The sequence below is a fragment of the Nerophis ophidion genome, linkage group LG28 (genome assembly GCF_033978795.1).
Source record: "Nerophis ophidion isolate RoL-2023_Sa linkage group LG28, RoL_Noph_v1.0, whole genome shotgun sequence".
Taxonomy (NCBI): domain Eukaryota; kingdom Metazoa; phylum Chordata; class Actinopteri; order Syngnathiformes; family Syngnathidae; genus Nerophis; species Nerophis ophidion.
The window spans coordinates 20,738,371-20,806,080 of NC_084638.1; the positions used below are offsets into that span (position 1 = coordinate 20,738,371).

Below are 67,710 nucleotides of genomic sequence, written 5' to 3' on the forward strand. Positions count from 1 at the left end.
TATACATACATAAAATGTTTATTGTATATAGGGCTCGGCGATATTGCCTTTTTTAAATATTGCAATATTTTTAGGCCATATCGCGATATACAATATATATTACGATATTTTGCCTTGGCCTTGAATGAACACTTGATGCATATAATCAATGCAGTATGATGTTTCTATAGTGTCTACATTAAAACATTCTTCTTCATACTGCATTAATATATGCTACTTTTAAACTTTCATGCAGAGAGGGAAATCACAACTAAGCCAATTGACCAAAAGTATATTTATTAAAGTTATTAAGCAATGGCACAAACATTCAAGTCATTTCCAAAACATAAAGTGCAAGATTGTCAGACATTTTAAGTGTCAAATAAAAACGAGCTCCATAATAGGAAATCAAATAGTATTCGTCCTTCACTATGTGGTATGTTACTAAGGTTATGAAATCCTCTTCATTCTCTAGCGCATAGGTGTCAAACTCTGGCCCGCCGTTTAATTTCATTTGGCCCTTGAGGCAATATCAAATTAACATTAGAGCTGGCGCGCCAGTAACACCAAATTCACCGCTAATACTCATACTTGCCAACCCTCCCGATTTTCCCGGGAGACTCCCGGAGTTTAGGGCCCTTCTCGAAAATCTACCTGGGCAACCATTATCCCGATTTCCACCCGGACAACAATATTGGGAGCGTGCTTTAAGGGCACTGCCTTCAGCGTCCTCTACAACATGTTGTCACGTCCGCCTTTCCTCCATATAAACAGCGTGCTGGCCAAGTCACATAATATATATGCGAATGCCACGCATACCTGGTCACCAACCATACAGGTCACACTGAGGGTGGCCATATAAACAACTTTAACATTGTTACAAATATGCGCCACACTGTGAACCCACACCAAACAAGAATGACAAAACACATTTCGGGAGAACACCTGCACCGTAACACAACATAAACACAACAGAACAAATACCCAGATGCCCTTGCAGCACTAACTCTTCCGGAACGCTACAATACACCCCCCCCCCCCCGCTACCACCAAACCCCGCCCACCTCATTTTTATTTTCAAATTTATTAGCCTGTGGAAAAAGTTAATGTCGATATTTACCTCAGAAAGCTGCAAATAGAAAAGAGGCATTCATCTTTTTAATTAAATTTTATCTAATATACCACTGATGTTTTTTGAAAGTTGATTTTGCACTATTACGTTATATAAGCTCTGCCTGTTCCATGGGAGGAAGACCGAGTACCCGGAGGGAACCCACGCAGTCACGGGGAGAACATGCAAACTCCACACAGAAAGATCCCGAGCCCGGGATTGAACCCAGGATTACTCAGGACCTTCGTATTGTGAGGCAGGTGCACTAACCCCTGTGCCACCGTGCTGCCCTATTTAAGCCTTGCTTGTTCAATATTCACTGCAAAACTTATTTGAGTACCTATTAAAAGGTTAATTTGTTCAACCTTGGCCCGCGGCTTTGTTCAGTTTTAAATTTTGGCCCACTCTGTATTTGAGTTTGACACCCCTGCTCTGGCGAGTGACTTTTCAAACTTTTTATAGCAATGCTTTTGCCCCACACTTGACAAATTACGGTTGTCTGTTTGACATATTCCCACTTGAAGCCGAACCACCGGTAGACGATGGAAACCCCGCGGTTTTTATTGGGAATTAAGTCTTCTTCCTTTGTTACCAGATCCGCAACTTCTTTCTCTCGTACGGCTATGTTACAGCTAACGTAGCCCAGTATGCTACCTCTCTGCTCTGCCAGGGCGGACACGTATGTGACGTATGACGTGTCAGTATGTGACGCGTGTAAGAAGGTGCGCTTGTCTGTGAGGAGGCACAAGAAGGAGTGGGAAGAGCCTTGAAGTGTACGCCCGCAGCTAAAAGCAACTGCGTGAGAATTTGTTCTCGAATATTACGATATAGTCATTTTCTATATCGCAGAGATAAACCCGCAATATATCGTATATATCCATATAACGCCCGGCCTTAATTGTATATAAAAAATGTCTTGTACTGTTTACTCTCACCTTTTCAGTCTAATTGTTCTGTTCATTTTTTAACAAAAGTACGCAATGTTGCATATTAATGCATGTATTTGACTGAAAAAGCACTGTAATAAAATATCTCAGCTATAAATGTAGAAGCAATTTAAAAGGTTTGTTACACAACAACAATGTCACACATGTTGTATTGGCTGATGTTGTTGGAAAGTCAAAATTTAAGTCCTGACAGTTTATTCCAAATCCTGCAGTTTCATTTGCTGCTGCTGTTCTCACCAGCACACTTGTGTTTCTTACACTGGTACTTATAAGAGAATCTTTCACCACACACACTGCAACTCAACACTTTCTCTCCTGGGTGTCTTCTCATGTGTCTTACAAGTTTTGATCGTTCACGAAAGCTTCTGTAGCAGATTGAACAGGAAAAAGGTTTTTCACCAGTGTGTATTCTCTTGTGTTTTTTCAAACTCGGACTATCTGTAAAACCTTTACCACAGATTGAACAAGAAAAAGGTTTTTCACCAGTGTGTGTCCTCCTGTGTACATTCAAATTTTGGCTTTGTGTAAAACCTTTACCACAGACTAAACAGGAAAAAGGTTTTTCACCAGTGTGTGTTCTCATGTGTTCTTTCAAATGTTGACTTTCTGTAAAACCTTTACTACAGATTGAACAGGAATGTGATTTTTCACCAGTGTGTATTCTCTTGTGTCTTTTCAAATGTGGACTTTCTGTAAAACCTTTACCACAGATTGAACAGATATAAGGAGTTTCACCAGTGTGCATTCTCATGTGCACTTTCAAACTCCAACTTTGTGTAAAACTTTTACCACATTTTGAACAAATAAAAGGTTTTTCTCCAGTGTGCGTTCTCATGTGTCTTTTAAGACGACAATGGTATTTAAAGGTTTTGTCACAGTGAGAACATGTGAAGTGAGTGTTGTCAGTGTGACATGTCTTATCATCTTTAGAGTCTTCATCATCAGTGTCAGGAGAGTGTGACGTTGTGTCCTCACTATCTGATAGTGGAGCTAAGAGCTTGTCTGCTTGTGATCCTCCACAGTGGTCTCCATCAGCTTCTGTTGTCATGTGTTGTGTTGAGCTGCTTCTTGGAGGCTCCGCCTCTCTCTTCTCCTCACTTTCACCTTTGACCTCATCATATTCACTCTTCACAGGGACACCAGTCACTGGGAACTCCTCCAACCATTTAGGCTGACTGATGCGGTGTTCCTCCTCTTCCTCTTTAATGTGCAACAGCTCTTGGTCCTCCTCTTCCTCTTTAAAGTAGGGGTTCAGTGCGTCCTCCATTTCCTTTTTAATGTGAGGGATCAGCGGGTTCTCTTGCTCCTTAAAGTGAGGGGTCAGTGGGTCCTCTTCTTCCTTTTTGATGTGTAAGTTCAGTGGTTCCTCCACTTGCCCTTTAATGTAAAGGGTGAGTTTAACACTATGGGTCTGTGGCATCTCGTCTTCCTCTTTAATATGGGGGGGCTGTGGCTCCTTCCCTCCCTCTTTAACATGATGGGAATGTGGTACATCTTCTTCCTCATGTATGTGGGGAGACTGTGGTTCCTCCTCCTGCTCATGAGGAAGATGTTCTTCATCGAGGTCTGCAGGACAGAAGAAAACAAACATTCTTTACAAAAGTCCAGCTTTGCTCAGTCACATGAGACATTTTCCTGTACCAACATATGATTTCACAATCTCATCAGTTTCCCCTCACAGCAGTCAAGGTACTTCCAGCTGACACATGAAGAAGACCTTCAGGGGAATGCCTTCCCAGGCCAACGTCCAATCCACCTTATTCATATAAAAACATCCTAAAAGTCATTCCTGCAATCCATACTAGTGTTCTGTTCTCCCTCTGAATAAGTCATACACACGCAGGAACTAATGTACCACATGCCAGCCTCCACGCAGTAGTACTAGTGATGAGCTCCCCCTGCTGGTGGACAATTAGTCCTTTTCACATTCATTTTTAGAGACGGGTCTGCTCTAAAAAAGCATGAGCCCAGTCAACATGTTGGCCAAAAAAGATGACATCTTTTTGGCTTTTATGTAGATAGTGTCGCCAAAATTAAACCGGGATGAAGTAATCATATTACCAACTACTCCTTCAAAAGATAACTTGTTTATCTTATTAATAATAGTAATAATGAATCTTAGATTAATTTAGTACGTTTCCAGACACTCAAATTGCATTACAGTGAGAACTGAGAAGGCATCATTCATGCAGTCTAGGGATGTCCCGATCCAGGTTTTTGCACTTCCGATCCGATACATATTTTGTTTTTGCACTTCCGATCCGATACCGGCCTATCTGAACATGTATTAAAGTTTAAAGTTATTTAGCCTACTTAGTTGTCAGATTCATACTGAAAAGGATTTTAGTACTCTTGATAACAACTAACCAGCTGAATTAGGTGATTTTGAATAATACACAATAGTCGGTATTCAAGGATAAACACAAAATATCAAAAATTATACATGACAAACAGAAATGGCTTCATTAAACAGTAAAAAATTGAACAGTATAAAGTGCAAATAATGCTGTAAACATTAAAAAAAAGCAAAACACACAAACAACTTGAGTGGGATAAAATGTCTATAACTCAGCATCAATACTTGCTCTTGAACAAGTGTAAACTTAAAAAAATATATATATATACATCTACACACTCCCTTCAATTGTTTTCCCCAGTCAGGGGAGCCAAACAATTGAAGTCCAAGCATAATGGGGAGATTCTTTCTAACAAAGACGAGCACTTCAAGATGCTCAGGTCCCAGCCTGCTCCTGTGTTCATCTATGATGAGTGCTAAAAAGCCTCTCACTCGCAAGTCATTAAAATGTCTTACAACTTTACCACCACGCTTGACTTTATTGTGGCATGTTTTGCACTCCACCTCTTCATCTTTTTCGTTTTGTAGGATAAAATAATCCCACACAGCTGACCTTTTTACCGTAACTTTTAATTCACACGGGCGTCTGAACGGTTAGGACGCAGACCTGTGGATGTTTTGAAGGTGTTCTGTAAAATGCGGAACGGAGTTTAGAGAGCAGCAGAAGAGTGGAATGTATTATTTGAATTGTTGTGTTAGAAAACACGGACCGGAGTTTTTAAAAAAAACTGGATCTGGATCGGCATTTTCCCATGCCTTGCCGATACGCATTTTTTGGCAAATATCGGCGACCATTCGGATCCAAATATCGGATCGGGACGACCCTAATGCAGTCCACACATTCAATGTGATAAGCTACATTTAATAATAATAATAATAATAATGATAAAAATAATAACTGGATGAAGAAATTCCTGAAGGAATTGTGTGTGAATGCTCCAATACTGAAGTTGAACTGAAATGATGACAGAATGTAGTATAAATGTAAGAATAGTTTGAATCTTAGAATGGTTTGAATGTTGAAGAGTTGAAATTTCCAGGAAAACTGTAATTTGGTTTAAAACTTGGGAACATAGTAGTTTGAATGTCCAGGATGAGTGGTATATGTTGATGTTGGAATGGTTTGAATAGGTTCATATCAATGGTAACTTCCTGGAAATTTGGGAATTTTGGGAAAAGCGGGATTTTTTGGAAAATCATGAAGAGCATGAACACGTTGAATTGGTTAGTGTTGGAATTGTTTAAATCTGTCAAGAAATGATGATGTAGTAACAGTTTTTTAATTGAAAAATGGTATTACTGAATTTCGTGATAACCCGTAATTTTTTAAGTTCTTAAAGCAAGTTGTTTTTTTGTCCTGACTAAGGAATGTTGTGACAGTAGAACGGTTTAAATGGGTTGAACAATGTGAAAGAAGTCATCGCAGTATAGAGGGTTGGAAATAAAGTTTGAAAAATAAAGGAGTTCCTGGAAATTTGTTGAATATGGAAAAATACTTGTTTGAATTTCAAAGATGAATGGAATATGCTGAAGGTGGAATGGTTTGAATGGGTTGAAAAATGTGGGAATTGTGGAACTTAGAAAAATTGATAATTAATTTTGAATGGGGAAAATGTCCCTAAAAACTGGGAATTTTAGGAAATTCGGGGATATTTTTAAATAAGTGTTGAAAGGGAGCACACAGTACCTGAACAGGCTGAATATTTTAAAGTTGGAACGGTTTGAATCGGATGAAAAATGTGGGAGTTGTTGAACTTTGATTTAATTAATTTCAATGGGAATTTCATGGAAATTTGGTAATTTCAGGCAAAGCGAGATTTTTTGGGAAAATTGTGAATGTTCTGAACAGTGAGTGTTGGACTTTTTTGAATCGGTCGAGAAATGTTGAAGTAGTAACATTTTTAATTGAGAAATAGTATTATGAAATTCCTAAAATTCGTGAAAACCGGGAATTTTTTCATGTTCGAAAAACAACATTTTTTTTTTCCTAATTGACGATGTAACAGTTGAAAAATGTGGAAGGAGTCGTCGCCAGAAAAAGGGGTCAAAAGGGTTTGAAAAAATGTGAATTCCTGGAATTTTTTTGTACTTGGAAAAATAATAGATTGAATGTCCAGGATTAGTGGAATATGTTGAACGTGGAATGGCTTGAATCAGTTGAAAAATGTGTAAATGGTAAAATTTTGAAAACATGCCAATTGATTTTGAATAGGAAATATTACTAAGCAATTATTTATTCTTGTTTCAAGCTAGTTTAGTGGCTAACTTAGCTATTAGCCTGCCCGTCCTTTGTGTGTAACATGTGTAGCCTTGTTCTACTGTCCTTCAGTGATAATACTACTTGTAAGAAATGTAATGTATTTGCTGCAATGGAGGATGGTTGAACGTGTGATGTGAGAAAATAAAGTTAGCTGTCATGACAACTAATTCCTCTAGTCGGCCAACTGAAAATCAAAAATACAAATCGGCGGTTAAAAATATGGATGTTTGGGGTCTTTGTGAGTGGAAACAATTGTATTATGTCCCATACTAAATCAGAGTTCTAAAGTTTGATGAACATGATGGCCTTGTCGTACAAAGTTTAGTTTCTCCACAGTTTGGGGATTATAAGTATGTAAGTAAAAATGCATCTGTTGTTTTGTGTCAGTTTTGTTCAAGTAAACTCCTATTTGTTAAACCTTTGTACAAGTTTAAAACGATCGTAATGCTATTTTTTGTTAGCCTCTTAATGTGGTCGTCCATTGTATGTTAGCATTAAGTTAGTGACACAAAAGCCAACCTTTATCCTGTATGGTTGCATTGTGATGTGTCTTCTTCCATCCATCCATCCATCCATCCATTTTCTACCTCTTGTCCTTTTTCATTTACCATGAATTGATTAACGTGGACCCCGACTTAAACAAGTTGAAAAACTTGTTAAGAAAAACACCCGAATGGTGTTACCATTTAGTGGTCAATTGTACGAAATATGTACTGCACTGTGCAATCTACTAATAAAAGTCTCAATCAATCATTCAAACCGGAGGAAATTCCATAAAACCTTTAAACTATTTTTAAAATGTATCCTCCAGTTTGTGGCTATTATAAGGCATATTTCCTGAGGATATGCATTTTTACAGCATGTTTTAAAGAGATAGCATTATGGGTATATTATATTGATCAACTAATTCTTATTTAGGGGGCTTAGTGAGCGGAATAGAGGCGCTCCCATTGACTCCATTGTTAGAATTAGGATAGTTAAAGGTTTTGCTAACATTTGTTTAGGAATTAGAATACATAAAAAATAAAAACATGTTATTGTCTTACATTAGAGATGTGAATGGTAGGCAAAGTTAAAAAAAAATCTAATCCCCTTTGATAATTTTTCTACATCCTGTGAACGGGCTGATGCTGTGGTGAAAGTGAAAAAATAAATACATGTCGGGAAAATGCAAATTTCAGCAAAAATGGATGGCTGGGTAACTTTTTAAAACCTGGTTAAAGATTGTTGGCGGTAAACCTAAAGAGGCTTAAGTGTGTTTTAGAATTTGCTTTATTATTTAGGTTTAGGGGGCCCCGTCATGGGGGCCGCCCCCGGCCGAGCTCTGACTTGTTCCATCCCTGGTCATTGTGATTATATTACATATTCCAAATGTCATGTTCTTGTTATCTGTCGAATATAGTGTTAGTAAACATGTGAGAGTAAGAAGTCAACAAACCTGTTCTGTGTAACACAACTTGATGTTTCTTGACAACAGCGTCCAGTAGTTGATTGTAATCCTCTTTTGTTCTAGAAAGTTCTGCCTCGTATTCTGCTATCGTTCTTCTAACACTACAAATGTTTCTTCAATGGCAGCAGTTAGTCGCTGATCCACCAACGCTCTCAACATTTGTAAAGTAGACATTTTCACACAATCACAACACTTTACTCTCACACTTGATCTCTACTTAGCAATGTGTTGATAACTTCTGTGTCTTCTGTTAGCAGCTAAAAAGCTAAGCTAACGAGCGAGCTAAGCTAACTAACAAGTAACGATAGCACGAGAAGCGGCACAGTGCTTCTAGCGCATCGAGACGACTTTATCCTTTACTAAAGAATCAAAGATTTATTTTATACGACGTAAGTATTTCAAACTGGAGAACAAATAATAAGACTGACTTATAAGCGTCCTGCTCGCGGCTTTCTGCGTCGATGTGCTTTCACGACAGTTAGCACACTTGACGTTACAAGACTCTTTTCTGCAGCCTTCCTTTTTTATTATTTTTATAAACCTTTATGTATAAAACTGCAACATTTACAAACAATCGATAAATAGTAATTATCAAAATAAGTACAAAAACAGTACAAATCAGCGCCAGGGGGTTGTAAACTCAATAATGTAACTAAAATAGAACGCTATTTACCAGATTTGAGTTTTATCGAGCTATTACCATTGCAGTACAAAGTCTTCATTGTTTGGCTGAAAAAATTGCCGAAGCCAAATTTGTCAAGTGTCTCGAAGACACATTCATGTGACAATAGCCTCTGTGTTTTCTCTTCGTCCACTCGGCTGTGACGTCATTCCCTATCTTTGCTTGTTAGTTAGCTTAGCTGGTTAGCTGCTAATAGAAGACACGCAGAAGTTAACACATCGCTAAGTAGAGGTCAAGTGTGAGAGTAAGGTGTTGTGATTGTCTGAAAATGTCTACACTACAAATATTGAGAGCGTTGGTGAATCAGCGACTAACTGCTGCTGTTGAAGAAATATTTGAAGTGTTAGAAAGAACGATAGCAGAATACGAGGTGGAACTTTCTAGAACGAAAGAGGAGAACAATCAACTACTGGACGCTGTTTTCAAGAAACATCGAGTTGTGTTACACAGAACAGTTTTGTTTACTTCTTACTCTCACATCTTTACTAACTTTATATTTGATTATTAACAAGAAATGACACTTATTATGTGAGTGGAGTAGCCTTGTCAAGTGAAAATACACAATCTGGCATACAAATGAAATAAGATTCATGGAACAGAGTGATGTAACTAAAGAAGAACATGGGCAATCAACAGAAAACATTCCTAGGTTCTGTTACAGAGGTATTTTAGCAAATCATAATGACAGCAAGCACTAAAGTGTCCGTTCGCAACTTGCTTAAAATTTCTTCTTTTTTTTTTTTTCCACAAAAAAAATATACAAACCCCGTTTCCATATGAGTTGGGAAATTGTGTTAAATGTATATATAAGCGTAATACAATGATTTGCAAATCCTTTTCAACCCATAATCAATTGAATGCACTACAAAGACAACATATTTGATGTTCAAACTCAAACTTTTTTTTTCTTTTGCAAATAATAATTTACTTAGAATTTCATGGCTGCAACACGTGCCAAAGAAGTTGGGAAAGGGCATGTTCACCACTGTGTTACATCACCTTTTCTTTTAACAACACTCAATAAACTTTTGAGAACTGAGGAAACTAATTGTTGAAGCTTTGAAAGTGGAATTCTTTCCCATTCTTGTTTTATGTAGCGCTTCAGTCGTTCAACAGTCCGGGGTCTCAGCTGTCATATTTTACGCTTCATAATGCGCCACACATTTTCGAGGGATGACATGTCTGGACTGCAGGCGGGCCAGGAAAGTACCCACACTCTTTTACTACGAAGCCACCTTTCCCAACTTCTTTGTCATGTGTTGCTGGCATTATATTCTAAAGTTAATGATTATTTGCCCAAAAAAATGTTTATCAGTTTGAACATTAATTATGTTGTTTTTGTAGCATATTCAACTGAATATGGGTTGAAATTTTTTTGCAAATAATTGTATTCCGTTTACATTTACATCTAACACAATTTCCCAACTCATATGGAAACGGGGTTTGTAACTAGATCATCACTGACTTGCTTATGTTACTATTAGTGGTTTAACAGATTGTATACATATTTCTAAATGTCCATTTTCAGTTAGTCATTTTCACAATGACTAACTGAGATAGACTCCAGTTAAGAGGCTGTAAAAAAATCAGATAATGTTAAAACAATGACTAAAAGGCAAACATTTATCCATGAAAGCAGAATATCATATACCATCCATCCATCCATCCATCTTCTTCCGCTTATCCGAGGTCGGGTCGCGGGGGCAACAACCTAAGCAGGGAAACCCAGACTTCCCTTTCCCCAGCCACTTCGTCTAGCTCTTCCCGGGGGATCCGAGGCGTTCCCAGGCCAGCCGGGAGACATAGTCCTTCTAACGTGTCCTGGGTCTTCCCCGTGGCCTCCTACCGGTTGGACGTGCCCTAAACACTTCCCTAGGGAGGCGTTCGGGTGGCATCCTGACCAGATGCCCGAACCACCTCATCTGGCTCCTCTCGATGTGAAGGAGCAGCGGCTTTACTTTGAGTTCCTCCCGGATGGCAGAGCTTCTCACCCTATCTCTAAGGGAGAGCCCCACCACACGGCGGAGGAAACTCATTTCGGCCGCTTGTACCCGTGATCTTATCCTTTCGGTCATGACCCAAAGCTCATGACCATAGGTGAGGATGGGAACGTAGATCGACCGGTAAATTGAGAGCTTTGCCTTCCGGCTCAGCTCCTTCTTCACCACAACGGATCGGTACAACGTCCGCATTACTGAAGACGCCGCACCGATCCGCCTGTCGATCTCACGATCCACTCTTCCCTCACTCGTGAACAAGACTCCTAGGTACTTGAACTCCTCCACTTGGGGCAGTGTCTCCTCCCCAACCCGGAGATGGCATTCCACCCTTTTCCGGGCGAGAACCATGGACTCGGACATGGAGGCGCTGATTGTCATTCCGGTCGCTTCACACTCGGCTGCAAACCGATCCAGTAAGAGCTGAAGATCCCGGTCGGATGAAACCATCAGGACCACATAATCTCCAAAAAGCAGAGACCTAATCCTACGGTCACCAAACCGGAACTCCTCAACGCCTTGACTGCGCCTAGAAATTCTGTCCATAAAAGTTATGAACAGAATCGGTGACAAAGGACAGCCTTGGCGGAGTCCAACTCTCACTGGAAATGTGTTCGACTTACTGCCGGCAATGCGGACCAAGCTCTGGCACTGATCGTACGGGGAGCGGACCGCCACAATAAGACAGTCCGATACCCCATACTCTCTGAGCACTCCCCACAGGACTTCCCGAGGGACACGGTCGAATGCCTTCTCCAAGTCCACAAAGCACATGTAGACTGGTCGGGCAAACTCCCATGCACCCTCAAGAACCCTCCGGAGAGTATAGAGCTGGTCCACAGTTCCACGATCAGGACGAAAACCACACTGTTCCTCCTGAATCCGAGGTTCGACTATCCGGCGTAGCCTCCTCTCCAGTACACCTGAATAAACCTTACCGGGAAGGCTGAGGAGTGTGATCCCACGATAGTTGGAACACACCCTCCGGTCCCCCTTCTTAAAGAGAGGAACCACCACCCCGGTCTGCCAATCCAGAGGTACCGCCCCCGATGTTCACGCGATGCTGCAGAGTCTTGTCAACCAAGACAGCCCCACAGCATCCAGAGCCTTAAGGAACTCCGGGCGGATCTCGTCCACCCCCGGGGCCTTTCCACCGAGGACCTTTTTAACTACCTCAGCAACCTCAGGCCCAGAAATAGGAGAGTCCACCACAGATTCCCCAGGCACTGCTTCCTCATAGGAAGACGTGTTGGTGGGATTGAGGAGGTCTTCGAAGTATTCCTTCCACCTATCCACAACATCCGCAGAACACCATCCGCACCATACACGGTTTTGACATTGCACTGCTTCCCCTTCCTGAGGCGGCGGACGGTGGTCCAGAATCGCTTCGAAGCCGTCCGGAAGTCGTTTTCCATGGCTTCCCCGAACTCCTCCCATGTCCGAGTTTTTGCCTCAGCGACCGCTGAAGCCGCACACCGCTTGGCCTGTCGGTACCTGTCCACTGCCTCCGGAGTCCTATGAGCCAAAAGGACCCGATAGGACTCCTTCTTCAGCTTGACGGCATCGCTCACCGCTGGTGTCCACCAAGGGGTTTTAGGATTGCCGCCTCGAGCGGCACCAACTACCTTGCGGCCACAGCTCCGATCTGCCGCCTCGACAATAGAGGTGCGGAACATGCTCCACTCGGACTATCATATAACATTCATAGCTTTTACCACAAAATTATGTAACTCCACACATACATAACATGTACACACACATTAGCTTTGTGTGTTTACCATGAATTGATTAACGTGGACTCGTTGAAAAACTTATTCGGGTGTTACCATTTAGTGGTCAATTGTACGGAATATGTAGTGAACTGTGCAATCTACTAATAAAAGTATCAATCAATCAAAAAAAAAAAACGTAGGGGTAGGGAACCTTCAGCATACAAAGAGCCATTTTAGCCCATTTCCCCCCAAATAAAACCCACCTAGAACCACAAACTGTTAGATTCCTAAAATGATGATAACACCACTTATAGTTTTGTTACACGTGTGCTATAGGATTTATGAAATCAAACACATATCTAATTAATTTCTGGGTATAACAAAGCAAATCATCAAATTATTTTGAAAATTAGAAAAAAAAAATACTGTTCCTTCCCTTATTAATAAATACAAAATAAAAATCAACTCATTTCAACATTCTGAAAGCAAACAACAACAGTATATTTATTTGACTAAAAATTGAAAACAACTATCTAGTCATCAATAAAAAATGCAAATTAATAAAAATGTAAGTAAATAAAATGTCTCTTTTTTGATCTGTTCATTGCTTGGGGTTGATCGTTAAAGAGATGGCAGCAAGAGATGTCGCATAAGGGCTGTGACATACATTTCTATCGACAACACATTCAAATGTGTTTTATTTTCATATGACAAGATCCCAGAACTCTCCAAAATAACAATTCAAATGAACTAACTAAATAAAATTAAATATAATAAATCAAGTAACCATTATTTGTTGACATTTGATTTCAAAGCCAAAGGGAGCCAGGACGGAGGCATGAAAGAACCGCATGGGGCTGCAGAGCCGCGGGTTGCAAACCCCTAATCAAACGGTAGCAGTCATTGAATAAAGATTCAATATAATTTGAATTTGTGGGGAATATAGACACTAAAATGTTCTGTTAAACCACTAATGGTAACAAAACCTATCCTTTGGTGTTCTTAATTATTTTGTCGGAAAAATGTAACAGCACAATTTGCAAACAACTGAGTCCCTTTTAAAATTATGAACTTATTTCTAACCTGCCAAAATAAGTAACATTTCTTATTATTATAATCAAATGACAGCAGTTGTTTCCATGATATTATTTTCTAAAAATAGTGTTTTAGACCACTTACAATGACAGTAACAAAACATTTTGTTTTTTCATGAGCTGTGTACTAGTATTGTATGTCTGGGTAGGGATCCTGCTTTGGAAAAAATGTGTACCCTTTCAGATATCACATTTAGTTCCCGTTAAAACATTCACATGTTGCACAATGAGATGTAAGCATGGGATCATGTGTACTGTACATTCCTGTAACTTTGTGTTTGTGTAATATATATTTGTATTAGTATTTCTTTAAAATAATAACATCATTTCTTGATTAATATTTATAAATTAAGATTCTTAATAAATGACACTAAAATAATCACACATTTGATTGGTATAACTTTTTGTGTGGCTTTAAACGCATCACTGGCTATGTGCCATTAGTGCATGTGTTGGTGCACGTGGGAAAGAGCGAGCGGCTGCTGTTGATATGACAAAGTTGGTTTTGGTCTGGTTTGTTCGGCAGAAAATTACCAGTTTTGCGAGATAAAAAACTTTTTAACCAATGTTTTGGTCATGTGTTTATGGCCGACAATAAAGAGTTTTGCTCAATAAAGGAAGGGTTTCCCGCAGCGCTTTGTTGCTAAGACAAACAAAGAGCCGTCGCCTAAGCCAAAGTCTTAACAAGCTGCCCCGCTTCGTACTGCCTCAGTCTCTCTCAGTACTCTCTGCAGCACCAAGCATTGCCCCACCCACAGAACCATCTGATTGGTTACAAACAGAGCGGTAACAGCCAATCAAGAGTGCGTATTCAGAGCAGTAACAGCCAATCAGCAGTGTGTATTCAGAGCGCATGGAGTCAGTGCTCCAGCGTCTTGATGAGCAGATGGTTTTTAGCAAGTAAGCATCAGGCAGCGAACTTTCCCCAAATTCTAATAGACACCTCCCAGTCAGCTACTAGTAACATTACTATGAACCCGTTGACGTTCTAGAAACATAAACGGCAGCTCAGCTCGCTCGCAGTCCTTGAGGTGAAGGCTAATTAGCTTTAAGTGTAACTTTAGCTAATTTTGCGGTGTGTGGGTGTGTGTGTCCGTGCGTGCGTGCGTGTGTGTGTGTGTGTGTGTGTCATGGACAGCACAGCTCTGTCTGTCTGTTATTTCACTTTACATTTTTCTGTGTTGATTGAGCTGTGTTGAAGCAGCAAAAAATTACAATTTGTTAAATGGAGATTTTCCTGAAGCTGTCTCTGATAGTTGATACAACAATGTCGCTGCATCAAAAAGCCTACATGAACTCCATGGTGTTCAGGGATGAATAGACTCTCCTATTGCTATTGTACAAACCCCGTTTCCATATGAGTTGGGAAATTGTTACATGTAAATATAAACGGAATACAATGATTTGCAAATCCTTTTCAACTCATATTCAATTGAATGCACTACAAAGACAAAGTAATTGATGGCAAAACTCATAAACTGTGTTACATCACTTTTTCTTTTAACAACACTCAATAAACGTTTGGGAACTGAGGAAACTAATTGTTGAAGCTTTGAAAGTGGAATTCTTTCCCATTCTTGTTTCATGTAAAGCTTACATCGTTCAACAGTACAGGGTCTCCGCTGTCGTATTTTACGCTTCACAATGCGCCACACATTTTCGATGGGAGACAGGTCTGGACTGCAGGCGGGCCAGGAAAGTACCCACACTCTTTTTATATGAATCCACGCAGTTGTAACACGTGGTGAATGTGACATAGCATTGTCTTGCTGAAATAAGCAGGAGCGTCCATGAAAAAGACAGTGCTTAGATGGCAGCATATGTTGCTCCAAAACCCGTATGTATCTTTCAGTACTAATGGTGCCTTCACAGATGTGTAAATTACTCATGCCTTGGGCACTAATGCACCCCCATACCATCACAGATGCTGGCTTTTGAACTTTGCATCGATAACAGTCTGGATGGTTCGCTTCCTTTTTGGCCCGGATGACACGTTGTCAAATATTTCCAAAAACAATTTGAAATGTGGACTCGTCAGACTACAGAAGACTTTTCCACTTTGCATCAGTCCATCTTAGATGATCTCAGGCCCAGAGAAGCCGGCGGCATTTCTGCATCTTGTTGATAAATGGCTTTTTGCTTTGCATAGTAGAGCAATAACTTGCACTTACAAATGTAGCGACAAACTGTATTTAGTGACAATGGTTTTCTGAAGTGTTCCTGAGCCCATGTGGTGATATCCTTTAGAGATTGATGTCGGTTTTGATACAGTGCCGTCTGAAGGATTGAAGGTCACGGTCATTCAATGTTGGTTTCCGGCCATGCCTCATATATGGAGGGATTTCTCCAGATTTTCAGAATTTTTTGATGATATTATGGACCGTAGATGTTAAAATCTCTGAATTTCTTGCAATTGCACTTTGAGAAATGTTGTTCTTAAACTGTTTGACTATTTGCTCACGCAGTTGTGGACAAAGGGGTGTACCTTGCCCCGTCCTTTCTTGTGAAAGACTGAGCATTTTTTGGGAAACTGTTTTTATACTCAATCATGACAACCCACCTGTTCCCAAATAGCCTGCACACCTGTGGGATGTTCCAAATAAGTGTTTGATGAGCATTCCTCAACTTTATCAGTATTTATTGCCACCTTTCCCAACTTTTTGTGTCACGTGTTGCTGGCATCAAATTTTAAAATTAATGATTATTTGCAAAAAAAAAAATGTTTATCAGTTTGAACATCAAATATCTTGTCATTGTAGCATATTCAACTGAATATGGGTTGAAAATGATTTGCAAATCATTGTATTCCGTTTATATTTACATCTAACACAATTTCCCAACTCATATGGAAACAGGGTTTGTAACTTAAATACTGGGTTTCACTATGTAAAGTAGGGATGATACTTGAAACCGGTTTTCCCGGTTGTTCGATAAGAAAAGAACCGAGTCCTCGGACTCAAACCCCTTTTTGATAACCGGTACCCGTTATCGAGACCACTATAGCAAAGAAAAAGAGTTGGTTCTATTCTTTCTTCGAATCCGTCCCGACCAGAAATGCTCCGTGAGACATCAAAAGAAACAACGTCACGTAGCTCAGTCATTAGGTGCAGATAGCGAAAGCAGGAAAACCACGGACGTGAAAAAGTGCTCCAAGGTGTAATAAAGTTAAAAAAAAAATACATGATCCAATGAATAACTTTACTGAGAGATTTGAGCAGGGTACAAACAGATGACTAACACTTTCACGACCAACCGGAAACATAGCAACCAGGCTAGCAACGCACCTCCTTTACGGCAGCTGTCGCAACGTTCTTAAAGCAACCGCAGCACATACATATATATACACAACATATCCCCCTTTTTAAACTTTTGTTTTTCTTTCCTTGTAAACAAAGCAAAATCACACTGTATATGTGTTGTCAGTCTAATTATAAATAATGCAGACGAGGCGTGTTGGCTGAGTTCTTGACGTTTACTGCCGGGTGACGACATGCAACAACACTTTTCGGGGCTACCGCGCATGCTCGTCACTCCCGTTGCATGCTGGGTAGTGTAGTCATTATATTCCCTAGCTCATAAAGAAATAATGTTAACTCAATAAAGTGTATTTCTTTTTTTAGCTTTAACTTTTCATATTTTAGCATTGTAACCACATTTGCAAACAACTTTTCTCTTCATAGAATTTTCTTTCAATAAAGAAATAAAGTGCAAAAATGTCAAAGCATCATAACAAAACAGTTATGTCAAATAGTAGCAGAAGTGCACTTTTTGGAGAGCTGTATTATTTTCAGTTTTCATCGCAACGGTAATACGATAGACCTAGTACTTGTCAGGGGTATCACCGTTTCAAAAGTTACGATACTCCCGTATACTAAAGTATTGTCCGATCATTACCTTATTAAATTCGAGGTTCAGACGCATGTTCGGCAAACTAATAATAATAATAACTGCTGTAGCAGCCGCAACATTAATATGGCCACAACGACAACTCTTGCTGACCTACTGCCCTCGGTAATGGCACCATTCCCAAAGTATGTGGGCTCTATTGATAACCTCACTAACAACTTTAACCACGCCCTGCGCGAAACCATTGATAACATAGCACCGCTAAAGTTAAAAAATGCTCCAAAAAAGCGTACCCCGTGGTTTACAGAAGAAACTAGAGCTCAGAAATTATTATGTAGAAAGCTGGAACGCAAATGGCGCACGACCAAACTTGAGGTGCACCATCAAGCATGGAGTGATGGTTTAATAACTTATAAACACATGCTTACCTTAACTAAAGCTAAATATTACTCAAATCTCATCCACCGTAATAAAAACGATCCTGAATTTTTGTTTAGTACCGTAGCATCGCTAACCCAACAAGGGACTCCTTCCAGTAGCTCCACCCACTCAGCTGATGACTTTATGCAATTCTTTAGTAAGAAAATTGAAGTCATTAGAAAGGAGATTAAAGACAATGCGTCCCAGCTACAACTGGGTTCTATTAACACTGATACAATTGTATATACGGCGGATACTGCCCTCCAAAATAGTTTCTCCCATTTTGAGGAAATAACATTAGAGGAATTGTTACAACGTGTAAATGGAATGAAAAAAACAAAACAACATGTTTACTTGACCCTCTTCCTGGGAAACTGTTCAAGGAGCTCTTTGTATTATTAGGTCCATCAGTGCTAAATATTATAAACTTATCACTTTCCTCGGGCACTCTTCCCCTAGCATTCAAAAAAGCGGTTATACATCCTCTTCTTAAAAAACCTAACCTCGATCCTGACCTCATGGTAAACTACCGACCGGTGTCTCACCTTCCCTTTATTTCAAAAATTGTTGCGGAGCAGTTAAATGAACACTTAGCGTCTAACAATCTATGTGAAACCTTTCAATCCGGTTTCAGGGCAAATCACTCCACGGAGACAGCCCTCGCAAAAATGACTAATGATCTACTGCTAACGATGGATTCTGATGCGTCATCTATGTTCCTGCTCCTCGATCTTAGCGCTGCTTTCGATACCGTCGATCATAATATTTTATTAGAACGTATCAAAACACGAATTGGTATGTCAGACTTAGCCCTGTCTTGGTTTAACTCTTATCTTACTGATAGGATGCAGTGCGTCTCCCATAACGATGTGACCTCGGACTACGTTAAGGTAACGTGTGGAGTTCCCCAGCTACGGTATTAGCTTTCACTGTTATGCTGATGACACCCAACTCTACATGCCCCTAAAGCTGACCAACACGCCGGATTGTAGTCAGCTGGAGGCGTGTCTTAATGAAATTAAACAATGGATGTCCGCTAACTTTTTGCAACTCAACGCCAAAAAAACGGAAATGCTGATTATCGGTCCTGCTAGACACCGACCTCTATTTAATGATACAACTCTAACATTTGACAACCAAACAATTAAACAAGGCGACACGGTAAAGAATCTGGGTGTTATCTTCGACCCAACTCTCTCCTTTGAGTCACACATTAAAAGCGTTACTAAAACGGCCTTCTTTCATCTCCGTAATATCGCAAAAATTCGCTCCATTCTGTCCACTAAAGACGCTGAGATCATGTCTAGCATTAAAAGATTACAGTTGGTACAAAATGCGGCTGCTAGACTTTTGACAAGAACAAGAAAGTTTGTACTGGCTCACCTGCACTGGATTCCTGTGCACTTAAGATGTGACTTTAAGGTTTTACTACTTACGTATAAAATACTACACGGCCTAGCTCCATCCTATCTTGCCGATTGCATTGTACCATATGTCCCGGCAAGAAATCTGCGTTCAAAGGACTCCGGCTTATTAGTGATTCCCAAAGCCCAAAAAAAATCTGCGGGCTATAGAGCGTTTTCATTTCGGGCTCCAGTACTCTGGAATGCCCTCCCGGTAAAAGTTTGAGATGCCACCTCAGTAGAAGCATTTAAGTCTCACCTTAAAACTCATTTTTATACTCTAGCCTTAAAATAGACTCCCTTTTTAGACCAGTTGATCTGCCGTTTCTTTTCTTTTTCTCCTATGTCCCACTCTCCCTTGTGGAGGGGGTCTGGTCCGATCCGGTGGCCATGTACTGCTCGCCTGTGTATCGGCTGGGGACATCTCCGCGCTGCTAATCCGCCTCCGCTTGGGATGTTTTCCTGCTGGCTCCGCTGTGAACGGGACTCTCGCTGCTGTGTTGGATCCGCTTTGGACTGGACTCTTGCGACTGTGTTGGATCCATTATGGATTGAACTTTCACAGTATCATGTTAGACCCGCTCGACATCCATTGCTTTCCTCCTCTCCAAGGTTCTCATAGTCATCATTGTCACCGACGTCCCACTGGGTGTGAGTTTTCCTTGCCCTTATGTGGGCCTACCGAGGATGTCGTAGTGGTTTGTGCAGCCCTTTGAGACACTAGTGATTTAGGGCTATATAAGTAAACATTGATTGATTGATTGAGTTTTGTGCCCAAGGAACTGATTTTATTTAACACTGTATTATCATTTATACACCTATAGCGATCACAGAGACAGGTTGTTTTTGTGTGACTGTATATAAGTTTTTCTGAAAAATCCCACTTAATATACTTTGGGTAACAACAGTCAATATTCATTTTTTATTTTTATTTTTTTTAGGGGAGTAACAGTCAATATTTATTAGATTTTATTTTTTCTTATATAATAAAAGTGAGCTTTTGTTAAACCAAATGTTTTTTTTTCCATGTACAACTACCTATCTGGACTTGATAAGAGAATCGATAAGGAATCGGTTCAATAAGAGGATTCGATAATGGGCTCGAACTCGATAATTTCTTATCAAACATCATCCCTAATGTAAAGCGCTCTGAATCAGTAGAAAGAATCGCTAAATAAATATACTTCACTTCACTTAAAAGGGAAATACAATTTTATTTATTTTGCCTATCAAGAACAGATATTTTTTATTCTTTATTTCTTCTGAATAGAAAATAAATGCGATCAAAAGTATGCTTACAATAGAGCAGGGGTCACCAGGTAGCCCGTAAGGACCAGAAGAGTAGCCCACTGGCCTGTTCTAAAAAATAGCTCAAATAGCAGCACTTACCAGTGAGCTGTCACTATTTTTTTAATTGTATTTATTTACTAGCAAGCTGGTCTCGCTTTGCTCAACATTTTTAATTCTAAGAGAGACAAAACTCAAATAGAATTTGAAAATCCAAGAAAATATTTTAAAGACTTGGTCTTCACTTGTTTAAATATATTCATTTATTTTTTTACTTTGCTTCTTATAACTTTCAGAAAGACAATTTTAGAGAAAAAATACAACCTTACAAATGATTTTAGGATTTTTAAACACATATACCCTTTTACCTTTTAAATTCCTTCCTCTTCTTTCCTGAGAATTTAAAATTTAAAGCCCATCAGGCTGCACCAAACTTTTGGTGCCTTGTTGACACAGAAAAGTACAGTGGGTGTATGCGCAGCAGCTATGAAGTTTGCAAGCCTGTTTGGTTCAACTGATCTTTGTGAATCAGCCTTTTCTGACATGAACTTCATCAAGAACAAACACAGAACACGCCTCACTGATGCACATCTGCAAGACTCACCCGGAGTTGCAGTGTCAAGTTACACACCAGAGTACAACACACTAGTTAACAACATGCAATGCCAGGCTTCCCCCTAACTAACAAAGAAACAGATAACAGATTTAGTGTCCAGTTCAAAGTGTGACATGATTTATTTAAAAATTTGAGAGTTGACTTTTGTATTTTACATGAGTTATCTGTACAAATATGGTGATTTGTTAAAAAATGTTAGTGGCTAGCTCGTTAAAATGGGATATTGTGATTTCACAAGACTGTCTTAGAAGTGATCATTTGAAAATGTTCGATTTGAAAAATGTGCACTTAGAGAAAATATAAAAATAAAGTGTTACATATTGATATTTATCTGTTTCTATATATATTTATTGTGAGAAATCATTAAGATGATCAGTGTGTCCACAAAGATAAATATCATTAATCATTAATATTAAAATATAGTTAAAGGTAAATTGAGCAAATTTGCTATTTCTGGCAATTTATTTAAGTGTGTATCAAACTGGTAGCCCTTCGCATTAATCAGTACCCAAGAAGTAGCTCTTGGTTTCAAAAAGGTTGGTGACCCCTGCAATACAGGCTATTAGAGTTGCTGTATTCTGCCTAAAAAGAACTTAAAAAGCATCCAAACACCTCCATTAAGGTTTTATGTACACGCAGTAGGTATATATGTCATTTAGTAACAGGTACATTTTTAAAAATATGTAATATTTATGTATATTTGCTCATTAGAGCAGTAATTTCAAAAACGCATCACAACGTTCGCTTTTGATTTTTAACAAGATCTCTGAATATTACACACTGCAGACTTCCTGAGAGCCAACAAACATAATAAAAACATCACAAGGTCTTCTGTCACTATGACAGATTGATAAGCGTTTTTTTTGTTGTTCTCCATTAACAGGTTTAAATTGGCTGTCAAAGGTTACCAACTTGTCAGGTGAGAACCACGATTCATGATCTGGAATAATCTTTCACCAGCACCTAGGTGAGGAAGGAGCTCACCAGCCGGTGATGTCAACATAGACACATAAGCTATAAATAGTTTGTCTGCGTTAGCACTTATAATAACAATATCACTAATACTTGGTTGGTATTCAAGCCACGAAATGCAAATGGAGTATTGTTGGCGCTTTTTGGATGGTTATAGAGGACCTCCCATTGGCTCCATTGCGAGTGGACTTTTATTTACATTTATGAGTTAGAATGTGATTTAAAAAATGTATATATCTATCGTCATGTATTCTATAATGATTGTGAACAATGAAAAAACATTTCCTAAAAAAGTGTGGTTCCCCTCTAAATTCCAGTGATTATATTCAATACTTTAAGTCAATGAGTATGAACTAATGAAGCCTACTTGGATGAGAGGACAAATGTCTTCTAAGATAAAGTGAAGAGTCCAGTTGTGATGGATTGAATGCCCTGAGAATAAAATGATATGTGGATGTTGTGCTTACTTGGACTGTGATGAAGCTGTGAGGACTCAGGTGGTTTGTCTTCATGCTCTTCAGTCTTCACAGAGACAACAGTCAGTGGAAACTTGCTGAGATCAGCCTCCTCCTGTCCTAGAAGACACTCTCCCTCCTGAGTGATCCACACTTCCTCCTCTTCCTCTTTAATGTGGGGGAACTGTGGATCCTCCTTTTCTTCTTTAATGTGGGGGAACTGTGGATCATCTTCCTCTATAATGTGGGAGGGCTGCTGGACGTCTGTTGGGTGAATAAGTAAATAAAAAAATGTAATTCCAAAATCACTATAAAAAAACATTTATGGTATTTTTTGTCATCATGCAAAATACGTTTTTGTGGTCATTTTGTTGGCTGGGCCAAAAGGAACTTTTAACAAAAACATGTTTTACTATGGGGCTTCACGGTGGCAGAGGGGTTAGTGCGTCTGCCTCACAATACGAAGTTCCTGCAGTCCTGGGTTCAAATCCAGGCTCGGGATCTTCCTGTGTGGAGTTTGCATGTCCTCCCCGTGAATGCGTGGGTTCCCTCCGGGTACTCCGGCTTCCTCCCACTTCCAAAGACATGCACCTGGGGATAGGTTGATTGGCAACACTAAATTGGCCCTAGTGTGTGAATGTGAGTGTGAATGTTGTCTGTCTATCTGTGTTGGCCCTGCGATGAGGTGGCGACTTGTCCAGGGTGTACCCCGCCTTCCGCCCGATTGTAGCTGAGATAGGCGCCAGCGCCCCCCGCGACCCCAAAAGGGAATAAGCGGTAGAAAATGGATGGATGGATGTTTTACTATGTGGTGTTTTATGGAGTATCTCCATCAACAATTCCTCTTTAGGAATTGGAGACCATCTACGACACGCTGACGGGAATTCAGTCACCTTTATGTTCTTTTAATAATTCAAGTGTTGACTACTTGGGTAACTGAAAATAAAAGTTTACTTTCACTTATTGATGCATGTTGGTCAGAATCAGGAAGTGAAATTATAACTTTAATTAGATTTGATTACAGTATAAAATGTATTTAGTGACTGTGCGAGTTTGTGTAAACATGTTGATACAGGTTTACATCTTCTTGTGGACTGGAAGACAGATATGTCCCGAAAGGATGCACCCATTTTTAAAACCTTCACTAAGCTATACCATCAACATTGTCTCACTTAGCTCATTAAGCAAACTACCAGTGTGAGTGAGTCCTTTTAAACCTTCATAGACCTCGTTGTTACCTCTGACCAGTCTGAGATCACCACAAGTGGAACTACTGTATGTGGCTTAAGTGATCATTCCATCATTTTCTGTACCTATAAAGAGCATAGAACAGAGGCTGATGGCCACAAAACAAGCACGGCTACATCCTCAAGACCTAGACTAGCAAGACTTTCAATGACAAACTGGCAAATTAAAACTCACGCTGGTGCTTGCAAGTACACAGGTGTTTGGGTCAATTCCTAACCTCAGAAAAGTAGATAACTTCACAGTCAAAGTGGGTGACAATATTATAACAAACAAAAATGAAAATACCTGTCTTTGCTGCATCGTAGAGACTAATCTCTCCAGTGAAAAAATGACTACGAAGGTAGTCAAAGGATCAACCGACAAATTCTGTTCTTCAATCAATCAATGTATTTTATTTCGGCAATCTTCACATAAAACAAAGAAGAAAAAAAAAAAAAAAAAAAAAACACTAATTTGAGCAATGATTGAGCCGAAAGGGTGTAGGTTGAAGCAACGCTTATATAAACCTACCCCATCACAACAAGAACAAGGTTCAAAATATATCAAATCTAAAACATGCTTCACTTCTATTACTTTTTTTTTAAACAATATATAAGCAACATATATGTAGCACACGTCTCATATACACAGTTTAACATTTAAATCAAACATACACATTTGTACACATATATATATTATATATACACAATTTATTTAAATTCCATATAAAGTGGTAAAATAGTTTTGTCCCGATACCAATATTTTGGTACCAAAATGTATTTTGATACTTTTCGATATCACAAAAAAGTGCATTATTGGCTTTACTTTGACACAAAAACTTAGGTTACATTAAGCATATGTTTCCTATAGCAAGTTTGTCCTTAAATAAAATAGTGAACATACTACACAACTTGTCTTTAAGGAGTAGGTAAACAAACAAAAACTCCTAATTTAGTCTGTTAACATATGCAGTAACATAATGTGTCATTTATATTCTATTATTTTGTCAAAATTATTAAGGACAAGTGGTAGAGAATGGATTATTAATCTGCATGTTAATTTTATGTTAACATCTGCTTATTTTCATTTTTAAAATGTTCTATCTACACCTCTGTTAAAATGTAATAATCACTGATTCTTCTGTTGTTTGATAATTTACATTAGTTTAGGATGATACCACAAATTTGGGTATCGATCTGACACCATACACCAGGGGTCTCAAACTCAATTTACCTGGGGGCCACTGGATGCAGAAACTAGGTGAGGCTGGGCCGCAAGAAAAAAAAATTTTTTTAATCCAAAAAGCACTTTTTAATGATTTCACCTTCTATGAATGGATTTCCCGCCCTAGCAACGTACTTGCCGACCCTCACGATTTTTCCGTGAGACACCTGAATTTCAGCGCACCTCCCGACAGTCTACCGGTGCAACCATTCTCCCGAATTTGTCCCAATTTTCACCCGGCTGACATTATTAAAAGCCTCCCATGACTACTCTCCCTTTACGTCCTCTACAACAGTGGTTCTCTACCTTTTTACAGTGATGTACCCCCTGTGAACATTTTTTTAATTCAAGTACCCCCTAATCAGAACAAAGCATTTTTGGTTGAAAAAAAGAGATAAAGAAGTCAATTACAGCAGTATGTCATCAGTTTCTGATGTATTAAATTGTTTAACAGTGCAAAATATTGCTCAATTGTAGTGGTCTTTCTTCAACTATTTGGAAAAAAAGATATGAAAATAACTAAAAACTTGTTGAAAAACAAACAAGTGATTCAATTATAAATTACTTCTATACATAGAAGTAATCAACTTAAAGTGCCCTCTTTGGGGATTGTAATAGAAATCCACCTGGATTCATTAACTTAATTCTGAAAATTTCTTCACAAAAAAATAAATCTTTAACATCAATATTTATGGAACATGTCCACAAAAAATCCAGCTGTCAACACTGAACATTGGATTGTTGCATTTCTTTTCACAGTTTATAAACTTACATTCATATTTTGTTGAAGAGTTATTCAATAAATATATTTACAAAGGATGTTTGAATTGTTGCTATTTTTTAAAAATCTCACGTACCCCTTGGCATACCTTCAAGTACCCCCAGGGGTATGCGTACCCCCATTGAGAACCACTGCCATACACCAACATACACCATTCCACTATGATACCCATCTCACTGATTAGATACTTCAAAATGTAAAATATATTCACCATTATAACATCCCATTCAACCCAGATTTCACTCCAAATAATGTTCTAATTTGTTTCCCTGCAATACCACCAAAATATGGAATTCCCTATCAATAAAGGAGTGTACATCCCTTACTTCCTTCAAAAGACATAACAGGTTGTGGCTACTTGTAACTGGGAACAGACAAAGCCTTTAGCATGAAGAAACATGTTGATAATGAAAAATAAAGTTAGTAAAGATGTGAGAGTAAGACGTAAACAAACCTGTTCTGTGTAACACAACTTGATGTTTCTTGAAAACAGCGTCTAGTAGTTGATGTTGTCGCTCCTTCTCCTCTTTTGTTGGACAACGTTCCTCCTCATACTTTGCTATGGCTCTTTCGCACATTTTCACACAATCACAACACTTTACACTCACATTTGATCTCTACTTAGCGATGTGTTGATAACGTCCGCGTCTCTTTGTTAGCAGCTAACAAGCTAAGCTAACTAGCACAAGACGCGATAAAGTGCGTTAAGACTAATGTATCCGGATACAAACAATCACTAACAATGTTTCATCTACTACACGACATATATGCGTACATGTATGCACTAAATACAAATAGAGAAACAATAATGGCCAGTGGCCACGTTTAGGCCTTCTCTGTCAAACGCCATTTTGCTTTTTACTCCTTCGTCTTCTTTGGATTTCCAGCAGACTAGTAGAGCATCTTAGGCCTCCACAGCTTCTTAACGGGACTTCTTCTTCCTGTCCTATGGTCCATACTACATTCTACAGTACAGGAGGTCGCAATATCAACCTTTCCATGGACCACTTTCAAGTTGGCTTCGTCGTTCGTCTTTTTTTTGTTTGTTCAATGGCGGTTAGGATACGTGGAGGGCACTAGGACCGCTCTTTGTGGCCGCTAGGGCTAGGCGTATCGATACCTAGTATCGGTAGTAGCGATACTTGGTGAGTATCGGTATCGTATCGATACTGGCGTGATGGTATCGATACTTCACCAAATTAAGCGAATCACTCCGATTTAAAAAAAAATGTGAGCGCAGCGCTCCTCACCACTCCACCCTACTCCCTAGTGATGGGTCGTTCACGAACGATTTGTTCGTTCGAACGAATCATTTGAGTGAACGAACTGAATCACTTAATGAAATGATTCGTTCTTTTCTCAGTGCATTTGAATCCAGCCGCGACTGTGTCATTTGGAGGGGTTACAAGACTCACTGATGTCTTAGTGTTTGTGAACAACGGTCGCCTGAGCAAATAACATAAATATGAACACAATCAATCGATCATTACAAGTGAACGGACAGCCCAGTCCTCTGTGAACGGGGAGGGACCTGAGCCTGCATTATCTATTGAAAATAAAGTTGTATTAGTGTTTAATTCATGAATATGATGTTAGACACATTATAATGACGTGTGTGTGTATGTGTGTTTTATTTTATTTTTTATATATATTTTGTGTATACTGTGGCGGGCACTAGGACCATTCTCACACCCAGCAGAAGGGGTGTGGTTTGTTCTCCTGGGAGACACTTTAAAACTGCATGTTGTGTTGTGTTTGGGAGATTTTTCTCATGTTGGCAGTCTACAATAAAGACCTTGAAGAGACAACGTTCTGTTTATTGCATTTGCCACATTGGTGACCCCGACAATGTTTCGCGCAGAAGAGGTGTCTTCATCGGCCATGTCGCCCCATCTCCAGCAACCTGTGGCTCCATCTACCTGCGTGCTTCCGGAGTTCTGGCAGAGTGACCCGGCCTCATGGTTTCAACACGTCGAGTCTCTCTTCAACCTGCGAGGGATAACCGGCGACGACTCCCGGTATCACTTGGTTGTGACATCACTCGACCGGGCAACCACTTGCCGCGCGATGCAGATTTTGCGAAACCCTCCACGGAGCGGCAAGTACCCCGCCCTCAAGAACTTCCTGCTTCGGAGGTTCACACTGTCTGACGCTGAGAGGGCAGATAGACTTCTTTCCCTGCCGGGTCTGGGCGATGGCACCGCCGTGGATTTAATGGACAGTATGCTGTCGCTGCTGGGCTCCGAGGAAGGCGGGTTCATTTTCCCGCATCTTTTCTTGCGGCAGTTTCCACCTGCGGCCCGTGCGGTGCTTGCTAACTCCACTTCCCTGGCCTCCCGCGATTACCGGGGCTTGGCTGAAGAAGCTGACCGGGTGCTGGTGGCTTCCAGACGATTTGCCGTGCAGAGCGTGGAAGCGCCCCCGCTGCAGACGACGGAGAACGCGGACTCAGCGATAGTGGCGGGAGTCGCTACCCGGGAAAGGCGCGAAGCAAGCCAGTGCTTCTTCCATCAACGTTTTGGCGCCAAAGCCCGACGGTGTGTCCCTCCTTGTTCCTTGACGGCCCCGGGAAAACTCCATCGCCAGCGTTGAGTGGCGACTGTGGGCGCTGGCGAAGCATGTGAGCGGCTTTTCATCGCTGACTCGTCGTCAAGGAGACGTTTCCTGGTGAACTCCGGTTCGCAAGTCAACCTGCTGCCTGCCACAGACGCGGACAAGGCGACAGGTGGCTGCGGGCCGCTGCTGAGTGCCGCCAACGGCTCATCAATCGACACTTTCGGTTCCAGGTTGGTGACTGTGTGCTTCAATGGACGCAATTTCCAGTGGAATTTTATCATCGCCGCCATCACGGTCCCCATTATTGGCGCGGATTTTCTGTGTGCCAATGGACTGCTTGTTGATGTTGCTAACCGCCGATTGATTGATGCTGTGTCTTTTTCATCTTTTACATGTAAGGCAGGGGGACTTGGACCGTTTACACACGCTAATTATTCGGTATCTGGTGACGTTTTTCAGCGTTTACTGGCGGATTTTCCGTCATTAACCACTCCCGTTTTTTCCACCGCGGACACTAAACACAGCGTCGAACATTTTATTCCCACGGTAGGCCCGCCAGTTTTTGCGCGCGTGCGCCGTCTTGACGCGGCTAAATCGACCATCGCTAAAGAGGAGTTTGCTACTATGGAGCGTTTAGGCATCGTTAGACGTTCTAATAGCCCGTGGGCTTCGCCCTTGCACATGGTGCCTAAGTCAGACGGTTCCTGGCGTCCTTGTGGGGATTTTCGCCGCCTTAACAACATCACAACGCACGACCGCTACCCTATTCCGCACATCCAGGACTTTTCGGCGCGCCTGGCTGGTGCCGCCATTTTTTCAAAGGTAGATCTAGTTCGCGGTTATCACCAGGTTCCGGTGCGCGCCGAGGACGTGCCCAAAACTGCAGTAATAACCCCGTTTGGGCTTTTTGAGTTCCTGCGTATGCCTTTTGGCCTGAAGGGGGCAGCACAAACATTTCAAAGATTAATGGACTCAGTGTTGCGCGGGCTCAATTTTGTATTTGTTTATCTTGACGACATTTTGGTGGCGAGTCCTTCAGCTGAAGAGCACCAGTCACATCTAACACAAGTGTTCAAACGTCTTGACGAGCACGGCCTGATTGTCAATCCTTCTAAATGTCAGTTTGGGCTGTCGGAGATTGATTTTTTAGGTCACCGTATTTCGTCGCAGGGTGCCATTCCTTTGCCTTCGAAGGTGCAGGCGGTGGCGGGTTTTCCTCGTCCCTCCACTGTCAAAGCTCTACAGGAGTTTTTGGGCATGATTAATTTTTATAATCGGTTCCTTCCGCGCGCTGCCCACCTCCTGCAGCCTCTTTATGGTGCCTTATGTAACAAAAAGGCTATCAATTCCCTCGAATGGACTCCTCAGCGGGTCCAAGCTTTTCAGAGGGCTAAATCCGCACTCGCAGAGGCTACTCTTCTCGCCCACCCTGTTTCAACGGCGCCTGTGGCCTTAACGACGGATGCGTCTGATGTCGCCGTGGGTGCTGTGGTTGAGCAGCGGGTGGCGAATGTGTGGCAGCCTCTTGCGTTCTTCAGTCGCAAACTGCGAGATAATGAGCGTAAGTACAGCGTATTTGACCGAGAATTGTTAGCACTGTATCTCGCAACACGCCATTTTCGTTTTCTGTTGGAGGGTCGATCTTTTACGGCTTTTGTTGATCACAAACCCCTGACGTTTGCCATGTCAAAGGTCACGGAGCCTTGGTCAGCCCGTCAGCAGCGTCACTTGTCGTTCATCTCGGAGTTCACTACGGACATTCAGCATGTGGCCGGTAAGGCCAACCCTGTGGCTGACTGTCTCTCACGCGTACTCGTGTGCCCCGTGCAGCTCGGTTTAGATTTTTCGGGAATGGCCGCTGACCAGCCCGACGACCCCGGCATCCGCGCACTCAAAGCTGAAGGTACGGCACTTGTGCTCAAGGAGGTGGTGGTGCAGGATGGCGGTCCCACCCTCCTTTGTGATGTGTCCACTGGCCGCCCTCGGCCTGTCGTCCCGGTAGACTGGCGCCGCCGGGTTTTTGACGCAATACACTCCCTGTCGCACCCTGGCGTTCGGGCTTCCGTCAAGTTAGTAGGTGCCAAGTTTGTTTGGGCTGGCCTTAGAAAGGATGTTAGGCAGTGGGCTGCCGCATGCGTGGCATGTCAGCGTGCCAAGGTCCACCGGCATACTAAGGCGCCCCTCGAACCATTTACGATTCCGGTCAGGCGGTTTGACCACGTGCATGTGGACTTAGTTGGCCCCCTCCCTCCGTCGCAGGGTTATACACACTTGCTAACGATGGTAGATCGCACCACCAGATGGCCGGAAGTGGTTCCTCTTTCCTCCACTGCGTCTGTAGACGTTGCCCGTGCGTTTCTGTCGGCCTGGGTTGCGCGTTTTGGCACGCCATCCGATATCACCTCGGACAGGGGATCCCAATTCGTGTCGGAGCTTTGGTCAGCGTTGGCACAGTCATTGGGTGTACAGGTGCACCGTACTACAGCCTACCATCCCCAAGCTAACGGTTTATGTGAACGTTTTCACCGGTCGCTTAAGGCGGCTCTGCGTGCGGCGCTCGTGGATAGCAATTGGGTTGACCGTTTACCTTGGGTTATGCTCGGGTTGCGCTCGGCCCCTAAAGAGGATCTCGCTGCGGCCCCCGCTGAATTGGTGTTTGGTCAACCACTCCGTGTTCTGGGTGAATTTTTACCTGAGGGTGGTGCCCCGCGATCGTTTCCCTTTTGGCCGGGGGACTCCTTGGCTCCTGGCCCAGTCCACCACTGTTTCCCTAAATCTTTTGTGCCATTGGAGCTTAAAGATGCCCGCTTTGTTTTTGTTCGTCACGACGCCCACCGTTCGCCCCTCCAACCCCCTTACGACGGCCCATTTAGGGTGCTGGAACACGGTCCTAAAACCTTTGTGCTGGATATGGGCGGGCGCAGGGAATGCGTTTCCATAGACAGGCTTAAACCGGCGCATTATGTTGCGGGTGAAGAAGTACTGCCGGGCCAAGTCCCCCGCCGAGGTCGCCCTCCAAATCCTGTTAGGGTTGATTGTCCTTCGCCTCCACCGGGCCCTGTTATTTGTTCTTCCCCACAGGGTACACCCGCTCCCCCGCGGGATGGACATTTTACCCGTTGCGGCAGACAAGTGAGGCCCCCGGTAATGTTTTCCCCATAACTTGCTGTCTGGGTGTTCGGGGGGTGGCTGTGTGGCGGGCACTAGGACCATTCTCACACCCAGCAGAAGGGGTGTGGTTTGTTCTCCTGGGAGACACTTTAAAACTGCATGTTGTGTTGTGTTTGGGAGATTTTTCTCATGTTGGCAGTCTACAATAAAGACCTTGAAGAGACAACGTTCTGTTTCTTGCATTTGCCACAATACTTATTTAAGCTATCTTCTTTTTTGACTTACACATTTAATTATATATTTCCATTTGACTGTTTTGATAACAGTGCACTTTTTAATTTTGGGTTTCGGGCTCTTAATTTAATTTATTTTTAAGGTATTTTTGTTAATATATTTTAGTATTATTGACGTAGTGTATTTATTTTTGTTTTTGCATCAGATGACGACACTTCCGGTATCGGTGATACTAGCCGGTATCGGATCGGTATCGATACCCAAATTTGCGATATGGCCCACCCCTAGTGGCCGCAGGAAGAGCAGCAGAAAGTTTCCCTGGAGAAAGAAATAAGTGAGTGACTAAACTTTTTATTGTATTTTAATTTTAATTTATATATACAAGTGCTCGAGCATATTCAGTTAAAGGCATCTAATAAATAAATAAAAGCAGCATTAAAAATTGTTCTTCTTTTCTTTAATATCAATCAAAACTATCACCAGGACGTCCCCTGGCCCTAACACTCCATGAAGGACATTTACGGGCATTGACGTTCGTCTTATATGGACATTCACATGGACATTGTTAACATCCATATTATCTACATTTCTGTTGGTCCTTGTGTGCCAGCTGTTTAATAGCAAATGTTTTTGAAGAAACTGCAAATTTTCTGTTTTGCATTGATCGGGATTTATTTCATATGACGTTTCGAGCAAGCGCTCTTTTTCACACTGCTGTGGCGGTGTGTGCGGACCTGTCTTTCTTTCTTGTTCTTGTAAGTGTTCCTTTTTTGATCCAGCACCCATCCCAATTGTGGTTTTTGATTTTTTTTCCCCGTCTGTTTTGCACATTTTGAAAAAATAAATGTATGCTTGAAGAATACAATTTTCTTGTGATTATGGTATGAATAGGACTTACAGTAAGTGCAACAGTGGTTTAGTGGAGGTGTAAAGTTCATTTTTCTAAGCATTTGGGCATTTTTAAAGCATTTTCTAAGCGTTTTTCAGGCCCGAACCGAAATAGGGGAAACCCACATTTTATAAGGGACACCAAAAATGTTCCGACCGCCTGCGAGATGTCCCTTATTTCAAAGTCTGGGTGTTGGCAACCCTAATGGTTTGACAAAGGCATTTTGGTCGTTAATGCACTTATTGAGTGATAAAAGTATGATTTCATTATATACGACCTGCAAATAGACAAACATTTTTTAAACCAATTATAACGATTTTTGTTCAAAATATTCTATATACAGCATGCAATGTTTTTCAGAAGTCTTTTTTAAAAGTTTCTGGGCTTTTGGTGGATTGACACAATATTACAGATTTGAAACTCTGAAATTAGACATCCATCCATCCATCTTCTACCGCTTATTTCTTTTGGGGTCGCTTGTGCCCATCCAAGCTTATTTACTATTTCTTATTTGCTGTATTTTCTCTGGCACAAAAAAAAATACAAGTAACTTGAAAGTTTCCATTCTTCCAAAGGCAAAGGAGTTCATAAAAAAACAAAAACAGAATTGACCACTTAAAATAATTTTAGGATGTTGTTTTGATATTTATAACTACACTTGTTCTTTCTGTGGAAGAGAAAAAACATAAATAGTTTATTTTATGAATGTATGCAAAGTAAATCTCTGTTGGGCTGATGTGCAATGTTGGCTTTTGCTTGACACTCCAAACTTGTTTTCTGAAATTGATATTGTTTTGGGGATGTTAAAAAAACAAACATATACAATGTTTAAAACACAATAATGGAAATGTTTGTTTTATTCACAAATGTAACTTTGTAATAACAAAACCATTCTTCCACAAACAAGTCATTTTCTTTCACTTTTATACTGCATAAAGGTCTGGGGACATACATATAAAACAATCACAACACAATCATCATATTACAAAAGAGAGTAATAAAGATAAATAATAAAATGGACTATAAAGACCCAACAAATAATTCATAAAGATACACATTTTAAATTTGTATAAAAGACAACTGTTCAAATGATGTATAAAGTAAATAATAATAATATGCTTCCCGAAGTGGTCCAGAAGATGTTTCAAATGTGAACCAGTACATACAGTATGTATATCACATAAAGGTGCTAATCTATGGGATCATTAACCATTAGAAGAAAAAAAAATGTAATACTTCAATATTTCAAACACCTATAAAAAAAAACCCCACTATTATAAGTAAGTCTAAAATTGTATGATGAATATATACACACATACAATGTTTTTTTTTTTAAATGTCTTGTACTGTTAACTCTCACCTTTTCAGTCAAATTGTTCTGTTTAGTTTTTAATAAAAGTACACAATGTTGCATATTAATGCATGTACTTGACTGAAAAAAGCATAAACGTGTCACGGGTTGGGGAGGAGACCCTGCCCCAAGTGGAGGAGCTTAAGTACCTAGGTGTCTTGTTCACGAGTGAGGTAAGAGGGAATCGTGAGATCGACAGGCGGATCGGTGCGGCGTCTACAGTAATGCGGACGTTGTACCGATCCATTGTGGTGAAGAAGGAGCTGAGCCGGAAGGAAGAACGCTCTCAATCTACCGGTCGATCTACGTTCCCAACCTCACCTATGGTCATGAGCTTTGAGTCATGACCGAAAGGATAAGATCACGGGTACAAGCGGCCCAAATGAGTTTCCTCCGCCGGGTGGCGGGGCTCTCCCTTAAAGATAGGGTGAGAAGCTCTGTCATCCGAGAGGAGCTCAAAGTAAAACCGCTGCTCGTCCACATCAAGAGGAGCCAGATGAGGTGCCTCGTGCATCTGGTCAGGATGCCACCCGAACGCCTCCCTAGGGAGGTGTTTAGGGCACGTTCAACCGGTAAGGGGCCACGAAAGAAGACTCAGGACACGTTGGGAAGACTATGTCTCCCAGCTGGCCTGGGAACGTCTCGGGATCCCCCGGGAAGAACTAGAAGAAGTGGCTGGGGAAAGGGAAGTCTGGGCTTCCCTGCTTAGGTTGCTGCCCCCGCGACCCAACCTCGGATAAGCGGAAGAAGGTGGATGGATGGAGTCACACATGTTATATTTGCTGATGTTGTTAGAAAGTCAAAATTAAAATCTGGACAGTTTATTTCAAATCCTGCAGTTTCATTTGCTGCTGCTGTTCTCACCAGCACACTTGTGTTTCTCGCACTGGTACTTATAAGAGAATCTTTCACCACACACACTGCAACTCAACACTTTCTCTCCTGGGTGTGTTTTCATGTGTCTTACTAGTGTTGATCGTTCACAAAAGCTTCTGTTGCAGATTGAACAGGAATGCGATTTTTCACCAGTGTGTGTTCTAGTGTGTCTTTTCAAATGTTGACTTTCTGTAAAACCTTTACCACAGATTGAACAGGAAAAAGTTTTTTCGCCAGTGTGCGTTCTCGTGTGTACTTTCAAATGTTGATAATGTGTAAAACCTTTACCACAAATTGAACAGGAAAAAGGTTTTTCACCAGTGTGTGTTCTCATGTGTACTTTCAAATTCTGACTTTGTGTAAAACCTTTACCACAGATTGAACAGGAAACCGTATTTTCACCAGTGTGTGTTCTCATGTGCACTTTCAAATTGTGACTTCGAACAAAACCTTTACCACAGATTGAACAGATAAAAAGTTTTTCACCAGTGTGTGTTCTCATGTGCACTTTCATATGGTTACTTACAACAAAAGCTTTACTACAGATTAAACATATAAAAGGTTTTTCTTCAGTGTGTATTATCCTGTGTAATTTTAAACTCTGACTTCGTGTAAAACCTCTTCCACAGGTTGAACAGGAAAAAGTTTTTTCTCCAGTGTGTGTTATCATGTGTGTTTTCAGACGACAATGGTATTTAAAGGTTTTGTCACAGTGAGAACATTTCAAGTGAGTGTTGTCAGTGTGACATGTCTTATCATCTTTAGAGTCTTCATCATCAGTGTCAGGAGAGTGTGACGTTGTGTCCTCACTATCTGATAGTGGAGCTAAGAGCGTGTCTGCTTGTGATCCTCCACAGTGGTCTCCATCAGCTTCTGTTGTCATGTGTTGTGTTGAGCTGCTGCATGAAAGCTCCCCCCCTCCCCTCTCCTCACTTTCACCTTTGACCACATCATTTTCACTCTTCACAGGGACACCAGTCACTGGGATCTCCACCAGTCCTTCAAGATGATCTCCCTCCTGACTGATGCGGTGTTCCTCCTCTTCCTCTTTAAAGTGGGGGGTCAGTGAGTCTTCCCCTTCCTTTTTACAGGGAAGGGTCTGTGTCAAAGAGGAAAAGGATACGCCAGAGGGTCCATGGTGCCTGGTCTTCCTCTTTGATGGATCCTCCTTCACCATCCTGAAGCTACACTTATGTTTTTCAGGCAGAAGTTGTTCTTCACAGACGTCTGCAGGACACAAACATGCTTGAGAAATGTCCATATTTTCTCCATCACATGAGGCATTCAGTAAGTTTACATGTACTTAAAATAACAAGTTGTTATATGAATTGGCCTGAAAACAAACACACTGCTCTTTACAACATTATTCACAGGAAAAGACCACTTTTTACAAGGGGTGAGCAATATGGCCTAAAATCTATATTGCCATAAATTCAATTCTAACTGAGTGCAGCTGGGATAGGCTCCAGCACCCTCTGTGATTTTATTGTTAGATACTGATGTATAAATTTGGAGAAAAGATTAGGTTGTTTACAGTGTAAGTCTGTATTCTGTATTGTTGTCTCTGCTATGACGCCATCTTGTGGTCGAGTTTGCTCACTGTGAGTGCAGTGGGTTGAAAGTGTATTTCCTGTTGCTTCGTGGTTTTATTTATCTCGTCTAGCAACATTTGTAAGTGTAACCGGGGATTTTCACTGAATGTGGAACGGCGGCGCCACGGCGACAGACCAGTTTCGGTAGTTTTTTCAAGTCATTGCGTCAGTTTCCACCACCTGTCTTCTATATTTAGTGGTCGACACAAAAAGGCGGTTCAATTGAGCTAAAATCTGCTCGTGTGGGACAGGAAGTCATCCATAAACACAAAATAAATAATTTAGTTTACTTTCAAAGTAAAATATTCTGTTTAAGGCGGGTGGTATTTTACACTTTGACATGTCCTAATGGACATGAAGTCAACTTGTCAAAAGTTTTCAGATCTAATTTAACTTCCTTAAAACAAATGGACGAACACATGCTGATTCTAAAGGGCCCAAAATTAAAGAATCATATAATAGGCATATCCCGGGCAGCTATATGGGGGCCTGTAATACTACAGCGTTGTATTGAAATGACTATTTCAATCTCCCACATTAAACTTGTGGAGGAGAATTGCAAGTAGCCGAAAGAAATATTGTGAATGACTGACAAGAGGCTCACTTTGTTCATGTAAGTCTACTTTGGAATGAACATGCTCAGGTGCTGAGAGCGATGCACAGAGTGAGAACTCTTAGTCCAGTTTAAAATCCACAGCCCAGAAAAGAAACAGACGGACATAGCAATTTATTGATGATGGCAAGAATTAAGTTATTAGGTTTATTTTCATTTATATCGGTCCCGGCCTACAATTGCATGAATATTTTAATGCCTCTGGACATCGTATTTAATGCTTTTTAATACAATTTAAGGCCTTAATTCAGGCAAAGTCGATTGAATGACTTTTAATGCTTTTTAATGACCCACAGAAACCCTGCTAAAGCTCTTAAATTTAAAGTATCAAACAACAAAACAAGTGCTCATTACATTTTAACAAAAGAGAAGAATAAGTGATTATTACATTTTAACAGAAGTGTAAATAGAAACACGTTACATTAGTAAGTTCCTAAATACAAATATTGTTAATGGAATTATTGAGACATTTCTAGAATGTATTTACGATTTTTATGAGATTTTGATAGAATTTAATATATTTTAAGGCCAGCGTGGCTCGGTTGGCGGAGCGGCCGTAACAGCAACTCGACGGTTCCAGGTTTAAGCCTAGTCACTGCCGTTGTTTCCTTGAGCAAGGTACTTTACCCACCTGCTCCCAGTGCCACCCACACTGGTTTAAATGTAACTTAGATCATGGGTTTCACTATGTAAAGCGCTCTGAGTCACTAGAGAAAAGAGCTAAATAAATATACTTCACTTCACTTAAAAGGAAGCCACACTTTTTTTTTTTGCCTATCAAAAACACATATTTTTTCTTTCTTATGCATTCTAAAGAGTAAATAAATGCGATCACAAGTCTGCTTACAATAGAGGCTATTAGAGTCGATATACTCTGCCTACAAAGAACTTAAAAAAAACATCTAAACACTTCCATTAAGGTTGTATGTACATGCAGTAGGTATATATTGGTAGGTTGGTAATGCATGGCATCCTGCCAGCTGCTATGCTGACAGTTATTTTAGTACCTGTCATTAAAGACACGGCTGGTAAGGTAGGGACTAAGGACAATTATCAACCTATTGCCCGAGCCAGCATGCTATCTAAAGTGCTGGAAAGTGTGATTACTGTATATACAGAGTTGGGGGTCTTATTTGCACCACAGACAACCAATTTGGCTTTAAGAGCAAGAACAGCACTGACTAGTGTATTTATGCTTTAAAAGAAGTAGTAGAAAAATACTGAGCGCAGGGCCCTCCAATGTTGGTAGGCTTTATTGATGCATCTAAGGCATTTTACAATCAACCATCTCAAACTCCATCCATCCATTTTCTACCGCTTATTCCCTTTCGGGGTCGCGGGGGGCGCTGGCGCCTATCTCAGCTACAATCGGGCGGAAGGCAGGGTACACCCTGGACAAGTCGCCACCTCATCGCAGGGCCAACACAGATAGACAGACAACATTCACACTCACATCTCAAACTCTTTACAAATCTGAAGCATAGGGGTGTTCTGGGTATATTCTGGCATATTGGTATGACAGGCAGATGATGCAGGTAAAATGGGGGAGTAGTTTATCCTTTCCCTTTAGAGTTGGCAATGGGGTACGGCAGGGTGGGCTTCAATCACCAGGCCTATTTAGCCTGTCTATGGATGACCTGTCAAGGCAGTGGGAGATTGCAGAACAGGATGCATCATGGGGAACACCTTAATCAACCACTTTATGTACGCTGATGATTTGGCCATTATATATCCCAGTAGTGCAGGTTTCCACCAGCTTCTTAACATATGCTCAGACTATGGAGTCAAGTTTGACATCAAGTATAATGCCACAATGAGTAAGGTAATGATATGTAGGACCAAGTAGGATCAACATCTTAATTTCTCAGGTTTCTATTTGTCTGGTCAAACCATGTCTGTGTGCAACAACGTCAAATACTTAGGCCACATCATCAAAAACTAGATGGAGGATGATGCTGACATGCTTAGACAGAGAAGAAAGCCAATATACTGGTAAGAAAATGTCATTACTGCTCGGATGAAGCGAAAATGAAGTGTTAATATTTGGTTACATGTCCCCTGGCAAGTTTCATTGCAATAAGGCACTTTTGGTAGCCATCCACAAGCTTCTGGTTGAATTTTTTACCAATCCTCTAGACAAAATTGATGCAGTTCAGCTAAATTTGTTGGTTTTCTGACATGGACTTGTTTCTTCAGCATTGTCCAAACTTCTATGTCAGGACTTTGGGAAGGACATTCTAAAACCTTAATTCTAGACTGATTTACCACTTTTGACGTGTTTAGGGTCATTGTCCTGTTGGAACTCCCAACTGCGCCCAAAACCCAACCTCCGGGCTGATGATTTTAGGTTGTCCTGAAGAATTTGGAGGTAATCTTCCTTTTTTATCGTCCCATTTAAAGCACCAGTTCCATTGGCAGCAAAAGAGACCCAAACATAATACTACCACCACCATGCTTGACGGTGGGAACGGTGTTCCTGGGATGAAAAACCTCGCCTTTTCTCCTTCAAACATATTGCTGGGTATTGTGGCCAAACAGCTCAATTTTTTATTTCATCTGACCACAGAACTTTACTCCAGAATGTCTTATCTTTGTCCATGTGATGTCAGATGAAACAATAATTGAGCTGTTTGGCCAAAATACCAAGCAATATGTTTGGAGGAGAAAAGGTGAGGTCTTTGTTACCAGGAACACCATGTCCACTGTTATTGCTGGAAATATACTAACATTGATGTATATATACTTTTTACCTAGCAGTTTTGGTCACATTTTCAGTAGACCCATAATAAATTCATAAAAGAACCAAACTTCATGAATGTTTTTTTGACCAACAAGTATGTGCTCCAATCACTCTATCACCAAAAGATAGGAGTTGTAGTAAGTATTGGAAACTCGAGACAGCCATGATATTATGTTCTTTACAAGTGTATGTAAACTTTTGACCACGACTGTATGTACATTATCCTCACAAGCCAACCAAACTTATCATACATATTATATCTAAGAATAGTGTTAATAATGAAATATAAAGTTAGTAAAGAAGTGAGAGAAAGAAGTAAACAAACCTGTTCTGTGTAACACAACTTGATGTTTCTTATAATAAACATCCTGTAGTTGATGTTGTCGCTCGTCCTCCTCTTTTGTTGGACAAAGTTCCTCCTCATACTTTGTCATCGTTCTTTCACACATTTTCACACAATCACAACACTTTACACTCACATTAGTTCCCTACTTAGCGATGTTTAAATAACTTCCGTGTCTCTTTGTTAGCAGCTAACAAGCTAAGCTAACTAGCCAGCTATACTAGCTGCAAGCTAACATAAGTGAAGCTAGCAAACAGGAGACGTGTCAAAGTGCACTCAGACTAATGTATCCGGCTACAAACAATTATTAACCGTGTGTACTCTATTAAACAACATATATGTAAGAATACAGAAATATAATGCCCGCGTTTAGGACTTCTCCGTCAGACGCCATCTTGCTTTATCACCGCATCGGTCCACGCATGCGCGTATGTGACGTCACGTTGGTCAACTTTTGCCACACTTACTTACCATGGTTCTTTTGTGTCATCTGTATTTCAATAACAGTGTCATCATAAACCATTACATACAAAACGAACTTTACTAAAAAAAATATGGTATTCTTTATGAAACTGCACAGATCTGTTCACAAACCTGAAAGATGTGTTCAGCAACCTTAAATGGAAAATAAATTGATGTTTTACTATTTAATAATAATTTATTCATTTCAGAATTCAGAATTGTTTTTTGTTTGGTTACAGTAGGTGATTCATTTAAAAAAATATCAACATTTAAAAAATAAATGATACGATGGGAGTTAGTGGCGCCCCCGTGCGTCATTCATTACAATGACAGAAGCGTACAAGTGGTTGAAATTGTGGGGATACACCTTGTTCATTTTCATATTCTTGTTCCCTTTTAATCCGAGGTAAGATATTCTTTTTTATACATACATTACTAAAACATACAATTATTTCCTTAAGATGGCGCCGCTGTAGTGGCTGGTGGTGGCAGGAGCTCTGTGCTCTTGTATCATCCTTTTGTGTTCCTGCTGTTTCCCTCTTGTTTTCATGTGGGTTTTTTTTTTTTTTTGGCCTTTTGGTTGGGGACCCTGTGGGGAAAGTTTGCTTTGATCAGAAAAATAACGGAAAAATCTGCAGCTTATTCCAAAATGATTGTGTTTCTGTCTCCTTTGTAATTGCCCTTTAGAATAATGTTGTGAATGACATCTGCTGAGTCAAAACATGGTCCCTTCCTAACAGCTATTTAATTAACAACAAATTCAAAGAGATATCTTTTAAAATCATTCATGGTTATTACCCTGTAAAGACTGTGATGGTTAGATACAAGAAGGACATTGATGTTACCTGCACCTTTTGTAACATACATCCAGAGACTGTTAACCACTTGTTTTGGACTTGTGAAAACACTCCATCACTATAACCGGGCATCTGTCACTTCATCCTGGACAATATTCATGACAAATTTGTGCTTTGTTTTAAAGATATGATATTTGGTTTTACACTGTATGAACACAATTTTTAAAATGAATTCTACCTTTGCAACCTCATTATTCTATTGGCTAAGTTTTATATTCATAAATGTAAGTTTCTCAAAACCCGACCTGTCTTTTGTGCCTTTAAAAAATATTTTGAACTTTACATTAAAACACTCTCTACCTTTCGCAACAAAAAAAGCTGTGAAAACAATGATGCTGTGTTCCATATTTAAGTTATTTACTGAATCTGAGTGAGCCTATGATTTTGCACTTTGTTTATTATATATATATATATATATATATATATATATATATATATATATATATATATATATATATATATATATATATATATATATATATATATATATATATATATATTTGTATTCTATTTTTGTTACTTTGAATTTACAACCCCCTGGCGCTGTTTTTTTTAACTGTTTTTATTATTTTTTATACTCCTGTTGGACTTATTTGGATTATTGTTTCCCAACTGTTTGTAAATGTTTAAATGTATTAATAAACATTTTTAAAAAAGCAGTACTGCCTTGTAACGTCAAGTGTGCTAACTGTCGCGAAAGCACATCGACGAAGAAAGACGTGAGCGGGACGCTATTAAGTCAGTCTTATTATTTGTTCTCCAGTTTGAAATATTTACGTCGTATAAAATACATCTTTGATTCTTAATTTAAGGATAAAGTCGTCTCGATGCGCTAGAAGCACTGCGCAGCTTCTCTTGCTATATTTGCTTGTTAGTTAGCTTTGCTCGCCAGTTAGCTTAGCTTGTTAGCTGCTAACAAAGAGACGCGGAAGTTATTTAAACATCGCTAAGTAGGGAACTAATGTGAGTGTAAAGTGTTGTGATTGTGTGAAAATGTGCGAAACAACGATGGCAAAGTACGAGGAGGATCTTTGTCCAACAAAAGAGGAGAAGGAGCGACAACATCAACTACTGGATGTTTATTATAAGAAATATCATCAAGTTGTGTCACACAGAACAGGTTTGTTTACTTCTTACTCTCACATGTATACTAACCTTATATTTGATTATTAACACTACTCTTCAATATATTGTGTATAAGAAGTTGTATTATCTTGTGAGGATGATGCATTCCATCTGCTACTTGCAACGTGGTCTTGCCACCACGTGGTTGTCGGTGTTGTGTCGAATTTAAGTACCCGTAAAGATGAGTTACATATCCCAGTCCATTTGTACAAAAAAAGTTCAATTCTAGACTCATCACTTTATATAGATAGTTAATAGGACAAAATAACCTCATTCATGTTCTCGTTACATGATACATGTTTGTTCTATTTTCTAATGTTAAAGGGAACTGCACTTTTTAAAGTGTTGTAATCATTCACTATCTCTATGTAAGACAAGCGCACATGTGTAACTTACAAGAAACTAGGTAAGTATTATTAAAAAAAAATGTTTCCGTCTCAGACTGGGCTCCTGGTGAGGTCGTCCAAAGTGTAGCCAAGGGGAATAAAAACTCATAGACATAGCACACATAAACATTTATGTAAGAGGGAAACATCAAAGAACACAAAGGACATTAAAGACATTAAAAGAGCAAAGCTGATGCAACCAGCTGCCACTCCTGCAGTGCCGTTTCTACATACAGCTACAAAAGTCAAAAAACAACAAATACAAACAAAACAAAACAAAACAAATCAATAATATATTTTGCGTACACAATTGCAATTGATTTAAGTAAAGTCTGAATGTTATTAAAACATTTAGCGCCATCTTTTGACACTTTTTCCACGCTACACCGCTACAACAAAGATGACAGGGAGAAGACGCTGTCGAAGGTGAGCCACGTAAATAAGGCCGCCCACAAAACGGCGCATCCTGAAGCGATGTAGAAAAATCAAAATAAGGGAATAAGCAGTAGAAAATGGATGGATAATAATATAACACCTTTGATGCGCATTTTGTATGACAAAATCTGACCAAACCCGCTCATCGGAAGTGCGCTTTATAATCCGGTGCACCCTATAATCCGGAAAACACGGTACCTCCAAATGTCTTTCTCTTCATCTTTCTCTCCTTAGTTTTGCCAAAACGAAGAAGAAAAGGAAACACACACACACACACACAGTCTTATTGACAATAGCAAAATAAAAACAAAGCACTGGGAATTTGAGGGAAAATGCCACATTTGAGTCGTCCACACCAGAGAATAACTGCAACAAAGATCACAAAAACCAAGATTTGGAAAATGATATCGATCCAGATATAAATGTTTTCTCCAACATCAGTAATAATATTTTTTTATTATACTGATGAACAATATAATAGCAACATTAAGTGTGATAACAAATTGTAAATTATCAATTTTAATAGCAGAAGCTTGTACGCAAATTTCAACAACATGAAGCGTGTTTTCGAACAATTCAACAAACCTTTCAAACTGATCGCTGTCACAGAAACATGGATTAATGATAAAAATGGAATAGATTTTGATCTGGAAGGGAATTAGCTAAACCAGATCCACAGAAGCAACATAAATGAAGCAGGAGTAGCTGTGTATGTGATGAAGAACCTGGACTACAAAGTGGTAAAAAAAAAAAAACATGCCATATGCTATAGATAATATCTTACAAAACCAGTGAAGTTGGCACATTGTGTATTTGGTAAATAAAAACAGAACACAATGATTTGCAAATCCTTTTAATAATAATAATAATGCCATCCATCCATCTTCTTCCTCTTATCCGAGGTCGGGTCGCGGGGGCAGCAGCCCAAATAGGGAAGCCCAGACTTTTCTCTCACCAGCCACTTCGTCCAACTCTTCCCGGGGGATCCCGAAGCGTTCCCAGGCCAGCCAGGAGACATAGTCTTCCCAATGTGTCCTGGGTCTTCCCCGTGGCCTCCTACCGGTTGGATGTGCCCTAAACACCTCCCTAAGGGGGCGTTCAGGTGGCATTCTGACCAGATGCCCGAACCACCTCATCTGGCTCCTCTCCACGTGGAGGAGCAGCGGCTTTACTTTGAGCTCCTCCCGGATGACGGAGCTTCTCACCCTATCTCTAAGGGAGAACCCTGCCACCCGGCGGAGGAAACTCATTCCAGCCACTGGTACCCGTCATCTTGTCCTTTCGGTCATAACCCAGAGCTAATGACCTTAGGTGAGGAATGGAGCGTAGATCGACCGGTAAATTGAGTGCTTTGCCTTCCGGCTCAGCTCCTTCTTCAGCACAACGGCTCGATACAGCGTCCGCATTACTGAAGACGCCGCACCGATCCGCCTGTCGATCTCACGATCCCCTCTTCCCTCACTCGTGAACAAGACTCCCAAGTACTTGAACTCCATCCCCTTGGGGTAGGGTCTCCTCCCCAATGCGGAGATGGCACTCCACCGTTTTCTGGGCGAGAACCATGGACTCGGACTTGGAGGTGCTGATTCTCATCCCAGTCGCTTCACATTCGTCTGCGACCCGATCCAGTGAGAGCTGAAGATCCTGGTCAGATGAAACCATCAGGACCAAATCATCTGCAAAAAGCAGAAACCTAATCCTGTAGCCACCAAACCAGATCTCCTCAAGGCCTTGACTGCGCCTAAAAATTCTGTCCATCAAAGTTATGAACAGAATCGGTGACAAAGGGCAGCCTTGGCGGAGTCCAACCCTCAGTGGAAACGCGTCTGACTTACTGCCGGCAATGCTTACCAAGCTCTGACACTGATCATACAGGGGGGGTGGACCGCCACAATCAGACAGTCCGTTACCCCATACCTTCTGAGCACTCCCCACAGGACTTCCCGAGGAACACGGACGAATGCCTTCTCCAAGTCCACAAAGCACATGTAGACTGGTTGGGCAAACTCCCATGCACCTTCGACGACCCGGCCGAGAGTATAGAGCTGGTCCACAGTTCCAAAACCACACTGTTCCTCCTGATTTCGAGGTTCGACTATCCGGCATAGCCTCCTCTCCAGTACACCTGAATAAACCTTGTGATGTGAGTGTGATCCCACGATAGTTGGAACACACCCTCCAGATTCCTTTCTTAAAGAGAGGAACCACCACCCCGGTCTGCCAATCCAGAGGTACCGCCCCGATGTCCACACGATACAGCAGAGTCTTGTCAACCAAGACAGCACCACAGCATCTACAGCCTTATGGAACTCCGGGTGGATCTCATCCAACCTCAGGGACTTTCCACCGAGGAACTTTTTAACTACCTCAGCAACCTCAGCCCCAGAAATAGGAGAGCCCACCACAGATTCCTCAGGCACTGCTTCCTCATAGGAAGACGTGTTGGTGGGATTGAAGAGATTTTCAAAGTATTCCTTCCACCGATCCACAACATCCGCAGTCAAGGTCAGCAGATCCCCACCATACAAGGTGTTGACTTTACACTGCTTCCCCTTCATGAGGCGGCTGATGGTGGTCCAGAATTGCTTCGAAGCTGCCCGGAAGTAATTTTCCATGGCTTCTTCTCCCATGTTTGAGTTTTTGCCTCCGCGACCGCTGAATAGGCACACAGCTTGGCCTGTCGGTACCTGTCCGCTGCTTCCGGAGTCCTATGAGCCAAAAGAACGCGATAAGACTCCTTCTTCAGCTTAACGGCATCCCTCAAAGCCGGTGTCCACCAACGGGTTCTAGGACTACCGCCACGACAGGCACCAACTACCTTGCAGCCATAGCTCCAATCAGCCGCTTCGACAATAAAGGTGCAGAACATGGTCCACTCGGACGTAATGTCCAGCACCTCCCTCGTGACATGTTCAAAGTTTTTCCGTAGGTGGGAATTGAAACGCTCTCTGACAAGAGACTCTGCCAGACGTTCCCAGGAGATCCGCACAATGCGTTTGGGCCTGCCAGGTCTGTTCGGCTTCCTCCCCCACAATCGCAGCCAACTCACCACCAGGTGGTGATCAGTAGAAAGCTTCAACCCTCTCTTCACCCGAGTGTCCAAAACATGAGGCCGCAAATCCGATGACACAACTACAAAGTAAATCATGGAACTGCGGCCGAGGGTGTCCTGGTGCCAAGTGCACATATGGACACCCTTATGTTTGAACATGGTGTTTGGTATGGACAATCTGTGACGAGCACAAAAGTCCAATAAAAAAAAAACACCACTCGGGTTTAGATCCGGGCGGCCATTCTTCCCAATCACGCCTCTCCAGGTTTCACTGTCGTTGCCAACATGAGCGTTGAAGTCCCCCAGTTAAACGAGGGAATCACCCAAGGGAGCACTTTCCAGTACTCCCTCGAGTGTATCCAAAAAGGGTGGGTACTCTGAACTGCTGCTTGGTGCGTAAGCACAAACAGTCAGGACCTGTCCTCCACCCGAAGGTGGAGGGAGGCTACCCTCTCGTCCACTAGGTTGAACTCCAACTTGCAGGCTTTGAGCGGGGGGAGCGACACGAATTGCCACCCCAGCCTGTCACCTCTCACTGCTGGCAACACCAGAGTGGAAGAGGGTCCAGTCCCTCTTGAGAGAACTGGTTCCAGAGCCCTTGCTGTGCGTCTAGCCAGAACTCCTACACCTTGCCCACTAGCTCAGGCTTCTTAACCCCCAACAATGTGATATTCCACGTCCCAAGAGCGAGCTTATGTAGCCGAGAATCGGACCGCCAAGTGCCCTGTCTTCAGCTGCCGCCCAGCTCACATCATACGCCCGCTGCTATGGGTGGTTAGCCCATTGGAGGGGGGACCCACGTTGCCTCTTCGGGCTGTGCCCGGTCGGGCGCCGTAGGAACAGGCCCGGCCACCAAGTGCTCCCCATCGTGCCCCACCTCCGGCCGGGTCTGGCTCCAGAGGGGGGCCCCGATGACATGCGTCCGGGTGAGGGAAATCTGGGTCCTTGATTGGTTTTCTTCATAGAGGGTTTTGGACACAGGTCTTCCTATGTCCAAAAACGTATTCCTTGAGTTTGTAAACAATAATAAAATCAACAAAATCTATACATTTTACAAAATATCGATCAAACCACTGTATTGACCTTATACTGATATTATACTTGGTATTTTTAATGTCAATTTTTGCGACAATCGGTCCACATTTGTTCAAATATAAGAGGGTGGGTCATTAAAAAGCTTTAAAAGTCATTAAATGGACTTTGCCTAAATTAAAGCCTTAAATGGTATTAAAAAGCATTAAATACGATGTCCAGAGGCATTAAATATTCATGCAATTATAGGCCGGGACTGTTGTTCCGTATTTTCTGGACCATACGGCGCACCGGATTATAAGGTGCATTAAAGTAGTCATTTTATTATTTATTTTTTCTGAATGTAAAATACTTCTTTGTGGTCTACATGACATGTAATGGTGGTTCTTTGGTCAAAATGTTGCATAGATGATGTTTTAGAGACCATCTTCAAGTCACTTTCTGACAGTCGCTTTAGGATGCGCCGTTTTGTGGGCGGTCTTATTTACGTGGCTCACCTTTGACAGCGTCGTCTCTCCATCATTTTTGTTATAGCGGTGTAGTGTGCAAGGACAGGAGTGGAAGAAGTGTCAAAAGATGGAGCTAACTATTTTAATGACATTCAGACTTTACTTCAATCAATAACGGAGCAGCATCTCCTCATCCGTGGCTCACTAGTGCAACAACAACGCCGGAATTGTGTCCTGTGAAAAAACGTTAGACCGGAACTCTAATAACTAAAGTTCCTTGGGTGAACAATTTAAACTCACTATACCGGTATGTTTTAGTGCTTCAATGGCAAGGTATAAGTAAGAACTTTACACTACTTTATATTAGAAAAGACATTAGCGGAGGATGAATGTCCCATAACAAGAAGATAGTGAAAAAGAAGAAGCTTGTCGACTATGGACGTGTGAACATTTTCAGGACTTATGCAGATCCAAAATACACATGAGCAGGTACCAGAAGGTACGAAAAGTTGGTTTTGCATCATATTGTGTAACAAAACGCCAGATAATATGTCTGCTAATGGGTGCCATGTTGCGGTCCTTATACACACACCATAGTAATACTTGTATCTCTGACTACGGTAGCCGTAATGGGCCGACAAACTCGTACTAAAACATTTTGACAGATTTTTGAGCGCCGTGTGTAATGTTCTTTATTTTCAATGTAACATATAAAGTTTTGGTGTTGTTTACTGGCGTCATATTGCAGTTTACACGTATCTCTTATATGTGACTGTCATCTACTGGTCACACTTATCATTACACCATGTACCAAATAAAATTGCTTTGAGGTCGGTAAGCACAACCAGAATTATTCCATACATTAGGCGCACCAGGCTATAAGGCGCTCTGTCGATTTTTGAGAAAATGAAAGGATTTTAAGTGTGCCTTATAGTCCACAAAATACGGTAAATGAAAATAAACCTAATAACTTAATTCTTCTCGTCATCAATAAATTGCTATGTCTGTGTGTTTCCTTCTTGGTCTCTGGATTTTAAACTGGACTAAGAGGTCTCACTCTGTGCATAGCTCTCAGCACATGAGCATGTTTATTCTACAGTAGACTGACATGAACAAAGGTCGCCTGTTTTTTGTCAGTCATTCACAATCTTTGTTTCGGCTACTTGCAATTCTTCTCCACACGTTTTTCTGTGTGCATTAGTGTTGGCAACACTGACTTTCATGTTGGAGATGGAACTAGACATTTTAATACAACGCTGAAGTACAGGCCCCCATATAGCTACCCGGGATATGCCTGTTATATGATTCTTTAATTTTGGGCCTTTTAGAATCAGCATGTGTTCGTCCATTTGTGTCAAGGAGGTGAAGTTACGTCTGAAAACCTTTTGACAAGTTGACTTCATGTCCATTAGGACTTATCAAAGTGTAGAATACCGTCCGCCTTAAACAGAATATTCTACTTTGAAAGTAAACGGGATCATTTATTTTGTGTTTATGCATGATTTCCTGTCCCACACGCGCAGATTTTAACTCAATTGAACCGCCTTGTTGTGTTGACAACTAAATATAGAAGCCAGGCGGTGGAAATTGACACATTGACTCTAAAACAAAAAACGGAACAAGTCTGTCGCCGTGGTGCCGCCGTTCCACATCCAGTGGAATTTCCCGGTTACACTTGCAAACGTTGCTTGGTGAGATCAATGACGAAACATTAATTCGGGTTCAAGGCACGAAGCAAAAGGAAATACTTTTTCAAACCACAGCATTCGCAGTGAGCGAACTCGACCAGAAGATGGCGTCATAGCAGAGACAACAATACAGAATACAGATTTACACTGTAAACGCCCTAATCTTTTCTCCAAGTTTATACATCAGTAACTGACATTAAAATCACAGGGGGCGCTGGAGCCTATCCCAGCTGCACTCAGGCAGCGGGGAATTTATCGCAATTTAGATTTTAGGCCATATTGCCCACCCCTTGTAGAAAGTGGTCTTTTTTTCCTGTGAATAACGTTGTAAAGAGCAGTGTGTTTGTTTTCAGGCCAATTCATATAATAACTTGTTTTTTTAAGTTCATGTGAACTTACTGACTCAATCTGGACATTTCTCAAGCATATTTGTCATTGTGTGTCCGGCAGACGTCTGTGAAGAACAACTTCTGCCTGAAAAACAGGAGTCTAGCTTCAGGACGGTGAAGAAGGATCCTTCAAAAAGAAAGATGGGGCGCCACAGACCCTCTGGTTCCTCCTTTTCCTCTTTGACACAGACCCTTTCCTGTAAAAAGAAAGAGGAACACTCACTGACCCCCCACAATAAAGGGAAAGAAGAGGAACACGGTGTCAGTCAGGAGGGAGAGCAGATTGAAGGACTGGAGGAGTTCCCAGTGACTGGTGTCCCTGTGAAAAGTGAAGGTGATGAGGTCAAAGGTGAAAGTGAGGAGAAGAGAGAGGCGGAGCTTCCAAGCAGCAGCTCAACACAACACATGACAACAGAAGCTGATGGAGACCACTGTGGAGGATCACAAGCAGACAAGCTCTTAGCTCCACTATCAGATAGTGAGGACACAACGTCACACTCTCCTGACACTGATGATGAAGACTCTAAAGATGATAAGACATGTCACACTGACAACACTCGCTTCACATGTTCTCACTGCGACAAAACCTTTAAATACCATTGTCGTCTTAAAAGACACATGAGGACACACACTGGAGAAAAACCTTTTATCTGTTCAATATGTGGTAAAGGTTTTACACTAAGTCACAGTTTGAAAAAACACACATTAATACACACTGGAGAAAAAGCTTTTACATGTTCAATCTGTGGTAAAGGTTTTGTAGAAAGCTGTAATTTGAAAGTACACATGAGAACACACACTGGTGAAAAACCTTTTATCTGTTCAATCTGTGGTAAAGGTTTTGCACAAAGTTCATGTTTGGAAACACACAGAACAATACACACTGGAGAAAAATCTTTTATCTGTTTAATATGCAGTAAAGGTTTTGTTTTAAGTAACAAATTGAAAGTACACATGAGAATACACACTGGTGAAAAGCCTTTTTCCTGTTCAATCTGTGGTAAAGGTTTTACAGAAAGTCAATATTTGAAAGTACACATGAGAACACACACTGGTGAAAAACCCTTTTCCTGTTCAATCTGTGGTAAAGGTTTTACACAAAGTCAGAATTTGAAAAGACACAAGACCACACATTTTTGAAAAATCACATTCCTGTTCAATCTGCAACAAAAGCAAAACCGATCAAACCTTGTAGCACACATGAGAAGACACAAAGGAGAGAAAGTGTTGAGTTGCAGTGTGTGTGGTGAAAGATTCTCTTTAAAGTACCAGTAATATGCTTCTACATTTATACAATAAATATCTTATATCATTGCTTTTGTCAGTCAAGTACATGCATTAATATGCAACATTGTGTACTTTTGTTAAAAATTGAACAAAACAATTTGACTGAAAAGGTCAGAGTAAACAGTACAATACATATTTTACACACAATAAACATTTTTGTATATACATGCATAATACAAATTTAGACTTATTCATAATAGTGTTTTTTTATATGCATTTGAAATATTGAAGTATTACATATTTTTATTCCTAATTGTTAATGATCCCATCGATTAACATTTTTGTATCATATACACATGTACTGGTTCACATCGGAAACATCTTCTGGACCACTTCGGGGAGCATATTATTATTTACTTTATACATCATTTGAACAGTTGTCTTCTATACAATTTTAAAATGTGTGACTTTATGAATCATTTGTTGGGTCTCTTTAATCCATTTTATTAATGATCTTTATTACTCTCTTTTGTAAAATGATGATTGTGTTGTGATTGTAATTATCTCTATTTACAGGTTGTACTTAATGAAATCTTCAAATAATAAAACACGTTTATCAGTCAATAAGTGCATCAGCGACCAAAAAGCCTTTTTCAAAACCATTGCTGTACAAAGATGGATTTTTTTTACATTTTAATATAACAACAATTCCATAGTGGAGTATTGTGTGTGATGATGTTGTGTTTGTAAATTAGTTTCCAGTACAACAACACTTGCTGGTAGGGATGGGTACCGTTCACATTTAAACCGATACGGAACAAATTACCTCGAAATCGATAACAATCCTCAACGGTACAAATTTTCGGTACTTTTGTGTGTGTTAATAATGTTAAAGGCCTACTGAAATGAGATTTTTATTTTATTTTAACAGGGTTAGCAGGTCCATTCTATGTGTCATACTTGATCATTTCGCGATATTGCCATATTTTTGCTGAAAGGATTTAGTAGAGAACATCGACAATAAAGTTCGCAACTTTTGGTCGCTAATAAAAAAAGCTTTGCCTGTACCGGAAGTAGCAGACGATGTGCGCGTGACGTTGTTTGGAATCATTGCCACCATCAGTAAGAGCGATTCGGACAGAGAAAGCGACGATATCCCCATTAATTTGAGCGAGGATGAAAGATTCGTGGATGAGGAAAGTTAGAGTGAAACACTAGGGGGGAAAAAAAGACATGGCAGTGGGAGCGATTCAGATGTTATTTGACACATTTACTGGGATAATTCTGGAAAATCCCTCATCTGCTTATTGTGTTACTAGTGTTTTAGTGAGATTATAAAGTCATACCTGAAAGTCGGAGGGCTGTGGTGACTGCCAGTGTCTCTGATGGAAGCCATGGAGGAGCAAAAAAAGTCGTAGCTGCCTCTTTGACAGCTGCTGCAGAATGACGCAAACTTCGCTCAAGTTTCCGGTAAGAACCAACTTAATATCACAATTTTCTCATCCAAAAACTTGCTGGTTGACATGTGGTAGAGAAACATGCTCGCTTGACCGCTCTGCTCCATAGAAAAGCTTCGCACCAAACAAAGAATCACCAGCTGTGTTTGTTTTGCTAACGGCAGTTGCAATCCACCGCTTTCCACCAACAGCATTCTTCTTTATATTCTCCATTATTAATTGAACAAATAGAAAAACATTCAACAACACAGATGTCCAACATACTGTGTAATCATGCGATGAAAAGAGACGACTTTTAGCCGTCAGTGGTGCTGGGCTGAAATGTCCGCTCTAACCAATAACGTCACAAGCACAAGTCAACATAAGCGTCATCATTCCGCAACGTTTTCAACAGGCTACCTGGCGGGAAATTTAAAATTGCAATATAGTAAACTAAACCGGCCGTATTGGCATGTGTTGCAATGTTAATATTTCATCATTGATATATAAACTATCAGACTGTGTGGTCGGTAGTAGTGGGTTTCAGTAGGCCTTTAATTGTTTGTGATAATTAAATCTCAATTTTTATTACAACATTTAAAAATGAGCTTATCATTGATAACTGTTTCCTTTATTACATCTTGTTTTATTATAATAGTATCATTTATAAGTAAGTTTATGGCAGTAGTGTAAATTCATAGTGTTTTCGGTTGCGCCCAAAAAAGTGTTAATACTGTAACTACTGTATATATTAAAACCAGCTGTTTGATTGTAATATGCATTTGAGTTTTAATTTCCATCCATCCATTTTCTACCGCTTATTCCCGTTTAGGGTTGCGGGGAGTTTTGGTTTCCATGAAGTAATTCGGGGGTGTTTAAATCGTCATGAGAAATTGCTAATGCTAATCAGTAGCATGTCAATAGCAAAGCCAATGTATATTAGCATTAAGCAAGCACAACTTTGGGAAAAGTGGAGCCTTGCTTTACCTACATTGTAACTTTTTTTTGAGGGGATTTCTTTGTTGGCAACATTTACCTTAAGGTAGTTTGGCTTAGCATGCTCTCAGTGCTGCTGGAGTGATCGCCAAATGCCGAACAGAGGTCAAATTAGTTCCAAGTTGGTTAGTCAACAGACATTCAACATCCAGCCAGGCTGACTTTTTGTCCCCGGCACTGAAAACTCATGCCACGTCTGTCAGTCCCTGCTGACAAGTGCTTTAGTTTAAGGGACTGTAAATAAAGTACTTGTCATTGGCTCACAAAGAACATTTCAATTGTCAGTAGCTTTATTCATGTGACCCGGAACCTCAAACCTTTAAGAATAAGCAGTAAAAAATGAATTGATGGATGTTTGGTGACAGGCTGGAAACTGTCAAACCTCAAGCCCGCCAAGTGCTTGAACTCAAACCAGTTTTACACAGTCATAGGCTGAGAGGGTGCAGACCAAAAAAGAAGCCTCTGTCCCCAAGTTGCCAATTCTAAGATGGATTTACACGTTTAAGCAGTTTTTGGGCCAAAAGTTTACTGGTCAGATAAGACTTTGCTTCACCTCCAATCAACAGTGAAAAGGCTGATCTTTGTACACAAGCAGGTTTTCCAACAAGACAACAATATTAAACACACATGCAAAACTGCTTTCTGAAATGTCCGTTCCAGAGACTCGAACTTAACCCTGCTAAACATTTGAGAACAATGCTCTCTTAGTGTCTTTATCCCTGACAACATCTCCTGGTCAGAGAACACTACTGCTATCACTAAGAAGGCTCAGCCGCGGCTACACTTCCTGAGAGTCCTCAAGAAGTACAACCTGGACACCAACCGCCTGCTGACCTTCTACCGCTCATCCATTGAGAGCCTGCTGACATACTGCATCACAGCATGGTACAGCAGCTGCACTGCTGCAGACGGGGAGAGGCTCCAGAGAGTGGTAAAGGCAGCACAGCGGCTCATCGGATGCCCTCTCCCTTCCCTGATAGACATTTACACCTGTAGCACCTTATCAAGGACAGTTCCCATCCTGGCTTTGACATGTTTGACCTGCTGCTCTCAGGAAGGTGCTACAGGGTCATCAGGTCTAAGACAAAGAGACTCAAGAACAGTTTTTTCCCCAAACCCATAACCACTGTGAACTCTCATTGGCATTTATTTTATAGTTTAGCAGCTCTCTGTGTGCAATGTTTACTCTCCACCCACCATCTAAATGCTTCTGTATATATGTATATAGTCTAACATTTAAATAACACATTCTGAACATTCTTTCTCACCTTAGCTCCTTTTGCACAATTTTTCTGACAATAAAAGTCATTCTATTTTATTGTATTCTATTCTATTCACAGGAAAAGAAGACCACTTTTTATGAGGGATGGGCAATATGGCCTAAAATCTATATTGCGATAAATCCCCCTTCCGCCTGAGTGCAGCTGTGATAGGCTCAAGCGCCCCCTGTGATTTTATTGTCAGTTACTGATGTATAAACTTGGAGAAAAGATGAGGTTGTTTACAGTGTAAATCTGTATTCTGTATTGTTGTCTCTGCTATGACGCCATCTGGTGGTCGAGTTTGCTCACTGCGAGTGCTTTGAGTCGAAAGTGTATTTCCTTTTGCTTTATTCAACCCCCACACAATTTTGGTGTTTTAGCAAGTTGGACATTTATTCCGTATTTTGTTTATAGTCATATCAAATAAAGATGTGTCAAATAGATACAAATGCAACTTCAATTGTAACACTGTATTTTACAAAATACCAAAAAAGGAAATTTTTCTTAATATCTCATTGACAAAATTATTCAACCCCCTAGTTACATGCATTTTTAGTACTTAGTAGAACACCCTTTGGCAGTAATTAGATCCTTCAAACGTGATACATAACCGGACACAAGCTTTTTGCAACCATCTACAGGGATTATAGCCCATTCCTCTTGGGCAAAGGCCTCCAGTTCATTCATAGTCTTGGGCTTGCGTGCTGCAACTGTGTTCTTCAAGTCCCACCACAGGTTTTCTATAGGATTTAGGTCTGGTGACTGTGAAGGCCACTCCAGAGTCTTCCAGCCCTTCTTCTGCAACCACTCTGATGTTGATTTGGAGGTATGCTTGGGATCGTTGTCCTGTTGGAAGGTCCAACGTCTCCCAAGCCTCAGCTTCGTCACTGACTTCATGACATTGGCAGCTAATATATCCTGGTAGGAAATAGAATTCATAATGCCTTGAACGCGCTGGAGATTTCCGGTACCTGAGGCAGAGAAACAGCCACAGAGCATGATTGACCCCCCACCATGCTTAACAGTAGGAAAGGTGTTCTTCTCTTTGTAAGCTTCATTTTTTGTCCTCCGGACATAATGTTGATTCATAGGCCCAAAGTGTTCCAGTTTTGTCTCATCACTCCATAGAACAGTTTCCCAAAACCTTTGGGGTTTGTCCAGATGATTTTTGGCATACTGGAGTCTATTTTTCTTGTGCCTGGTAGTCAGAAGTGGGGTGCGCCTGGGAGTTCTGGCATGGAGGCCTTCATCTCGTAGTGCGCGCCTTATTGTCTGGGACGAAACCTGCGTTCCCCCCTCTGCAATGTCCTGTTGTAGTTCCTCTGGGGTTTTTCACCACTGTACGCACACAGCATCCTCTTTCTACCACACCCAGGTAGTGTTTCCACTGTGCTTTTAGCTTTAAACTTGCGAATTATGCTCCCAACTGTGTCTCTTGGAATGTGTAATGCCTTTGCTATTTTCTTATATCCATATCCTTTCTTATGAAGAGAAATTACCTCCTCTCTTGACTTCTTTGACCACTCCCTGGACTTCACCATGTTGCAAATACACCATTGACCATTTACAAGAAGCTGAGCGTCACAGTCTTTTTCAATCAGTTTAACTGTTGCTCGTTATGGTTCTAATCACATCTACAGGTGTTTTCAACACCATATTGAAAATACCTTATTCAAATTCTGTTCTTAAGAGTTATGATCTTCAAGGGGGTTGAATAATTTTGTCAATGAGATATGAAGAAAAATGTCCTTTTTTGGTATTTTGTAAAATATAGTGTTACAATTTAAGTTGCATTTGTCTATTTGACACATCTTTATTTGATATGACTGTAAAAAAAATATGGAATAAATGTCCAACTTGCTAAAACACCAAAATTGTGTGGGGGTTGATTAATTTTGATCACAACTGTATGGTTTTTTTGTTTATCTCGCTAAGCAATGTTTGTAAGTGTGTCCAGGGACTTCCACTGGATGTGGAATGGCGGCACCGCGGCGACAGACTCGTTCTGTTTTTTGTTTTCAAGTCAATGTGTCAGTTTCCACAGTCTGGCTTCTATATTTAGTGGTCGACACAACAAGGGGGTTCAATTGAGCTAAAAACCTGCTTGTGTGGGACAGGAAGTCATGCATAAACACAAAATACATGATCCAGTTTACTTTCAAAGTAGAATATTCTGTTTAAGGCGGATGGTATTCTACACTTTGAAAAGTCCTAATGAAGTCAACTTGTCAAAAAGTTTTCAGACATAATTTCACCTCCTTGACATAAAAGGACGAAGACATTCTGATTCTAAAAGGCCCCAAATTAAAGAATCATATAACAGGAATATCCCGGGCAGCTATATGGGGGCCTATACTTCAGCATTGTATTAAAATGGGTTCCCTCCGGGTACTCCGGCTTCCTCCCACTTCCAAAGACATGCACCTGGGGATAGGTTGATTGGCAACACTAAATTGGCCCTAGTGTGTGAATGTGAGTGTGAATGTTGTCTGTCTATCTGTGTTGGCCCTGCGATGAGGTGGCGACTTGTCCAGGGTGTACCCCGCCTTCTGCCCGATTGTAGCTGAGATAGGCGCCAGCGCCCCCCGCGGCTCCAAAAAGGAATAAGCGGTAGAAAATGGATGGATAGTTCCATTTCCAACATGAACTGCACACAGGAAAAGGCGTGGAGGAGAATTGCAAGTAGCCGAAACAAAGATTGTGAATAACTGACAAGAGGCTCACTTTGTTCATGTACGTCTACTGTGGAATTAACATGCTCAAGTGCTGAGAGCGATGCACAGAGTGAGACCTCTTTGTCTAGTATAAAATCCAAAGACCAAAAAGTTAACACACGGACGTATTTTTCGACCATAAGGCACACTTAAAATCCTCTCGTTACCTTCTGATGTGTATTTGGGATCTGCATAAGTCCTGAACATTTTCACATGTCCACCACTGTAGTCTGTGACGATACCATAGTCTATCCAAGCTTCTTCTTTTCGCCATCTTCTTGTTCCTCTGCTTTTGCCATTTCTAATATAAAGTATTGTAAAATTCTAACTTATATCTCGCTATTGAAGTGCTATAAACTACCAGTGTAGTGAGTTTACATAATTCACCTAAGGAACTTTGGTTATCAGAGAGTTCCGGTCGGACGTTTTTTACAGGACACATTTTTCCTGGTGCTGTTGTTGCACTAGTGAGCTACGGATGAGGAGATGCTGCTCTGTTATTGACTTAATTAAAGTTCTGAATGTCATTAAAGCAGTTAACTCCATCTTTTGACATTTCTTCCACTCCCGTCCTTGCACGCTACACCGCTACAACAAAGATGACGGGGAGAAGATGAGCAACGTAAATAAGACCGCCCACAAAACTGCGCATCCTAAAGCGACTGTCAGAAAGCAACTTGAAGATGATCTGTAAAACATAATCTATGCATGAACCAAATGATTTAATTCAGAGGCATATTTAAATATTCAATTGATATTCTAACACCACTATACTGTGTTTTTGTCTGATTATGATTGCAAACAAAAATGTAATCATTTAATTATCATGAAAAAATTAAATATCAGTATTTGCATTCGTATGACTGATACTGCTCCTGAAACTATTTGGTACTAGATCAATACCTACATTTGTAGTATCAGCCAAAACTAAAGTATCAAACAACAAAAGAAGTGATTAGTCCGTTTTAACAAAACAGAAGAATAAGTGATTATTTCGTTGTTCTGTCTGGGATCCTAATTTGCCTTCGTGCAACAGTGACGACTGATTTATATGTATATTCACGCTAGCTTACACACTACGCCTGTGTTTATTCCCAGCTCTCATGCTAAGGGTTTTGTTTTCCCTTTTTGTGCCTTCATGCCTAGTGTTTGTGTTTCTGTTTGTTTTCCTAGCATCCATGTTAGCGCTTTGTGTTTGCCTTTTTCTGTTTAGCTCCAGTGTTTTGTTTCTAGCCTGTTTTATTACTTTAATACATCCTTTATTTCTTATCTTTTGCTGTGTTCTTGCCCAACGCATACTGGAGGAACAAATCCGGCATCGTTATGCCACACAGTCCTCACAATCTAAGTTTTACATTCAAACAAGTGAGCAAAACAACAACCAATAAAAATGCGGGAAATACCTCCTTTTTTCCTAAAATGAATTCAAAAGTAGAATACTGTGTACAAAAACAGACTTGGAAATTTAATGGGGGGCAATTTGAAAAGTTTTTATAAGTACGAGGCAGCATTGATTGAGGCATTCTCAACTTTACACTGACTGATGTAAAGTGTGTAAATATTTTATTGTGTATACGATCCATGACACTTAAACTTTATCTCTTAACTTAACCATGATCTTTTAATGACATAGTCACTACCATAACTTCAATATCATGGAAATAACAAATTTAATTCCAAAATCACTTAAATAGTATGTTATTGTCATCATGTAAAATACTTTTTTGTGGTCATTTTGTTGGCTGTGCCAAAAGGAACTTTTGCCAACATTTTTTATTATGTGGTGTTTTTATGGAGTATCTCCATCAACAATTCCTCTTTAGGAATTAGAGACCATCTACGACACGCTGAAGGAAAGTCAGTCACCTTTGTGTTCTTTTAATAAATCAAGTGTTGACCACTTTGGTTACTGAAAATAAATGTTTACTTTCACTTATTGATGCATGTAGGTCAAAATCAGGAAGTAGAATAACAACTTAAATTAGATTTGATTACAGTATAAAATGTATTTGGTGAGTGTGTGAGTTTTGTGTAAACATGTTGATACAGGTCTGCGATGAGGTGGTGACTTGACCAGGGTGTACGCCGCCTTCCGCCTGAATGTAGCTGACATAAGCTCCAGCACCCCCCTCGACCCCAAAAAAGGTACAAGCGGTAGAAAATGGATGGATTGATGGATGTTGATACAGGTTTACATCTTCTTGGGGACTGGAACACAGATATGTCCCGAAAGGATGCACCCATTTTTAAAACCTTCACTAAGCTGTGCCACCAACATTGCCTCACTTAGCTCATTAAGCAAACTACCAGGGTGAGTGAGTCCTTTTAAACCTTCACAGACCTCGTTGTTACTTCTGACCAGTCTAAGATCACCACAAGTGGAACGACTGTATGCGGCTTAAGTGATCATTCCATCATTTTCTGTACCCGTAATGAACATAGAACTGAGGCTGACGGCCACAAAACAAGTAAAACTACAATCCTCAAGACCTAGACTAGCAAGGCTTTCAATGACAAACTGGCACATTAAGACTCGCCCCGGTACTTGCAAGTACACAGGTTTTGGGTCAATTCTAAACCTCAGAAAAGTAAATAAGTTCACAGTCAAAGTGGGTGATAATATTATAACAAACAAAAACATTTGATTGCCTATCTCGGCTGCATCGTAGAGACTAATCTCTCCAGGGAAAAAAAAATACTACTAAAGGTAGTCAAAGAATAAACCAAGGAATCATGCTCTTACTAGAGTTGTCCCGATACCAATATTTTGGTACCGGGACCTGTACCAAAATATATTTCGATACTTTTCTAAAAAAAAAAAGGAACCACAAAAAAGGAAAAAGACCAAAGCACATCCCATCGCCTTTGCAAGCAAAGCCCTGAGTCGCTCACAAACCAAGTATCCAGCCCAACGTTTGGAGTTCCTTGCTCTCAAGTGGTCAATGTGTGACAAATTCAGCCATTGGCTGAAGGGACATTCCTTCACTGTTTGGACTGATAATAACCCGCTGACCTACATCCTCACAAAGCCAAAAATTGGATGCTTGTGAACAGCAGTGGGTGTCGAAGTTGGCTCCATACAACTTCAGTATCCAATATATCCCAGGCAGTAAGAACATCGTTGCAGATGCCTTGAGCAGACAACCCTTCATCAAGCCACGGGTCAGCGAGAGACTTATAGCAGAGCCATATGAGGCTCTGCTCGAGGAAACGCAACATATCCGGGATGACAGGATACAGGATGTGTTTCGGCTGAGCACCAACTGCCAAGAGGTAAACTGGGCGGATCTGAAGTGGCATGCAGTTCAATGAGCAGGGAAGAAGTGACGGCAGTCCTGGATGGTCAGATTGGGTGGGGTGAGGGATTCAAAGGGAGAGTGATCTCCTGTCTGGCAAATGATGTACGTAAGATTGTTCAACTAGGAGAAAGTGTCTTACCGGTCTTCTCCCTTAAAGAGCTTCAAGACAAGCAACGGGAAGATACTATACTGGCAAGAGTAATCCACTATGTGGCACGTGGCAGGACGCCATCAAGAAGAGAAAGAGTTAAAGAGCCTCTCAAAGTCCAGAAGACTCTAAAGCAGTGGGAAAGGCTCAAGATGTTGGATGGTATCCTATACAGAGTGAGCAATGATTCACTAACTGGGAGGAGGCGGTACCAGTATGTTGTGGCTGCATCACTGGCCAAGCAGGCTCTGCAGGGTGTCCATGACGAGGCTGTGCATCAGGGACAGCATAGGACTCTATACCTGGCGAGACAGAGGTTCTTCTGGATTGACATGGAACAAAATGTCCGTGAATATGTCAAGTCGTGCAAGCGCTGTGTGGTGAGCAAGACACCTGAACCCGAAGGGAGAGCATCTCTCGAGACCATCAAAGCAACAAGCCCTCTCGAGATGGTCTGCATTGACTTTTGGTCAGCTGAAATCCCAAATGGAAATACTGTGGATTTCCTGGTCATCACTGACCACTTCACAAAAATGGCTCACGCTTTTCCATGTCATGATCAGTCAGCAAAGCAGGTTGCTTGTCAACTCTCGGATCGATACTTCTGTGTCTACGGCTTTCCAGAGAGAATTCATTCCGACCAAGGAGCCAACTTTGAGAGCCAGTTGATCCGAGAGTTGCTGCTGATCTCTGGGGTAAAGAAGTCGAGGACAACGGCCTATCACCCCATAGGAAACGGTGTGGTTGAACGATTCAACCGGACATTGGGAAGCATGATCAGAGCTGTCCCTCCAAGAGCCAAGCAAAAATGGCCCCAAATGTTGCAGACATTGACTTTCGCCTACAACTGCACCGCCCATGAGTCGACGGGCTCTGCCCCGTTTTATCTAATATACGGAAGAATTCCCAGACTCCCAGTTGACGTAATGTTCCACAATGTGGAGAGGGACTGTGACATTGCAGAATATGATAAATATGTCCTCAAACTGAGGAAAGAGTAATTAGAGGCATTATCATCTGCCCAGGCCAATGCTGTCTCCAGTCAGCGTCATCAGACTGAACTGTACAACAAAAGGACCAAAGGTCATGACATCGCTGAGGGAGACCGAGTACTCTTGTCAAACAAATGTGAAAGGGCACGCAAGAAGTTATTCGGACAAATGGGAGTCTCTTCCATATGTGGTTGTCTCAAGAGACCCAAGGTGTCATACCTACCGAATAAGGAACACTTGCAGTGGTCATGAAAAGGTCGTCCATCACAACTGCCTCTTGTGTACCAACTTTCTTCCGCTTAAGTTGGAGAATGAAGAGGATGTTGAATCTTCATTCTCTGAGTCATCTGAGTCAAGGCATGATGAGACACAAAGTCGGGTTTCGGATGTGGTGTCGGGAGATGTCACAGAAGACCGAACAGCCAGTTGGGTTCTGGACAGTGCTTCTGCCAATTCACCATCAGAATGTCTGGATGCCGATGAGGAGCTTGAAGACCCTGATCTGGATGAAAGTGTCAGCCACATGACTGTGTCAAGCGTGATTGATGGGACAGGCCATGGTGACAACACCCCAAGCACAGCGATCGGTGTAGTCTCCCATATAAGAACGAGGGTGGGTAGGCTGGTGAAACCTGTAGATAGGCTAATTCAGAACATGACCCAGAAGAAAATATCTGTTTGAGTTACAAACCTCTGTAAACCATCAAGTACTATAAGATAGTTGTTTAATTCAATGTTTGGGGTTGAACATGTATTACAGTAGCAGTGATAAATATTAGGTACTCCTTGTCTTGTGAAAGGTATATTTTTTTATTACCTTTGTAAAGTAATGTGTAAGGTGGTGTAAAAGGCATCTCTTTTTGCAAGTGTACCCAGGAGGGTTGCGCGGCCATTTTCTGAGTAACTAATAAGTTGCATAACATGAATGTATTAAAGTACTCTGCTTAGTCTTGAAGTATTTTGGTGAAGTTCAGAGGGGAGTGTGTAGCCAAGCTGAATTTTAGTATATTTAATTTTAAATTTTTGGTCATTTATTCACATCATTTTCTGTTGTGAACTTCCCCAAAAGTGTCTGTCATTGTAAATAGGTTTTGCTCTATTGTTTTTCATTACATACCTTTTTGTTTCCCTGGGGGGTGATTTGGCGTTGCACGTGTTTGAGCAGCTTCTGTGAGCACTGACTCCTGCAGCTGGTAAGTCACGTTTATGTCTCTCCCCTTTATTTTTTTTATAAACTTTTTGCTTGTCACTCTTTAAGTATTTTATAAAGTGCACAGTCTTGTGGCGTGCTGTTAAGGATGCGGGTTAAATTACCGAATTTTCATTTTATTAAATTGTTGTAAAAATCCGGACTTTTATTTGCTTAATATGTGTGGATTAGCTTAATGCTAGCGACAGTTGCTGCGGGGTTTCCTGGTCACGTGAGTTTGCGCAGGGGTCGAGGGAACTCCGCTGCGTTTGTGTGGACATCTTGTGTGCTGCTGTGCCATTATGTGAGTGTGATTTTTTCCCTCTTTCTTTATTCTGTAGTGGAGAGATACTGTGGACTGCATGTGACGCTCTGTTCTTTTTGTCCCTATGAAAAAAAGGTATGTCGGTTAAATCATTTTTGGCATTGTTTATTATAGTAAAAAAAATATAAAATGAGTTGATGTGAGTGAGAAAAAAAAGAGGTGATTTGCTACACACAATAAGGACCTTTTTTTCCCAATGTATATTTTTACTGTCTGCTGATGTATATACTTTATATACTGTTTTTTATTTCAATTAATTTGTTTTTGGACTATTTTGTGCTTTGTTTGCCTTTTTATTATTGTTAACCTGCAGATGCATTTGCAACGATAAAGTCAAAGTGATGAGCATCGTGCGTTGCGGTGGAGATGTAGTCAAACTCTCATGAGACACACTTTGCCTTTGGTCTTGTAGATATATTTATTGTATCGGCAGCATCGTAAATGTGCTGCCGCTAGACACACAGATTGAACTCATGACCCTGGAACAGGAAACATAGGTGTCAGGTAACACAGAGGTAAACACTGCCCTCTAATGGACACAATGAGTAAGGGCGTACAACAGTACAACACTTAACACCCCCACTCGCTCTTAGCTTATTGTGGTACATTAATTTTCGTAGAAAATAAAACAACAACAACACATTTTGGCACACAATATGCTTTTCTTGCACTCTAAGTGCCAAACAAATACTTAGCAAACTTCTTAAGTTTTAGCTTAGTGGCTGTTTTTTTCATCAAGTCAGCAATCATGTTGTCAGTAGAACAATAATCCAAACATATTCTCCCACTGTTCACAGTTTCACGAATGAAATGATATTTTATATCAATATGTTTGCACCTTTGTCGGTTTACTGTATTTCTAGCTACTGCTATAGCTCCCTGGTTGTCATCGTAAACCTTGGTTTGTGCATACTGACACTTATCAATACCCTTGAGTAACTGTTGTAAATACATACACTCCTGTATGGCTGACGCTAAGGCCATGTATTCTGCCTCGCAGGTAGACAGTGCAACAGTTGGTTGCTTTTGACTTTTCCATGAAATTAGTGCACTTTTCTCACTTAAACTGGCACAGTACCCTGTGGTGCTACGTCTGTCTGTGACCTCAGATGCCCAGTCAGCATCGCTGTGGACTATTAGACCAAGTTCACCTGTGTCATCCCTTTTAAAACATAACCCACGGTCTGTTGTACCTTTAAGATACCTGAAAACATGCTTTACAGTGTTCCAATGTTCCTCACTTGGCTCAGCAAAATGCTGGGAAAGTTTACCGACCACATAACTTAAATCTGGTCTAGTGCAAGTAGCCAAATAGATCAAACTTCCCACTGCCTCTCGATAGATCTTTGGTTCTTCCATTTTTACAGCATTTTCTGTGTACTCGAGTTTTGACTCGCATGGGGTCTCTCTGGCCTTACAATCTTGCATCCCAAATCTGGAGAGGATTTTATTTACATACTTGTGTTGTGACATTGTGACTTGGTCCTCTGACTGTTTAAAATCAATCCCTAGAAAATTGTTTAACTTCCCCAGGTCTTTCATTTTAAATCTCTCAGTGAGAATCACTTTGACATTTTTCACAACCTCCTCATTGTTAGCAGCAATTATCAGATCATCAACCCACACAATCAAAATCACTTTTTCATTTTCTGTTTCCCTTGTGTATTGGCAGTTATCAGCAAGATTTTGATCAAAACCGTTTTCAGTGAGATATGCATGCAACAGAGAATTCCAGTTTCGACCTGACTGCTTGAGACCATATAAGGACTTCTCTAATTTGCATACTAGCTTCTCTCCTGTTTTTGACTTTTTCTCATAACCTTCAGGTTGTTCGAGATAAATCTCACAGTCAATTGGTGCGTGTAGGTATGCGGTTTTCACATCCATTTGATGTAAAACTAGATCTTCCTGCACTGCTTTTTGCATGATTACTCTGACTGTTGTTATGTCAGCAGTAGGCGAGAATGTTTCCTCATAATCGATGCCTTGTTTCTGGCTATAACCTTTTGCAACAAATCTTGCTTTACACTTATCTGATCCATCTGTATTACTCTTGAGTGTATACACCCATCTACACCCCACTGCCTTTTTGCCTGGTGGTAACTGAGTGATTTTGAATGTATCATTCTCTTTTAGTGACTGCATTTTGTCATTCATTGTATTTATCCATTGCTGTGACCTGGTTGATCGTATGGCATCCTGGTAATTTTGTGGTATGTCGCAAACTGCTCTATAACACGAGTCTACACTAGTTACCAGCATGTCTGCTGTGTCTTCCATGTCATATTCCTGTAGGCGCACAGGCCTTCTCCTAACTCTAGGTGGGTTCTTTCTTTCCTGACCCCCAGCTCTAGACTGTTCACCTTCAATCTCTGTAATAGAAACATCATCTTTAACACTTTGACCCGATGCGTTTCCCATTTTTTCATCATTATTTTCCTCACTGTCAAGGAACCTGGGGTTTACCTCTCTGTCCTGATACTCAGTGTGTGGCCCATGTGTTTGTGTTTCTTTTTCTTTGACTGTCTTGTTTGTAAATTTCACTAGCCTGTGTTTTTGGACCGTTTCTATGTCTGGATAATACACAAGATAAGCTGGGCTGTTCTTGTCGTACCCGATAAAACGACCCTGCTCACATCTAGGATCTAACTTCCCTTTCTCCTGCGTGTATGCAAAACACACCGTTCCAAATTTTTGAAGTTTGGACATGTCTGGCCTCTTGCCTGTGAGCATCTCATAAGGTGTTTTCTTTGTGCGTTTACTGTAACATCTATTTCGCACATAGGCAGCTGTCTGTACAGCATAATTCCACATTTTGTCTGGTAGTTCACTGTCAAAAAGCATACACCTGCCCATCTCATAGAGGGTTCTCCAACTTCTCTCTGCCGTGCCATTTTGGTGCGGCGAATAGGGTGCAGATGTCTCGTGCTTAATCTTATTTTTGGTTAGCAGTGCTCTGAATTCCTTGCTCGTAAATTCAGTACAATTATCCGAACGTAGACATTTAACTTCCCCAAAAGGGGCGGAGTCTGCTAAGAACCTTTCTGTAGCGTGTACTGCATCACTTTTGCATTTGAGAAAATATGCAGTCATAGCACCTGAATAGTCATCCGTAAAGGATTGTGCATATTTGTGACCTTCTAAGCTTGGGGTTCTCATAGGACCGGCTAAATCTGTATGTACCAGTTGTAGGGGCTGTGTAGCCTTTCTGTCTGGTTCTCTATTTCTTGTCTGTGTGAATTTACCCTTTGCACATATTTCACACAGCTGTGTTGGCCTGGCCGCACTCCCTCTGATTTTCATACCTCTTACCACCCCCATTAATTTTTGTACATCCTCATAATTGCAGTGACCCAATATCTCATGCCAGGTTTGCATGTCGTGGCGCATATTGCATTTATCAACATTTTTCTGAACAGTTGGTAAGTAAAACAGATTACCACTCTCATAGAAGTCAAACCTGTCCCCTTTCTTGGTGATCATGTGGCTGTCTCCCTTCTTGAATGTCACTGTCGCCCCACCGTTTGTTGCCCTTGCCACTGAGAAGATGTCGTGTGGGTAGGTCGGTATATACAATGCGTCCCGCAGCTGCGCTCTTTGTTGGCGTCCTTCATTGTCTAGTAGATAGATCAGCGCCGTCCCTCTGCGTTGCGCCATCCCCACTGCACTTGGTCCCATCCGCCAGCTCGATAGAATGGGTGTCGGGCTGGAATGTGTTGTCAAAGCTCTTGAACTTGGCGATGTCGTTCACAATATGGGATGTCGCGCCGGCGTCCATCATTATCCCTTTCTTCTTGACGTTGACAGATGGCCTCTCGTCTGTTGCATGCTTGGCCATGAAACATTGATCCTCTTGGTCGATGTCCTCCTTTTCTTCTGCAACTTTTCTGGCTCCGTCTTTTCCCTTTTTCCTGCATAGAGACTCTGCGTGTGTGTTACTCTTGCAGTGACTGCACCGCACTTTCTTGGTACACCTGGTTCTGATATGTCCTTTTTCTCCACATTTGTAACATGTCAGAGTGGCTTCCCCTTCCTTCCAGTGTGTCTTGGTGCCTTGTTTGCTTTGCTTTGTGTTAGTCTTCATCACACTGTCTGCAGGTCCGGTTGTCCTCATCTTCTCAGA

At 41.1% G+C, this 67,710-nt stretch overlaps 3 protein-coding genes across 3 annotated transcripts; 1 reads left to right on the top strand and 2 right to left on the bottom strand.

Moving 5' to 3' along the window:
* Positions 1 to 259: 259 nt before the first annotated feature.
* On the bottom strand, positions 260 to 27,095 carry LOC133545405 (zinc finger protein 180-like). The gene is made up of 3 exons (XM_061890953.1): positions 26,274 to 27,095; positions 22,600 to 22,851; positions 260 to 3,603 (listed from the first exon to the last, which is right to left on the bottom strand). Exons 1-3 carry the CDS (start codon positions 26,395 to 26,397, stop codon positions 2,252 to 2,254), a joined length of 1,728 nt encoding a protein of 575 aa, XP_061746937.1. The 5' UTR covers positions 26,398 to 27,095; the 3' UTR covers positions 260 to 2,251.
* Positions 27,096 to 33,436: 6,341 nt separating this feature from the next.
* Positions 33,437 to 40,555, bottom strand: LOC133545445 (gastrula zinc finger protein XlCGF57.1-like). The gene is made up of 2 exons (XM_061891052.1): positions 40,107 to 40,555; positions 33,437 to 36,063 (listed from the first exon to the last, which is right to left on the bottom strand). The coding sequence occupies exons 1-2, from the start codon at positions 40,228 to 40,230 to the stop codon at positions 34,802 to 34,804; spliced, it is 1,386 nt and encodes a 461-aa protein (XP_061747036.1). The 5' UTR covers positions 40,231 to 40,555; the 3' UTR covers positions 33,437 to 34,801.
* A 1,570-nt stretch (positions 40,556 to 42,125) lies between these two features.
* LOC133545101 (zinc finger protein 79-like) lies at positions 42,126 to 51,858 on the top strand. Its single transcript, XM_061890444.1, has 2 exons — positions 42,126 to 42,563; positions 50,061 to 51,858. The coding sequence occupies exons 1-2, from the start codon at positions 42,437 to 42,439 to the stop codon at positions 51,137 to 51,139; spliced, it is 1,206 nt and encodes a 401-aa protein (XP_061746428.1). The 5' UTR covers positions 42,126 to 42,436; the 3' UTR covers positions 51,140 to 51,858.
* Positions 51,859 to 67,710: the final 15,852 nt, after the last annotated feature.

Excerpts from the sequence above, each read along its gene's own strand:
- LOC133545405 (XM_061890953.1), bottom strand. The coding sequence starts at position 26,397 with ATGTGCGAAAGAGCCATAGCAAAGTATGAGGAGGAACGTTGTCCAACA. Across the intron at positions 22,852-26,273 it reads AGTTGTGTTACACAGAACAG|ACGTCCAGCAGCCCTCCCAC; the intron begins GTTTGTTTACGT and ends TTCACCCAACAG. Across the intron at positions 3,604-22,599 it reads ACAGCTTCATCACAGTCCAA|ACCTCGATGAAGAACATCTT; the intron begins GTAAGCACAACA and ends TCTGTCCTGCAG.
- LOC133545445 (XM_061891052.1), bottom strand. The coding sequence starts at position 40,230 with ATGTGTGAAAGAACGATGACAAAGTATGAGGAGGAACTTTGTCCAACA. Across the intron at positions 36,064-40,106 it reads AGTTGTGTTACACAGAACAG|ACGTCTGTGAAGAACAACTT; the intron begins GTTTGTTTACTT and ends TGTGTCCTGCAG.
- LOC133545101 (XM_061890444.1), top strand. The coding sequence starts at position 42,437 with ATGTGCGAAACAACGATGGCAAAGTACGAGGAGGATCTTTGTCCAACA. Across the intron at positions 42,564-50,060 it reads AGTTGTGTCACACAGAACAG|ACGTCTGTGAAGAACAACTT; the intron begins GTTTGTTTACTT and ends TGTGTCCGGCAG.